Source organism: Crinia signifera, chromosome 3, assembly GCF_055691185.1.
Source record: "Crinia signifera chromosome 3, ASM5569118v1, whole genome shotgun sequence".
Lineage (NCBI taxonomy): Eukaryota > Metazoa > Chordata > Amphibia > Anura > Myobatrachidae > Crinia > Crinia signifera.
In genome coordinates this window covers 63,771,578-63,843,666 of record NC_139219.1, presented here as the reverse complement: position 1 = coordinate 63,843,666, position 72,089 = coordinate 63,771,578, and the positions used below count along the sequence as shown (strand labels likewise).

At 44.3% G+C, this 72,089-nt stretch overlaps 1 protein-coding gene and 3 pseudogenes across 6 annotated transcripts; all 4 read left to right on the top strand.

The window, feature by feature from the left end:
• The first annotated feature begins 11,648 nt into the window (after nt 1-11,648).
• Nucleotides 11,649-11,780, top strand: LOC146066117 (U2 spliceosomal RNA; annotated as a pseudogene).
• A 4,236-nt stretch (nt 11,781-16,016) lies between these two features.
• On the top strand, nt 16,017-16,148 carry LOC146066116 (U2 spliceosomal RNA; annotated as a pseudogene).
• Nucleotides 16,149-20,384: 4,236 nt separating this feature from the next.
• LOC146066115 (U2 spliceosomal RNA) lies at nt 20,385-20,516 on the top strand (annotated as a pseudogene).
• A 6,577-nt stretch (nt 20,517-27,093) lies between these two features.
• Nucleotides 27,094-71,883, top strand: PPP4R3B (protein phosphatase 4 regulatory subunit 3B). 6 transcript variants are annotated; one of them, XM_083175912.1, is made up of 16 exons: nt 27,094-27,645; nt 30,508-30,563; nt 36,744-36,842; nt 40,768-41,391; nt 50,882-50,959; nt 51,266-51,382; nt 55,021-55,137; nt 56,566-56,697; nt 56,964-57,066; nt 58,269-58,310; nt 64,111-64,269; nt 65,254-65,423; nt 66,733-66,872; nt 68,191-68,375; nt 69,350-69,552; nt 70,217-71,883. In XM_083175912.1, the coding sequence occupies exons 1-16, from the start codon at nt 27,504-27,506 to the stop codon at nt 70,310-70,312; spliced, it is 2,463 nt and encodes an 820-aa protein (XP_083032038.1). In that variant the 5' UTR covers nt 27,094-27,503; the 3' UTR covers nt 70,313-71,883. The 6 variants fall into 6 exon arrangements, with proteins under 6 accessions (XP_083032038.1, XP_083032037.1, XP_083032034.1 ...); XM_083175911.1 differs by having other exon boundaries at nt 56,566-56,715; XM_083175908.1 differs by having other exon boundaries at nt 56,566-56,715; nt 69,308-69,552.
• The last annotated feature ends 206 nt before the right edge of the window (nt 71,884-72,089 follow it).

The window sequence follows — 72,089 nt, the reverse complement described above, 5'->3', positions numbered from 1 at the left end:
GTGCCATGTGGTTCTTTTCTGCTGTAATATTGGGGGTTATTCTAGTTCATTCTTTCTGACAAAATTCTTCTTAGATGGACAAAACCATGTGCACTGCAGGTGGGGCAGATGTAACTTGTGCAGAGAGAATTAGATTTGGGTGGAGTTTTTCTTCAAAGTGAGATCTATATTGCAGTGTAAAATCATGCAGTCAGTATTTTCCCTGCACAGAAACAAAATAACTCACCCAAATCGAATTCTATCTGCACATGTTACATCTGCCCCCCCTGCAGTGCACATGGTTTTGTCCATCTAAGAAGGATTTTGTCAGAAAGAATGAACTAGAATAAACCCCATTGTTTCGAGCTGTTCATTTATGGAACATCTTTGGGAAGAAGGCTCCCTCTGGTGGCCACTTAGAGTAACTGTTGTTGAGTTTTCTGCAATTTTATATTTAACAATAATAATTTTATCTCTATAGCACTCTTTCTCCCACGGGACTCAAGGCATTTACAGGCATCAATGTGCATTTTATATACATTGTTTGTGTGTGTGTGTGTGTGTGTGTATATATATATAATCCCAATGCTGGTTGTGGTATTGCCAGCGCTGCCCTCCTTGTGCCAAATGCGTAGCCAACATGAAAGTAGAAGAAGAGGCGGCACTCACTCGGGGCTAGATACTAAAGGGCCTCATACACTACAACGCTATATATGAGTCGGATGTAATTTGCTTTGAACACCCCCTGGACCTTCCAATTTTGTACTTTTTTGTATTTTTGCATAAGATATAGCTCATGTGATTGATCAAGATAAGATAAGATAAATTGCAAGAGATATCTTATGGTTACGTTATTTTAGATCTACAATGTCTAGGTCTACAGTCATAAGGTCGACCACTATAGGTCGACAGTCAAAATGTCGACAGGGTCAAATGTCGACATTCAAAAGGTCGACAATCAAAATGTCGACAGGATCAAAAGGTCAACATTCAAATGGTTGACATGAAAAAGGCCAACATGAGGGTTTTTTGGTGCCTATGTCGATATAGGTCGCTACGCTCGCCATGCTTTGGGCATGGTGCCTCACTGCACTCAGCACACTATTATATTCTCCCTCCATGCTGTAGTGTATGGTAGGGCATGAAATATCGCCTGTTTGCAAAAAAATCTCATGTCGACCTTTTTCATGTCCGCCCTTTTCATGTCGACATTTTCACCATGTCGACCTTTTGGCTGTTGACCTTTTGACCCTGTCAACCTTTTGACTGTTGACCTTTTGACTGTCGTCCAATAGTGGTCGACCTTATGACTGTCGACCTAGAGTCGATCTATCACGAGTCTGGATACGATATCTAATGATAATGGTATACAATTGTACCATAAGATATATCTGATGGCTGGATAAGGGGCTAGAGGGACAGAGTTCCTTTTTCCATCAAATTCCATGCGTTTCTAATAAATGAATAGTGCAGTACGAGCGATCTAGGGGCCCCTAACTGACACTCACCAGACCTTGCATCGGATGAGATCGGATGGAAAGCACAAATGATTTTACACTTTACAAACGATATATTGGCCCAAAATATCGCAATCACCTGAAATCATGCAAAAGATAAAGTAGAGAGTGATAAACCACCAATCAATCAGCTCCTACCTGTCCAGGGGCGGATTGGCCTGCCGGGAAACCGGGCCGTTTCCCGGTGGGCCGGCACTTTTTATTGTAGAAGAGGCCGCCCATGCTCCCTAACGGGGCTGCCGCGGCATCTCCGTGCAGGGCCGCGGCACTGTTCCCTAAATGAAGATGGCCGCGGCCAGCCTCAAGATTTCCCTTAGTTAAAATGGCCGCGGGAGAGCTGGTGCGCATGCGCGGGCGCACGCAGCTGCTCCCGCGGTCCGGATGCCAGGAGGGCTGTGCTGACGCTGCCCACGTGATCCAGCAGCAGCGCGCAGGACTGACGCTGGGCTGGATCTGATGGACGGCGGCGGATGAAGCAGGCAGCCAGGCTGACAGGAAAACATACAGTCACAGTCAGAAGATGACGGTCAGGGGGCGGCCACTCCAGGAGGGTAATACATGCATTGCTGGCAATGGAAGAAATAATTTGTGGCCTCAGCCCTCAATGAAGTAGACTAGTGTATGTATGTATCATATATATATATATATATATATATATATATATATATATATATATATTATATGTGTGTGTATATATATATATAGATATATGTATCTATATAGATATATATATATATATAGATATATATATATATCTATATAGATATATATATATATCTATATAGATATATATAGATATATATCTATATAGATATATATATATCTATATAGATATATATATATCTTTATAGATATATCTATATAGATATATCTATATAGATATATCTATAGATATATATATATATATATATATATATATATATATATAGTGCAGAGGCTCGGCACTCCCAAAAGCAAATTGCGGCTTGCAGCTGGTGCCTTCACAAGGGGGTATAATACAGGCAATAGGTGCGGCACTCAGACGACTTCCATCCAGGTAAATAACCACACAACGGCGGTAATCCGTTATCAACGTTTCAAATGTATTGCATTTTTCTTCAGGATATACAAAGAACAAAAACTTACATACCTTTATAGATAAGTACATACAGGGGGTTCAGCGTGCTGGGAACGGAACGGTGTATCCGCCCATTCGCCGAGGAGGAGTCACCTCCTCGGCGAATGGGCGGATACACCGTTCCGTTCCCAGCACGCTGAACCCCCTGTATGTACTTATCTATAAAGGTATGTAAGTTTTTGTTCTTTGTATATCCTGAAAAAAAATGCAATACATTTGAAACGTTGATAACGGATTACCGCCGTTGTGTGGTTATTTACCTGGATGGAAGTCGTCTGAGTGCCGCACCTATTGCCTGTTATATATATATATATATATATATATATATATATATATATATATATATATATATATATATATATATATATAAATAAATTTCAATAACTTTCAATTTGTTTCTGTAACCTCATATCTACTCTGTATTCATGTGATCACACTAAGCCTTGCCGGTTTTGCTATGTTTTCCCTTCACTCTGATGTCCCTCCCCCCTTTTTTTCATTCTTTCTTTCTTTTTTTCATATTTTCTATTCATTGTATTATTGTAACTTATTGGTATTTTGATTGTAGGTGATTCTCTCCGGCACCTGCTCTAGCGTCTGTAGTTACCCTAACCCCACTGTCATCTAGCAACAGGATTCTCCAATGGAGTTGCGTGTGAGGTCAGCTGCCACGGCAGCACCACGTGACCAACCAGGAAGTACTGTTCAGAGACATGCGAAGAGAGGGACAAACAGAGCGAGACTCGGTTCCGGTCCACGGCACTTGCAATCTGTGACAGTGTGGCAGTGCACAGGACAAGCCAAATTCCCGTATACACACACGATCTCCGGCACTCGCCTCTCTTTTGAAAAAGACTCACATACTCAGTATTTGCAGTTGTGCAACGTTTCGGACCAGTTTAATTCGGTCCGTCGTCAGGCAGCATAGTATCCTATGCTATGCTGCCTGACGATGGACCGAATTAAACTGGTCCAAAACGTTGCACAACTGCAAATACTGAGTATGTGAGTCTTTTTCAAAAGAGAGGCGAGTGCCGGAGATCGTGTGTGTGTATATATATATATATATATATATATATATATATAATCAAAGAGACCGGTACTCAGGTCTTGCTGGTGAATGCCCCAAAATACTGGCTCCGGTGCCCTCTGGCAGGAGGGGATGAGGCCTCAGCAGTATATAGGAAAATAAATAAGTGGCACTCGGAGACTGCAGAAGCAATGTAGTAAATGGATTAAATATCCATTTACTACATTGCTTCTACAGTCTCCGAGTGCCACTTATTTCTTTTCCTATATATATATATATATATATATATATATATATATATATATATATATATATATCACCCTGCATACCCCCTCCCACCCCACATTCCATGCCACCCTGCGTCCCCCCTCCCTGTATCTTCTGCCATCATGCAACCTACGCCACTCTGCGTCTCCCCTCCCTGCATCCTCCACCACTTTGCGACTCCCCACCCTGCGTCCTGTGCCACTCTGCATAGGTCCTCCCTCCCTTCGTCCTCAGCCATCTCCCCTCCCAGCATTCTACACCACCCTGCGTCCCCCCTCCCTCCCTGCATCCTCTTCCACCCTGCCACTCTACTCTCACCCCTCGTCACCCCCATCTCACCCTTCATCACCAACCCCGTCTCACCCTGTGTCTTCTCATTCCATTGCATAATGTGAACTTTAGCTCATACTGTTTAGCATAATGTGATTTTTGTCTCATAGGGTGCTGCATAATGTGATTTTTTTAACTCATTCTGTGTGGCATTTTGTGAATTTTGGATCATTCCATGTGTCACAATGTGAATATTGGCTCATACTGTGTGGCATAATGTGTACAGGTTTTTCGATAGAAAAAAGGGCCCTGTTGTTATGGTGCATAATGTGTTTAAGGGAGGTGGCCCATACTCAGTGTCCCACGGCAGGGGGGGGACAGTTGTGAGACCCCCTCTAACCCTCCCTGTCTCTTTCTCCCCAGCCCCACAGGCTGCAGAATAGACGCTGTGCGCATGCACCTATTCTGCAGCCTAAGGGGCTGGGGACATAGCCAGCAGCTCAGAGAGCCACTAGCCATGCCCCCACAGCAGCGGAAATGGGACGTGGCCTTGTTGAAATAGGCCACGCCCCTGCCGCTAGGCCACGCCCCTGCCGCTAGGCCACGCCCCCTATCGCCAGGCCACACCCCAAAAAATTGGGCGCGCCTCCGGCGCGCAAAAGCTCGTCTACCCCTGTTTACAGGCTGCTTCAGGTCATTTCCCGGGCTGGTTTTCATTTCCAATCCGCCCCTGTACCTGTCATATTTCAAACACAGCCTGTAGCATAGTAGTTAGGAGTTAATTAGCTGGTGGTTTATCACTCTCCATGTTATCAGTTTTCGCATCTGGCCCTTGGTCTTGTATATCCAGTAATAAGCAGGTGACAAGCACCAATCAAAGTCAACGTTTCAGTTATTGCAAAACTTTCAAAAGGACAAAGCAAAACAGAAAATACAGTTACCTTTATAGAGGCTCCCGGCACCATACTATGAGACAGCTGCCATCCACGAGGATAGGATGACATCACCAATCGGCAACGATCTAATCTCTGAGCTCACCTCTATCATTGTGTGACAGGCAATATAACAATAAACACGTCCAATACATTTACATATACACACCCACTTATACTAAATATACATGTGCAAAGAGGATACATAAAAAAATGGCAATAAATCATGCAAAATACTAAATCATGGCAATATGTGAGATATCATCCACAGGAGTGTGCTCATTGTGGTTATATTAAGACTGAGCTATGAGATACAGTATCAATATGGATGTGTAAGGGCCAGTGCAAGGCACCGGAGCGCCCCAGGTGTGTCGGGGTGGGGGCGCCCCGGTGCCGGGGGGAGGGGGTGGTACCTGTGGAAAAAACTTGCGACCTCGGCGCCCCTGCAGTGCTGGGGCGGTCAGGGGTGTCCGTGCCGTAGGGGTACCTGCGGCGCCGTCATGTGTATAAAGCTGGCTGCGGCCGGCGGGGTCCCTGCAGTGAATAGAAAATAACTAGCGCTTCCCGCGCCGCCGCGCGCATAGTGCTAGTTATTTTCTATTCACTACAGGGACCCCGCCGGCCGCAGCCAGCTTTATACACATGACGGCGCCGCAGGTACCCCTACGGCACGGACACCCCTGACCGCCCCAGCACTGCAGGGACGCCGGGGCCGCAAGATTTTTACACAGTTCGCTGGGGGTGGTTGTAATAGCATCAGAATGCACCGGCTATAGGAATGCACATAATACTGTGACACGGCCCGATTCAAACCTAATCGCTGGGCTGGGAGTGTTATGAGCCAAGCAATCAGGTCAACGCTGCCCAGGCACCCTGTCCATCTGCCCCTGCGCCTGGCTGTGAATGTGTCCACAGCTGTGCACACAGGGTGAAAATGAAATAGATTCTGAAATATTTACTGTTGAATGGATTCCCCTGAGTCTTACTCAGCGCTGCCTAGGCCGTGGAAAGAAGGAGGCCACCGCTGACATCAGCGACCCTCCCTCCCCCCGGCCAGGCAGTGTCTGGGTTTTCTGGGTTATTTCTGGAAAATGCCGGTATTCCGCGCCCGGCACCTGTCAATCACCTTCTGTACTCAAACTTTGCTGGCTGTTTGAGCCCGGTGCTGGTTGCCAAAATACGGGGGATCCCCTACTCCTTTTGTGCCCAGTATATTGGGATCCTGGACTGGGCCAAGAGTCTGCTGCTGGTTATAGAAATACAGTGGGACCCCAGTTTTTTTCCCCCTTGTACCGGTACTTCTGCAACCAGGACCGGCTCACTGAGCCTGTGGCTGGTACTTGCCGGGCGGGGGGACCCTACGCCAGTTTTTTAAATAATTTATTTCTTTTTACATAGTGCAGCATTGTATATATCTGACTGATCCTTGCTATGCTGCCGAGTTGTACGTATTTGGTTGCAGGTAATTCAGCAGCCGAATACAAATGACTTCACCATCAGAAAATATGAATCCTGAGAATACGTCAGCTTTGTAAATTTGACGTATTCTCAGCTCATATTTTTGGGACGATTACGGTTGATCCCAGTTGGACCAGCTGTATTCTTAGTAAATTTACCCTATAGTGTATAGGAAAAGCAGGGGGGGGGGGGGGGGGTTCTGGTTGCCCAGAAACCCCCCTCCTCTTAGCACTGGTATATAATATCAATAGAGCTGCCACCACATCATACAGTGTAAGGGACAGAGCAGTTCTGTTGCACATGCCCTGTGTACCAGCTTCTTCTACCACATCTACTTTATGTGTGGATCTGAGCCCTCAAACATCGCAATGGAGAGCAGCTGCCAGGAGGAAGAGACAGGAGCATTACCATGAGGTGGGAGATATTGTGAGCTTAGAAAGTGCATTATTGGTTCTATTATGTTTGTGTATTTATTTATTATGATAAGTTTAACCTTTTCCTGACCACCTTTCTTATTTAAATGAAACAGCCTATATAGACCACCTATACTGTTTAATATTAATACAATATGCAGTATCCAGTGTATAAAAAAACAATTTTCAGGGCTGTTACTGCTCCGCGACTCCCATACTTACTCTAATGCGCTGCAAAGTGGGAGATTTTAGATTACATTTGGAATCCCCCCTCTAAAAATCCTGTGTTTGCCACTGTAGACATAATATTGTAATGTTGTGCAGAAAATAACTGCCAGTCAGTGTGTCAAAAGTGCTCCCTATCGGTTGAGTTAAATGATTGATGATGATGGGCTAAACATCTGCATCTGGCCACTCTTACAGTATTTGACGTAATCAGTGGCCTCCTTCTCCCTACGGCCTTCACAGTGCCTAGTGTGTCCTGGCTCACTCAGCACTGCGAGCAGGGTAAAAAAAAATTAATGGTGAAAGATTTCCTCCTGTGTGCATGGCTGCATACGCGTTCAAAGTAGGGGCGGGAAGTGTGGGGGGCATTCGCTTGGTGAGGCAGCAGCTTACTGCTCACTGGGCCCCGGACAGTTGCATCCCAGCAACCAGGTCTGAAGTAGGCCCTTGGTCCGGATGGGTTTTCTAACACTGGGGCAGATGTATTAAGCCTTAACCAGAGATAAATACAAGGGTGATAAAGAGAGATAAATGTCCAGCCAATCGGCTCCTTACTGACTTTTTTCAAACACAGGCTATAACATGGCAGTTAGAATGTGATTGGCTGGACGTTTATCTCTCTTTATCACCCTTGTATTTATCTCTGGTTAAGGCTTAATACATCTGCCCCTATGGCCCTTATTCTAGTTGACAAGCAAAGCTGCGAAATTTGCTGCTTTACGTGTCATTTAAATGCGCGCCTGCCGCTTGCATCAACACCCGCCCCTGCTCGCACGCCGAAAATCATTAGCTGGTTCGCGAGCGCAAGTGCTCGTAGATCTAAGACACCTCCCTGGTGTCTTAGATCTGCGGGCTACCTGCACAGGAAGCGGGCGGGCAGCTGACATCAGCTACCCACCGTACCCTTGTCACCGGCGCATTTACATGGGAACACCCAGCATTTTTATGGGGAGGCCCATGAAACACTGGGCGTTCCCATGCCCCCCGCCCACACTGCTAGGTGTGAACGCCCCAGGCGAATAAGCAATTAGCCGTGCCTACTCGCACCAAGCAGCTCCACATGCACATAAATGTTTATGCGCTGCACAGTCGCTAAAATTCACTCCCCTGTGTGACCGCGCAGGGGAACGTGTAAACTAGAATAAGGTCCTATGTCAGTGGTTCCCAACCTTTTTTCTCTCCCGTACCCATTGATTAGTCTTTTCATTTATGAGTACCCCTCCTCTCAATTTGATATATCTACAGTACTGATGAGTGGAGTGGTAGTGAGCAGTATGCGTGTACTTACATCAAGGAGTAGCAGAAGAGTAGTATGAAGCCAGGAATTGGGCCTCTCCGGGCCTGGCCACAGACTGTGTACTGTCTCCAGGGCTTACGCTAATGCCTTTAGGATTAATGCCACTGCTTTCTCCACCCGTCTCAGTGCAGGCATATGATTGCTGATGCCTGAGGGCAGCGTGGGAAGCTCCCAGTGGATTGCTGGTCAGGCAAAAGCACAAGGAGATGTGACAAAACATGGTTTGTCTCCATGGCAATGGGAATCATCTTCTGCCATCGAAAGACTTTTTCTTCTTCTTCCACCATTAACAATATTATTTTTAAGTACCCCCAACTGGTCTGCAGAGTACCCCCAGGGGTACTAGTACCCCAGGTTGGGAACCACTGTCCTATGTTAACATATTGTGGCCTCTGTATCCTCAATAATTTTATCTCAGGTTCTCTCCAAAGGTCTCGTTCCAGAGATGATAGAAGCTCAAATGATCACATTTCCCACTTGTAAGACGTGTAGCTCTTCCTAATTCTTTTATGCACAACGTAATGCAAATCGCCTGTCCCCTTTCTCAGTGAAACTCTGACATGGTTTGGCTGCCGGGGAGTAATCATGCAATTGATTTCTGTTCCCTATAATAATTCCGGCCTCTGCTATGGTTTTTAGCAATGACTTCTTATCACATCCCTTCCTCCTTAATGTACATTTTGTTGGTTGAGCCACTTGCAGCTACAGTTAGGAAACATTAGGAGACAACAGGTCCCCTGATTCATCTTCAGCATACCGACTAATGATGCTGGCATTAGCTATGGCTAGCACCGCAACATGGATGCCGCCTTTTTGAAAAATTATCTGACAGAAAATCCACAAACGTAATTATTCCTTATGCTCAGCTGATCCTGGCAACCAATGGGAACACATGAGACCCTATTTAAATGCTTCCAGGTCAATTTCCATTTGCCAGTACAACGTTGCTTCTATAGATGTAATCAGCGGAACTAGTGTTAGTTTACTTCAGTGCTCTTGCTGCTGCTTTCAGCAGACTCGATGTTACCCCTTACTAGTTCCAGCCCAGATATTGTTGCATCACCGTTCCCAGCCCAGTCTCCATAATAAGCATGACCAGTTTCAGCCTTGTCACTCCAACCTCAAGCTTTAATCCGAGTACAGAAAATTCTCTGACTCTTTGAGCCTTATTCTAGTTCACTCTTTCTGACAAAATCCTTCTTAGATGGACAAAACCATGTGCACTGCAGGGGGGCAGATGTTACTTGTGCAGAGAGAATTAGATTTGGGTGGCGTTTTACTTCAAAGTGAGATCTATATTGCAGTGTAAAAATAAAGAAGTCAGTATTTAGCCTGCACAGAAACAAAATAACTCACCCAAATCTAATTCTCTCTGCACATTTTACAGCTGCCCCCCCTGAAGTGCACAAGGTTTTGTCCATCTAAGAAGGATTTTGTCAGAAAGAGTGAACTAGAATAAGGGCCTTTGTGCTTAGCCTTAGAGTGTGATTTACCTGATTTTTTTCCTGCGTGGCACTACAAATCTCAGCATGGTAGGAGTTAAAATGTTAAAATGAGGGTATGCAGTAAAGCCCCCTTCCCCTTTTATACTCTGTGCACTCCATGTTAAAGGATACAGCCGGGGCAGAGCGGTGGGAAACCTACATGTCTCAGAACAGGTCTATCTGTCCGTGGCGCGGCTATTTGAAATGATGTGCCAGGTTGTGACTCACAAGCTAATCGAAGCTCGCAGCGTGACAGCGCCTGATTGGTTGCCTGGCCACTAGCTCCGATTGGCTCAGGTGTCCGGAGCCGGCGCGTCAGTTGAAATTGCCGTGCCACAGACGGATGGACCTGCTCTGACACAGCCGGGTATATATTACTGGCTAATAAATTCAGTAAATAATCATTGGTGGGTAGTGGTGCCAGTAGTATATACATTGCTGGCATGTGCCAGCAATCTATATATTACTGGCTTAAGAATGTCATTGGTGCCCAGTGGTGCCAGTGATATATAGATTGCTGGCATGTGCCAGCAATCTATATATTACTTCCTTATGAATGTCATTGGTGCCCAGTTGCGCCAGTGATATATACATTGCTGGAACGTACCAGAAATATATATTTTACTGGCTTATGAAACTCATTGGTGCCCAGTGGTGCCAGTCATATATACATTGCTGGCACATGCCAGCAATGTATATATTACTGGCTTAAGGATCTCATTGGTGCCCAGTGGTACCAGTAATATATACAATGCTGGCACATGCCAGCAATGTATATATTACTGGTTTAAAAAGGAAAACATTGGTGGACAGTGGTGCTCCATGTGGAGCAGGACAGAGGGAGGTGGAGGGAGCAGGGTGTAGGGAGGTGGGGCGTCAGCGTGTCAGTCAGTGTAGCCGGGTGACAGAGCTGGGACCCAGGAGGACAAGTGTGGCAGACAGGGGGGGGAGCAAGGCTCTGCAGCATCCAGCCGCAGCAGCAGTCTGAGCGGGGCAGCTCGGACCAATCCTGCAGGGTGAGTATGACAGGTAAGGGGGTGGGGGGGCAGTGGGCTGAAAGTGGTTAATCTTTCAGCCCAGGGCAGCGTACACACATGGCGATGATGGATGAAAAACCATCCATCGTCGCCACATCTGCTGGTAAAACCAGAAGATGAACCACTTTCCCAGCGATGATGCGGGAGCGCGCATCATCGCTAGTAGGCAATCTCTGGGGCATACACACTGGGCGATTTTCAGCTGAAAATTGCTCAAAACTGCAGTTTTGACCGATTTTCAGCTGAAAATCGTCAAGTGTGTATGGGCTTATAGACTATCATTGCTTAGACAAAATCGCTTAGTCAAAATCTCCAGTGCATCTAGCCAAAATCTCTCCCAAAATTGCTTAGTCAAAATTGTCCATTAGCCAAAATCTCCCCGTGTGTACACCCCTTTAGGTGCTTTTAATAAGTATAGCTCCTTGCTTTACAATTTAGAATGGGCACTATTATAGATAAGACCTGGATACATTTATAAAATGTCAGTATTAGGCAGGTTAGGGACCCACCTGATGAGGTCACCATGATAAGGTAGGGGGTTCACATTTGTGTCCAAAAAAGTACCCCAATTTTACTCCATGTTATATTGTACACTTTATTCAAATTATTTTAATTATCAGTAATCTCAGGCCTTTTGGCTATGATCAAGTGTAGTATCTGTTCTTATCAGTGGGTATGGACTGGCCTCTGGCAGAGAATAGAGAAAGGCTGGACTGAGTAGCTGCTCTGATGGGTGGAGGGTTTTGGACCCCTCATGCCTGGGAGTGGTGAAAAGTCTGGCTGAGTACCTTCACCTCTGCCAGTGGTAGGAGGTGTTGTTTCCGTAAACCCACTGGTAGGAGGGGGGGAGAAACACTGGGCCTAGTAGTTTGGCTCTCTTGACGGGGTTCGTAGCCCCGAAGGATGGAATAGCGAAAGGCTATGTCTAGTATCCATTCCCAGGGAGCAGAGAAAGGCTGGGGCTGAGTAGATGGCTCCTGTTCCAGAGGTTCGTAGCCTCTGATGGGGAGACCGCGAAAAGCCCAGCTTAGTACCTTAACCTTGGGATTGGAGAAACACTGAGACTGAGTAGATTCCTCTTCCTCAACCCCTAAGGGAGTCATTCGAAAAGCCCAGTGGAGTACCCATTACCATGCCAGGGGCTGGAAAGTGCCCTAGGATGGGAGCAGAGAAACACTTGGTCGGACGCTGGTCGGTCAGCTGTCTGGAGTCCGAGGCTGCACTGTGCCCCGGGGAAACTAGGGGGTGCCGAACCTGCACGGGTGATCCCAAAAATCACCTTGCACAAGTAAGCACTTGCACTGCGCACTTCCCCTCTAGGTTAGGCTGCACATCCTTACCTCGTCCTTTTGGATGGGGTAGTACAATTTTTCACACCCCCACCCTGGCCTTCTGGCTGGGGTCCTCTTTATTATTTATTTATTTTCTTCTCACGTTCGTGCACTTTTCACGTTTTCTGTTTTCTGTAGTGTGTCACTTGTTATTTTGGGTTGTGCGTTTGACCCTTATGGGCCATTCACTCCCCAATGTACCGAAGCTCTCATCCTTTTGGGGAGAGCTTCGGTCCCCCCGAGGACGACCCCGAGCCGTAAGGTGGAGGGAAGCCTTATGCGGGTCTCTCCAAACCTTCGGGTGGGGAGGACCCACCGTCCTGACACTTCCGGGGGTTGAGGAAAGCGGGTCTCTCTAAGCTTTGGTGAAGAGGACCCACCGATCCCCTTTTTCCCCTCTTCGGCCTTATGACTGAGAGGGGTTAGGGGAGTAACTGGGCCCTTCTCCTTTGGGAGAGGGTCCATTCGAACGCACGACCCCCTATGCATGTGTTTAGGCACAGCACTGGTGGTGGGAGCACACCTCGGGCTCCCTGAGTTTCTTCAAACTCATCAGTAATCTCAGGGGTAAATTTACAAAGATGGGAGTTTTATTGAAGATGGGGTATTGTCCATAGTAACCAGATTCTACTTCTAATTTATTTAGCACCTTCTAGAAGATAGATAGAATATGATTGGTTGCTATGGGAACATCTTCAATAAAACTCCCATCTTAGTAAATTTACCCCTCAGTGCTTAGAGGGCGGGATGTATCAACATACATCGCGGCCCTTCGCACGGCAGCCGCCGCGATGCTACCGCATATGTACTAACATATGCGGCCAGCATCGGGCTGCGGTAACGGAGACCCCCGCGATACCTGTGATGTGGGCTGCGGGGGTCTCCGTCACCTCCCGGCGGCTGCCAGCGTCCTCCTGCGTCTCCTCCTTCCCCCTGAAGCCGGATGTCCTGCCGGCTGTGACACCAGGGGGAGGAGGAGGTTAAAGGAGGACGGGAGGGGGGGGGGCGGCGCGTGGACGGCGTATGGCAGGCGGCGAAAGAAGCCCATAGGCTTCTATAGGGTATCGCCACCCTCTGGGTGGCGATACCCTGGCCAGCGAAAACGGGGCGAACCGGTGATGATACATAGTTCTATAGATTCTATAGAACTATGCGCATGCGCAGAAGCATTTCTGTGCATGTGTATAAGCTGGGTGCATATGAGAAGAAGTCTGCTTCCCGGGTGCATGCTCCCAGCCTTGTGAGCGGGGGGGAGTGGAGTGGAGTGGGGTGTGGGGTACTTGGCTGGGTCATTAGCATATGTGTACGCCCTGCGTTTCAATGGCGTTCCCATAACAATGCTGGGTGTACATATGCTAATGCGGTCGTGATGCACATGCAGGGGGCGGACAGCTGACATAAACAGATGTCAGCTGCCCGCCCAATTCCCTACATTTCTTTGCTCATATGTATGAGTGGTCTAGGTTCTATAGATGTAATCAGCGGAACTAGTGTTAGTTTACTTCAGTGCTCTTGCTGCTGCTTTCAGCAGACTCGATGTTACCCCTTACTAGTTCCAGCCCAGATATTGTTGCATCACCATTCCCAGCCCAGTCTCCATAATAAGCATGACCAGTTTCAGCCTTGTCACTCCAACCTCAAGCTTTAATCCGAGTACAGAAAATTCTCTGACTCTTTGAGCCTTATTCTAGTTCACTCTTTCTGACAAAATCCTTCTTAGATGGACAAAACCATGTGCACTGCAGGGGGGCAGATGTTACTTGTGCAGAGAGAATTAGATTTGGGTGGCGTTTTACTTCAAAGTGAGATCTATATTGCAGTGTAAAAATAAAGAAGTCAGTATTTAGCCTGCACAGAAACAAAATAACTCACCCAAATCTAATTCTCTCTGCACATTTTACAGCTGCCCCCCCTGAAGTGCACAAGGTTTTGTCCATCTAAGAAGGATTTTGTCAGAAAGAGTGAACTAGAATAAGGGCCTTTGTGCTTAGCCTTAGAGTGTGATTTACCTGATTTTTTTCCTGCGTGGCACTACAAATCTCAGCATGGTAGGAGTTAAAATGTTAAAATGAGGGTATGCAGTAAAGCCCCCTTCCCCTTTTATACTCTGTGCACTCCATGTTAAAGGATACAGCCGGGGCAGAGCGGTGGGAAACCTACATGTCTCAGAACAGGTCTATCTGTCCGTGGCGCGGCTATTTGAAATGATGTGCCAGGTTGTGACTCACAAGCTAATCGAAGCTCGCAGCGTGACAGCGCCTGATTGGTTGCCTGGCCACTAGCTCCGATTGGCTCAGGTGTCCGGAGCCGGCGCGTCAGTTGAAATTGCCGTGCCACAGACGGATGGACCTGCTCTGACACAGCCGGGTATATATTACTGGCTAATAAATTCAGTAAATAATCATTGGTGGGTAGTGGTGCCAGTAGTATATACATTGCTGGCATGTGCCAGCAATCTATATATTACTGGCTTAAGAATGTCATTGGTGCCCAGTGGTGCCAGTGATATATAGATTGCTGGCATGTGCCAGCAATCTATATATTACTTCCTTATGAATGTCATTGGTGCCCAGTTGCGCCAGTGATATATACATTGCTGGAACGTACCAGAAATATATATTTTACTGGCTTATGAAACTCATTGGTGCCCAGTGGTGCCAGTCATATATACATTGCTGGCACATGCCAGCAATGTATATATTACTGGCTTAAGGATCTCATTGGTGCCCAGTGGTACCAGTAATATATACAATGCTGGCACATGCCAGCAATGTATATATTACTGGTTTAAAAAGGAAAACATTGGTGGACAGTGGTGCTCCATGTGGAGCAGGACAGAGGGAGGTGGAGGGAGCAGGGTGTAGGGAGGTGGGGCGTCAGCGTGTCAGTCAGTGTAGCCGGGTGACAGAGCTGGGACCCAGGAGGACAAGTGTGGCAGACAGGGGGGGGAGCAAGGCTCTGCAGCATCCAGCCGCAGCAGCAGTCTGAGCGGGGCAGCTCGGACCAATCCTGCAGGGTGAGTATGACAGGTAAGGGGGTGGGGGGGCAGTGGGCTGAAAGTGGTTAATCTTTCAGCCCAGGGCAGCGTACACACATGGCGATGATGGATGAAAAACCATCCATCGTCGCCACATCTGCTGGTAAAACCAGAAGATGAACCACTTTCCCAGCGATGATGCGGGAGCGCGCATCATCGCTAGTAGGCAATCTCTGGGGCATACACACTGGGCGATTTTCAGCTGAAAATTGCTCAAAACTGCAGTTTTGACCGATTTTCAGCTGAAAATCGTCAAGTGTGTATGGGCTTATAGACTATCATTGCTTAGACAAAATCGCTTAGTCAAAATCTCCAGTGCATCTAGCCAAAATCTCTCCCAAAATTGCTTAGTCAAAATTGTCCATTAGCCAAAATCTCCCCGTGTGTACACCCCTTTAGGTGCTTTTAATAAGTATAGCTCCTTGCTTTACAATTTAGAATGGGCACTATTATAGATAAGACCTGGATACATTTATAAAATGTCAGTATTAGGCAGGTTAGGGACCCACCTGATGAGGTCACCATGATAAGGTAGGGGGTTCACATTTGTGTCCAAAAAAGTACCCCAATTTTACTCCATGTTATATTGTACACTTTATTCAAATTATTTTAATTATCAGTAATCTCAGGCCTTTTGGCTATGATCAAGTGTAGTATCTGTTCTTATCAGTGGGTATGGACTGGCCTCTGGCAGAGAATAGAGAAAGGCTGGACTGAGTAGCTGCTCTGATGGGTGGAGGGTTTTGGACCCCTCATGCCTGGGAGTGGTGAAAAGTCTGGCTGAGTACCTTCACCTCTGCCAGTGGTAGGAGGTGTTGTTTCCGTAAACCCACTGGTAGGAGGGGGGGAGAAACACTGGGCCTAGTAGTTTGGCTCTCTTGACGGGGTTCGTAGCCCCGAAGGATGGAATAGCGAAAGGCTATGTCTAGTATCCATTCCCAGGGAGCAGAGAAAGGCTGGGGCTGAGTAGATGGCTCCTGTTCCAGAGGTTCGTAGCCTCTGATGGGGAGACCGCGAAAAGCCCAGCTTAGTACCTTAACCTTGGGATTGGAGAAACACTGAGACTGAGTAGATTCCTCTTCCTCAACCCCTAAGGGAGTCATTCGAAAAGCCCAGTGGAGTACCCATTACCATGCCAGGGGCTGGAAAGTGCCCTAGGATGGGAGCAGAGAAACACTTGGTCGGACGCTGGTCGGTCAGCTGTCTGGAGTCCGAGGCTGCACTGTGCCCCGGGGAAACTAGGGGGTGCCGAACCTGCACGGGTGATCCCAAAAATCACCTTGCACAAGTAAGCACTTGCACTGCGCACTTCCCCTCTAGGTTAGGCTGCACATCCTTACCTCGTCCTTTTGGATGGGGTAGTACAATTTTTCACACCCCCACCCTGGCCTTCTGGCTGGGGTCCTCTTTATTATTTATTTATTTTCTTCTCACGTTCGTGCACTTTTCACGTTTTCTGTTTTCTGTAGTGTGTCACTTGTTATTTTGGGTTGTGCGTTTGACCCTTATGGGCCATTCACTCCCCAATGTACCGAAGCTCTCATCCTTTTGGGGAGAGCTTCGGTCCCCCCGAGGACGACCCCGAGCCGTAAGGTGGAGGGAAGCCTTATGCGGGTCTCTCCAAACCTTCGGGTGGGGAGGACCCACCGTCCTGACACTTCCGGGGGTTGAGGAAAGCGGGTCTCTCTAAGCTTTGGTGAAGAGGACCCACCGATCCCCTTTTTCCCCTCTTCGGCCTTATGACTGAGAGGGGTTAGGGGAGTAACTGGGCCCTTCTCCTTTGGGAGAGGGTCCATTCGAACGCACGACCCCCTATGCATGTGTTTAGGCACAGCACTGGTGGTGGGAGCACACCTCGGGCTCCCTGAGTTTCTTCAAACTCATCAGTAATCTCAGGGGTAAATTTACAAAGATGGGAGTTTTATTGAAGATGGGGTATTGTCCATAGTAACCAGATTCTACTTCTAATTTATTTAGCACCTTCTAGAAGATAGATAGAATATGATTGGTTGCTATGGGAACATCTTCAATAAAACTCCCATCTTAGTAAATTTACCCCTCAGTGCTTAGAGGGCGGGATGTATCAACATACATCGCGGCCCTTCGCACGGCAGCCGCCGCGATGCTACCGCATATGTACTAACATATGCGGCCAGCATCGGGCTGCGGTAACGGAGACCCCCGCGATACCTGTGATGTGGGCTGCGGGGGTCTCCGTCACCTCCCGGCGGCTGCCAGCGTCCTCCTGCGTCTCCTCCTCCCCCCTGAAGCCGGATGTCCTGCCGGCTGTGACACCAGGGGGAGGAGGAGGTTAAAGGAGGACGGGAGGGGGGGGGGCGGCGCGTGGACGGCGTATGGCAGGCGGCGAAAGAAGCCCATAGGCTTCTATAGGGTATCGCCACCCTCTGGGTGGCGATACCCTGGCCAGCGAAAACGGGGCGAACCGGTGATGATACATAGTTCTATAGATTCTATAGAACTATGCGCATGCGCAGAAGCATTTCTGTGCATGTGTATAAGCTGGGTGCATATGAGAAGAAGTCTGCTTCCCGGGTGCATGCTCCCAGCCTTGTGAGCGGGGGGGAGTGGAGTGGAGTGGGGTGTGGGGTACTTGGCTGGGTCATTAGCATATGTGTACGCCCTGCGTTTCAATGGCGTTCCCATAACAATGCTGGGTGTACATATGCTAATGCGGTCGTGATGCACATGCAGGGGGCGGACAGCTGACATAAACAGATGTCAGCTGCCCGCCCAATTCCCTACATTTCTTTGCTCATATGTATGAGTGGTCTAGGTTCTATAGATGTAATCAGCGGAACTAGTGTTAGTTTACTTCAGTGCTCTTGCTGCTGCTTTCAGCAGACTCGATGTTACCCCTTACTAGTTCCAGCCCAGATATTGTTGCATCACCATTCCCAGCCCAGTCTCCATAATAAGCATGACCAGTTTCAGCCTTGTCACTCCAACCTCAAGCTTTAATCCGAGTACAGAAAATTCTCTGACTCTTTGAGCCTTATTCTAGTTCACTCTTTCTGACAAAATCCTTCTTAGATGGACAAAACCATGTGCACTGCAGGGGGGCAGATGTTACTTGTGCAGAGAGAATTAGATTTGGGTGGCGTTTTACTTCAAAGTGAGATCTATATTGCAGTGTAAAAATAAAGAAGTCAGTATTTAGCCTGCACAGAAACAAAATAACTCACCCAAATCTAATTCTCTCTGCACATTTTACAGCTGCCCCCCCTGAAGTGCACAAGGTTTTGTCCATCTAAGAAGGATTTTGTCAGAAAGAGTGAACTAGAATAAGGGCCTTTGTGCTTAGCCTTAGAGTGTGATTTACCTGATTTTTTTCCTGTGTGGCACTACAAATCTCAGCATGGTAGGAGTTAAAATGTTAAAATGAGGGTATGCAGTAAAGCCCCCTTCCCCTTTTATACTCTGTGCACTCCATGTTAAAGGATACAGCCGGGGCAGAGCGGTGGGAAACCTACATGTCTCAGAACAGGTCTATCTGTCCGTGGCGCGGCTATTTGAAATGATGTGCCAGGTTGTGACTCACAAGCTAATCGAAGCTCGCAGCGTGACAGCGCCTGATTGGTTGCCTGGCCACTAGCTCCGATTGGCTCAGGAGTCCGGAGCCGGCGCGTCAGTTGAAATTGCCGTGCCACAGACGGATGGACCTGCTCTGACACAGCCGGGTATATATTACTGGCTAATAAATTCAGTAAATAATCATTGGTGGGTAGTGGTGCCAGTAGTATATACATTGCTGGCATGTGCCAGCAATCTATATATTACTGGCTTAAGAATGTCATTGGTGCCCAGTGGTGCCAGTGATATATAGATTGCTGGCATGTGCCAGCAATCTATATATTACTTCCTTATGAATGTCATTGGTGCCCAGTTGTGCCAGTGATATATACATTGCTGGAACGTACCAGAAATATATATTTTACTGGCTTATGAAACTCATTGGTGCCCAGTGGTGCCAGTCATATATACATTGCTGGCACATGCCAGCAATGTATATATTACTGGCTTAAGGATCTCATTGGTGCCCAGTGGTACCAGTAATATATACAATGCTGGCACATGCCAGCAATGTATATATTACTGGTTTAAAAAGGAAAACATTGGTGGACAGTGGTGCTCCATGTGGAGCAGGACAGAGGGAGGTGGAGGGAGCAGGGTGTAGGGAGGTGGGGCGTCAGCGTGTCAGTCAGTGTAGCCGGGTGACAGAGCTGGGACCCAGGAGGACAAGAGTGGCAGACAGGGGGGGGAGCAAGGCTCTGCAGCATCCAGCCGCAGCAGCAGTCTGAGCGGGGCAGCTCGGACCAATCCTGCAGGGTGAGTATGACAGGTAAGGGGGTGGGGGGGCAGTGGGCTGAAAGTGGTTAATCTTTCAGCCCAGGGCAGCGTACACACATGGCGATGATGGATGAAAAACCATCCATCGTCGCCACATCTGCTGGTAAAACCAGAAGATGAACCACTTTCCCAGCGATGATGCGGGAGCGCGCATCATCGCTAGTAGGCAATCTCTGGGGCATACACACTGGGCGATTTTCAGCTGAAAATTGCTCAAAACTGCAGTTTTGACCGATTTTCAGCTGAAAATCGTCAAGTGTGTATGGGCTTATAGACTATCATTGCTTAGACAAAATCGCTTAGTCAAAATCTCCAGTGCATCTAGCCAAAATCTCTCCCAAAATTGCTTAGTCAAAATTGTCCATTAGCCAAAATCTCCCCGTGTGTACACCCCTTTAGGTGCTTTTAATAAGTATAGCTCCTTGCTTTACAATTTAGAATGGGCACTATTATAGATAAGACCTGGATACATTTATAAAATGTCAGTATTAGGCAGGTTAGGGACCCACCTGATGAGGTCACCATGATGAGGTAGGGGGTTCACATTTGTGTCCAAAAAAGTACCCCAATTTTACTCCATGTTATATTGTACACTTTATTCAAATTATTTTAATTATCAGTAATCTCAGGCCTTTTGGCTATGATCAAGTGTAGTATCTGTTCTTATCAGTGGGTATGGACTGGCCTCTGGCAGAGAATAGAGAAAGGCTGGACTGAGTAGCTGCTCTGATGGGTGGAGGGTTTTGGACCCCTCATGCCTGGGAGTGGTGAAAAGTCTGGCTGAGTACCTTCACCTCTGCCAGTGGTAGGAGGTGTTGTTTCCGTAAACCCACTGGTAGGAGGGGGGGAGAAACACTGGGCCTAGTAGTTTGGCTCTCTTGACGGGGTTCGTAGCCCCGAAGGATGGAATAGCGAAAGGCTATGTCTAGTATCCATTCCCAGGGAGCAGAGAAAGGCTGGGGCTGAGTAGATGGCTCCTGTTCCAGAGGTTCGTAGCCTCTGATGGGGAGACCGCGAAAAGCCCAGCTTAGTACCTTAACCTTGGGATTGGAGAAACACTGAGACTGAGTAGATTCCTCTTCCTCAACCCCTAAGGGAGTCATTCGAAAAGCCCAGTGGAGTACCCATTACCATGCCAGGGGCTGGAAAGTGCCCTAGGATGGGAGCAGAGAAACACTTGGTCGGACGCTGGTCGGTCAGCTGTCTGGAGTCCGAGGCTGCACTGTGCCCCGGGGAAACTAGGGGGTGCCGAACCTGCACGGGTGATCCCAAAAATCACCTTGCACAAGTAAGCACTTGCACTGCGCACTTCCCCTCTAGGTTAGGCTGCACATCCTTACCTCGTCCTTTTGGATGGGGTGGTACAATTTTTCACACCCCCACCCTGGCCTTCTGGCTGGGGTCCTCTTTATTATTTATTTATTTTCTTCTCACGTTCGTGCACTTTTCACGTTTTCTGTTTTCTGTAGTGTGTCACTTGTTATTTTGGGTTGTGCGTTTGACCCTTATGGGCCATTCACTCCCCAATGTACCGAAGCTCTCATCCTTTTGGGGAGAGCTTCGGTCCCCCCGAGGACGACCCCGAGCCGTAAGGTGGAGGGAAGCCTTATGCGGGTCTCTCCAAACCTTCGGGTGGGGAGGACCCACCGTCCTGACACTTCCGATCCCCTTTTTCCCCTCTTCGGCCTTATGACTGAGAGGGGTTAGGGGAGTAACGGGGCCCTTCTCCTTTGGGAGAGGGTCCATTCGAACGCACGACCCCCTATGCATGTGTTTAGGCACAGCACTGGTGGTGGGAGCACACCTCGGGCTCCCTGAGTTTCTTCAAACTCATCAGTAATCTCAGGGGTAAATTTACAAAGATGGGAGTTTTATTGAAGATGGGGTATTGTCCATAGTAACCAGATTCTACTTCTAATTTATTTAGCACCTTCTAGAAGATAGATAGAATATGATTGGTTGCTATGGGAACATCTTCAATAAAACTCCCATCTTAGTAAATTTACCCCTCAGTGCTTAGAGGGCGGGATGTATCAACATACATCGCGGCCCTTCGCACGGCAGCCGCCGCGATGCTACCGCATATGTACTAACATATGCGGCCAGCATCGGGCTGCGGTAACGGAGACCCCCGCAATACCTGTGATGTGGGCTGCGGGGGTCTCCGTCACCTCCCGGCGGCTGCCAGCGTCCTCCTGCGTCTCCTCCTCCCCCCTGAAGCCGGATGTCCTGCCGGCTGTGACACCAGGGGGAGGAGGAGGTTAAAGGAGGACGGGAGGGGGGGGGCGGCGCGTGGACGGCGTATGGCAGGCGGCGAAAGAAGCCCATAGGCTTCTATAGGGTATCGCCACCCTCTGGGTGGCGATACCCTGGCCAGCGAAAACGGGGCGAACCGGTGATGATACATAGGAAAATGCGGTAAAACGGGGGTTTTACCTCATTTTCCCTTTAGTACATCCCGCCCAGAGAGTGCAGCTTCATTTTTTTTCCAGAGTAAAACTACAAATCTCAGCACCTCATGTTTAAAATAAGAGGGTTCAGACCTAGGCTGACAATTAAAATACCATTGGAATCATATACCCATCGTTCAGCATACACACTGTAACCAATCCACGGCCATAACAGGGACCTAAGCCTGATTACTCAGGTACACATTGGGCATAAGACTAATCTCCACGTCCACATTTGGCTCCGTTTTGAAGGGGTAATGACGTATTAATGAGGATAATACCAGTGTAACATATTAGAGTGAGACATTTGTTTATTGAGTTTGTGCTGACAAACAATTGTATATAATTAACATACCTGAGTAAAAAACACTAACACTCGAAGATTCACCAAGTCTATTAAACCAAAAGGGGATTAGTGACATTGGTGGCCACACTATGGGGGTTATTCTGGTTCACACTTTCTGACAAATTCCTTTGATGGACAAAACCATGTGCACTGCAGGTGGGCAGATGTAAAATGTGCAGAGAGAATTAGATTTGGGTGAGTTATATTGTTTCTGTGCAGGGCAAATACTGGCTGCTTTATTTCTACACTGCAATATAGATCTCACTTTGAAGTAAAACGCCACCCAAATCTAACTCTCTCTGCACAAGTAACATCTGCCCCACCTGCAGTGCACATGGTTTTGTCCATCTAAGAAGGAATTTGTCAGAAAGAGTGAACCAAAATATCCCCCTATGTGAGGATAGAAATATCCTTTTTAATAAAACGTTTGTATGTCCTTATATGTAAAAGTTTGTGTGTTTTTTTTTTTCGCTACTTTTTATAAGAATACTGAATAAAAGTTACCTGTCCTGCCCCCCCAACCACTATAATTCATAGTTTTGTCTTTATTTCCCAATTTGTGTTACCCTCTACTCCAGACAGTGTCAGCTGGGTGATGAAGTACTCCCGGGGAATGAAGTAACAGGGGCCCACTAATGGGTGTGGCTAGTCTCCAGAGGGGGTGTGGCCAGCCACCTTAGAAATTTGGTTAACCATTAGAGAGTAAATAGTTAAGTAAAGTATAGTTATGTATTGTAATGTGCCAGATTAAAAACAGCAATGCACTGTAGAGAATACACCATAGTCCTGTGCAGCATAAGGTAACATAATGTATAAATAATGTGCACAGTCTGGAACTCAGGCCAGATCAAGGGGAAGGGGGGGGAAGGGGTCGTTACCCCTGGGGTCAGCACGTATGTTGAAAAAAGTTTTTTAGCTAAAGGTTTTGTGCATGGGAGTGGGTTAGTGCTGCAGCTTCACCTATCTACCAATGTGACAATGATTAATGGTGCTGAGCATCGGGAGCCAAGGCACACTAACTGCACAAGTGTGCACTGCATTACTGGGAGTTGACCCATGCAGTGGCATAACTATGAATTGTGCGCCCCCCCCGCCGTTAATGGGGGGCGCCCCCCGCTGCACCCCCCCGCCCGCAGCTTTACCTGTCTTCCTGATCCCGTCCCGGCTCCCTTGCTGGCTTCATTCTTCTGCTAGTGAGACGGACCAACACAAAATGTCCGCCCCCATACAGCAGACAGTTTCAGAGAACTGTCTGCTATATGGGGCGGACATTTTATTGTGGTCCGTCTCACTAGCAGAAGAATGAAGCCAGCAAGGGAGCCAGGACGGGACCAGTGAAGTCAGGTAAGGCTGCGGGCAGCGGATTGGCGGGCGGCAGATGTGCGGACGGGAGGGGGCTAACTATAGCACCACAGCCCCCCGGCGCCCACACATGCACAGCGCCCCCCCGCGGCCGCGGGGGCTGCGGTGCTATAGATACGCCTCTGGACCCATGAGATTCAGAGACTGAGAAGCTGGTGCTGAGCTCTGATTGATGGAGCTCATCACATGCTTCCCAGGCCCATGGAAGACAGCAGCAGCGGCCTCATCCTGGGATCAGAGGCAGCACTGAGCCTGTGAGGTCTCCTACAGCCACTTGTTTACAATGTTTAGCTATATGCCAAAGACAGTGATTCTCACTTTATAAAAATAAAAAAAAGTGAAGGTTTTTTTTTTTTATGAAGTCCAGTGACCAGGCACATAGTGATGCTTTATCCCATTTATACCACAAGATGGCACCATACCCAAAATACTATTCATTTTATCCAGGGCTGCCTACTTTCTAAAGTCCTCTCCAGACTGTCAGCAACACGTGAGGGGGGAGCTGATGTAGGTGTCATTAAGTACATTTTGGTGACTTGTTTTTCATATATTTTACAACACTTTTATCAAATTTACACAGGGAAAAAATGAATTTGTTATCTAGTTTGCAATTCTATGATAATGGGCCTTATTCTAGTTCATTAGCTCAGACGTGAATTCAGAAGGGGGACCGATTTCTTGTTTTTGCGCATGAGCAGAAGCATTTCTGTGCATGTGTATAAGCTGGGTGCATATGAAGGAAGTCTGCTTCCCGGGTGCATGCTCCCAGCCTTGTGAGCGGGGAGGAGTGGAGTGGGGTGTGGGGTACTGGGCTGGGCCATTAGCATATGTGTACGCCCTGCGTTTCAATGGCGTTCCCATAACAATGCTGGGCGTACATATGCTAATGCGGTCGTGATGCACATGCAGGGGGCGGACAGCTGACATAAACAGATGTCAGCTGCCCGCCCAATTCCCTACATTTCTTTGCTCATATGTATGAGTGGTCTGGGCCACCCTTACATATGTGTTTGTGCTCCGATGCTGGCTCCACTGCCATGTTCAGTAGTTGAGCTTGGTGGTACACGCATTGTGTAGCGTAAACCCAGATTTAGAACGATGGTAGTAACTATTTTTTAATGATCAATGGGCAGAATTGGCAATATTTGGAAAGAAAGTGCCAACCGAAACACTTCCACAGCCTTTAAAATTACATATGCTGATTTATTAGTACCTTCGGGGGAATTCAATTGTTGGTGAAGGGTGTGAATTGCTGTTTAAGCGCCGGTGATGGCAGCCCTCTATTGCACCCTCCATCTGGCCTAAACGCACTGTGATTTGTTCAGAAGCCAGGGGCGTAACAAGATATTCATAGGCCCCACAGCAAAATTTTGTAAGGGCCCCCTATTTAGTAACCGATGGTGATAAATGTATGTAAAACATATTACTTAGACAGTAGAGATGGACCCCCTTCAGCTCTGGACCCCATAGCAACTGCACCCCTGGCACCAGGGGCGTAGCTAAGGGTTCATGGGCCCTGGTGCGAAAGGTCACCTTGGGGCCCCCCTACATACAACAAAATTAAAATCTCGGTCTGTTTATATTTTAATACATCATTGCCAAGGGGGGTTAATGTCCGTTGCCATGGGTTCTTGCTCGTTGCCAAGGGGTTAATATGTGTTGCCAGGGGTTATTGGATGTTGCCAAGTGGTTAAATTTTTTTTTATCAGGGGTTAATGCACGTTGCCAAGGGGGTTTATTCCCGTTGCCAGGGGTTCTAGCTCGTTGCCAAGGGGTTAATACATATGTGCCCACCCCAGCCACCCGCCCGTACGCTGCTGTTGCTGCCCCTGCCTTACCCTGCGCAGAGAGAGACAGACGCTAGAGTCATTTTTCACTTCCAGCGTCTCTGACAGGGAGCACAGCTCCGCAGCCGCGTTACCAGGAAGTGCAGAGCTGCGCTTCCTGTCAGACGCTAGAGGTGAATTATGACTTCTAGCGTCTGTCTCTGTGTGCAGGGGAAGGCAGGGGCAGCCGTAGCTGACGGGCTGGTGGCCGGAAACATAGGCGCACCGGCAGCTATTGCAGTGCTGCCGGCAGCCTAGTGAGAGCTGAGATGAGGACTCGGAGCGGAGGTATGACCTCTGAGTAACCTGGCCGGACAGTGGCGGGGCTGGGCCCCCTGGCTCAGGGGCCCGGTCACAGGTGCGACCGCTGCGACCCCTGTAGCTACGCCACTGCCTGGCACCTATGGTAGTTTTACGCCCTTGTCAAAAGCGCTCGCTACCCCATGAAATAGTGTGGTAACTCGTTGCAGCTGCCACACACAAAACAGCATGATCAGCTGATTCGCCACAGTTGAATTCCCCACTTTATCTCTCTCTCTCCGAGCTGTGATAAATCTACTGTTACTAAGTGCAGCTCGCATCAGCTCCTGGTCAGTGATTAACAGCTGTGAGTCAGACACTGAGATACCGTATCGTATTGTGACGATGACATGTAGCTGTAGTTACTATGTACTTGTGCCCTAGGGCCTGCTGTGATCAGTATGTTTTGGAAACACCCTAGACACCCGCCCACAGAGCTCTGACAGTGAGAAATGACCCGCTGGGCTGTGTGTGCGGCTAATTGTCATTCCCAGCTCCGGATTGGCTGGTGACAGTGTTTGTTTTCATGCTGTGTCTCCTTGGGACCATTAACACAAACCATGTACGTGCGCCCTGCACTGAGCCCGGGGAGGGCAACTGAGCACACGCGATATGTACAAGGGACGCTAGGGGCGTCACTCAGCTGCTGGAGAAACACCGGAGGCCATCTTTGTTCCTGGTCATTTTGATAAGCCGCTGTCAGAGATGGAAATGATATCAGTGTGCATTATGTTATATTCCACAATCTCTCTGCAGGCATGCTAGTGTAGGAGTAACTAAACCATGGCACCCCGTCTGTTTGTGAACTACAGGCCACAGAATGCCATTGCCGTAATAGGAAACGCACAGAATACTTGTTCCATAATAACCCACAAGTTATATACCTCTCGATAGAATCCATATTCCGCATCGCTTGTATCTCAACACTAATATTTGGAAAATAAAAATGAAGGTGTTTGCCCATATGCAAGATGGCCGCCGCGGCGCCAGCGCACTGTGGTAACGCTAGTGACAGACTCTGACCTCTGCCGGCCGCCCTGCGTTGCTTCGCGGAATTCAGCCTAGGCTTTTTGGTTCCATTATCGATGCCGTAGCCCCTGCCAAGCAAGCCCGTTCAACCTGTTTCAGTTTTCGTTGGAGGAAGAGAAAGGAGAGAGTCGGGTTACAAGATGGCGGCTGTGTGATCGGTGAGCAGGACGGAGGAGGAGGCGGGGATTCGGCGCAGGCTGGAGGGGGTCGGCGGAAAGACGGACGGCGAGGAGACCCCGGCTGAGACATCCTCCTCCTCTACAGCGACCTCACCCCCTAGCCCGGGGTTGCCGGCACAGGATGAGCCGCGGCGGGGGCTGCCCGTGAAGGCGGAGGGAAGCGGCGGCGAGGAGGAGGAGGACGAGGAGGAGGAAGAAGAGGAGGAGGAGGACGAGCGCTTGGGCGCAGGGTCACGGAGCGGCGGGATCATGTCTGACACCCGGCGGCGGGTGAAGGTCTACACCCTGAACGAGGACCGGCAGTGGGACGACAGGGGCACCGGGCATGTGTCCTCCACCTACGTGGAACGGCTGAAGGGGATGTCCCTGCTGGTCCGGGCCGAGTCCGACGGTGAGTTCCTGTGGTTGGGGCTGTATGTAACATGTATGTGCACACGTGTGTAGCTGCTCTCCACCCTCATGCCCCTATATAATACATGGTATCCCTCCGCTCCTCAGTCCTCACTGCCTCATCGTGTTCCCAGCATTCCTCATAGCCAAGTGTGGGGATCTCCAGCTGCGGTGGAACTACAAGTCCCAGCATGTCCTATGGCTGGAGGGCCACATGCTGCCCCAGTCAGCTTGTATAAGGCATTGGTGTGCTTGCTGGTGGTAGACGTTGTTGGGTCACCAAATGCAGAAGGGCCCTCTTACTCTAGAATTATTTGTTACTCTGGATGTTTATGCCCATTGGCAAGCCTTTACTTTCCCACTGCAGAAAAGTTATCTATACAATAGAAGCTTAGTGGATGAAATGGAGAGGGGTGGGTGCCAGGCAGGAGTATGGGTGCCATCGGCCTTTGGGAATATTCCGCTGCTGAAGTTTGCCTTCTAATAGATTTTTCTGTTCCCTATGCTGTGTGGCATTTTGTTTTCCACAATTGGAACCTCTTAAGACGTAAATTAGGTTATTATTATATAGTTCACATTACACTGCTGTACAGAGAAGTCATTCACAGATTACCATCTATATTCCCTACCACATGTGTACTCACATACAGTATATACTGCATGTACACAATAGGGTTATTTTATTTGTTGTAAGATGTACTTCCTCATCTTTGTGGCTACTGCTGCGTCAGTTACGTTAGCCGCTACTTAACCGCTATGTAAGAATTTTCGGCGAGGGAACCGCAAAAGCTTTAGAGCGGAGGATGCTTTCACAGCTATTCTGAAAGCAATTGCTGAGGTCTGGCCACCTGTCTCCAACAACTAACGGTACTTTCACACCACCCTCCTGTGTCCACGCCACCATCTATGACCTTTTATTAAAGTTGTGGCGAGCGCGCCGCCGAGCCCGAAGCGCGCCCTCGAGGGGATGATGATGCTTAGCAGCAGCATTGTCAGCTCGCCACAACTTTACTAAATGTAATAGATGGTGGCGTGGACACAGGAGGATGGCGATCGCGGCTTGCCATAGTTGCATAGCGTAAGCGGTGGATGCAAAGATGAGGAGTTACCGAATAATTACCCTACCAGTGTGAGGCAAACCAGTTTGCTGCCCAATAATGGGGTTTGTAGTATGTACCTCGTTTATATCGATGGTAGCTGAATTAAATTCTACTTGGTGTTTGTAGCCTGCAGGCATATTGGCCAATTACAGTAGCCCTACCATCACAAATTTTTCTGAATACCTTTGTGGGTTCCAAAGTAAAACTTGTGATGAAGATGGATGTGGTTTTCTCTCCTCAGGTGGCAGATTTTGCAAGACTCTAAATCCTGTTTCTAGAGCACTTTTGTGCTTCTCTTGTATCATGGGCAACATTTTAATGTAGTGATTAGAATTACTAGTTCACCAAGATTTTGTGTCCAATAGCCATTAAAGCCCTAGATGTGTGGGGGTTTGTATGTTCTCTACATGTTTGCGCGGATGCTCTGGTTTCCTTCCACAAAACTATTAACATACCTGCAGGGTAAATGGTTTCTGGCAAACAAGTTTAGGTTATACATGTGGTAGGGAATATAGATTGTAATTATCCATGGGGACAGAGACTAATGTGAAGGGCCCAATATTTCTGTAAACCGTTGCGGAATAGAACTGATCTTTATTCATTTTAATAGTTCTTACCAATTGTTACTGGTGCTTTTATAGAAGTAAGTACACTTGTGATTTCACAGCTCATTCAGCGGCAAACACTGTTCTGTTAAACAAGTATTACCACCTCTTCAGTGGTCCAAATTCTTTGACACTTTTTAAGAACTGGTGTAGCCCTGAAGGTAAAACGGAAAAACAAATTATGTAAGTTTCTGGTTAACCATACTCCTTGATCTGCTGTCTTACCTTTGAGGGCGAATGGTAGTTTGCAGCAAACTTATATAATTGTATTACTAGCCAACATAAATATTACGTCATGGAAATTGAACATGTTGAAGCACTTGAACACTCCTCAGTAGTTAATATATGTATAATCAAATTACCAAAGACAGTTAAATTTACTATAATCCAATTTAAAGCCTTCCTATCTAACATGCAGTATCTGTCTTGTGTTATTGGAGAAAGACGCATAGGTCATTTAGTTTCGGTGCTTTGCAAGTGTGAAATAATAATAATGGCTACTTTGTATTATGCGTGTGAATATTCTTTACAGCGTAATAGCGCTGCATGTTGCTTTTTATGGCTTTGAATTGTTCTGCTTTAAAAATGCAATATATGGTTATACACAGCAACTGTTAAAAGTAAAACGTATAAGCCACAGTTGCTATTGCTGCTGTTGGATTTTATGATTGCCGATTTACGTGCTAGTTTGGAACGCTAATGCAGTTTACCAGTCAGCAGCGAAGCAGGTAAGACACAGACTGCTTTTATATTATGTTTGTAAATAGCAGCATTATAATCTGTATCTCTTTGCCCAATCCAGAAACCCCTTTGTTGGTCTCTTACAGTTTTTTTTTTTTTTTTTATCACTGTTTCCAATTGTAAAGTGCAACGCAATATGCTGCACTATATAAGAAACAACATAAATTAAACCAAATTTAAAGTGCAAAAATGGCTATCCAAATTAAGTTCCAGATTTAGGAAAAACTCTGTACGTATTTGCATAATTTTTGGATATTTTCCTCCATTGAATGGTTTCTCCAAAATGCTGTATAACAACCTAGTTAGATACTGTTAAGTATAACAAAAAATAGTTTCTAACAGGAAATGATTAACTTTGCATTTCACTTGGTTGTTATGTTTCTTTATGTATACAAATTAACTTTCTTGTCTTTTCAGGTTCATTACTTTTAGAATCGAAGATTAATCCAAATACTGCATATCAGAAGCAGCAGGTTTGTGTTAATGTGTTGTGGCCTACTGTCTTGTTAAATGTGTGTGTTTATTTTTTTTGGGGGGGGGGGGGGGGGGTTTGCATTGAAGAAAAAATTGGGAAAATCTGCATAAAGTTGAATATTCAGACCACCATTATTCTTCATTTGTTTTACAAGCGAGTTACATGTAGTCATGTTTACCCTGATAGGTAAAATCCAAGCTTTGATCGATACTTGGCCAAGAATTCAAAGCCAGGGCCCAAACTTGGTAGCCACTGGTTTCTTAGGAAATACCTTCCAGTACAAAGGACGCCGATATGCTGCCAGTGGTAGCAGGACATTGTAGCTATTTCCAGCAAGGTCTATTGCTTTTTTGGGTACTTGTGTACTTTCACGGCTCCCATTGCATGCCAAATGTAGTGGCATGCGATTTTAGCAGTTTTTAAGCATTTTTTTAAAAAATAGCATGCGATTTTTAACAGAAATGCATCCAAATTAGTATCAAACTTGTTAAATGGCCCCCAAATGTAATTTTTGAGGCTGTACCACCCCCACTATCAACGCGAACCTGAAGCGTGGCGAGCGCAGCGGTACACGTCCTACGACCTTTTCATACCCCGACTATCCACGTCGGCGTGGAGTTGAGAATAGAAAGTGTGGCGAGGGGACGCGGACACCTGTGAAGCCCGCGAGGGGATGCGTATACCTTTGAAGGTATCCGTGTCCCCTCACGGGGCTCGCTGCGCTCGCCACGCTACGGGCTCGGTGACTCGCTGCGCTCGCCACACTTTCTATTCTCAGCTCCACGCCGACGTGGATAGTGGGGGTATGAAAAAAGGTCGTAGGGCGCGTACCGCTGCGCTCGCCACGCTTCGGGTTCGCGTTGATAGTGGGGGTGGTACAGCCTCAAAAATGACATTTGGAGGCCATTGAACATGTTTGATACTAATTTCAATGCATTTGGATGCATTTCTGTTACAAATCGCATGCGATGCGATTTTTTTAGTATACGATAGACATCGTGGGAGCCGTGATTGTACACAAGTACCCTTTTTTGCTCTGCCAAACTTAGTATAGCGAGACCCTAACAATAGTGTAGTGTGAGTGAGATGGACTGGCAGCTAATCAGTGCTGTTGGTTAATTCTGATTGACTGGCTGCTTTTCTCACCAATAAACATATGAAGAAAACAGCACTGCGCTAAAATAGAAACCACATTTGTATTCGACTGGATGCACTGTGGGCGTCTAGCGCACAGGCGCCATTCCCATATCTGTTCTCATCAATGCCTCCAACCCACTGTGAGGTCTCTGGGTTAGAGCCATTGGTGAGATGCATCCAACACAGAGGTGTACACTGCATGGGGCTAGGACACATAGGGGGCCTCGTATGATGAGTGAGGACACATAGTGGGGCCTGGCCAGATGAGAGCGTTCTGTAGACTTGTTACTAGAGTGTATTTCCTAGTCTACCTGGCAATCCTATTGTCATGCCAATTTCTAGGTTTGCAATTGGTGTTTTTGCTGGAACTAGATAGCAGGCTTTTATTTGTATACTGTTCATGTTCGATTGGAACATGACCTGACCACTAACCTGTATCTAATATAGGTACCTTTTTTATAGACTGTGCTTATTTTGTTATGAGAGTGCACTGCGTGCAGAAGTGTGAAGTGCTGTGTAGGAAACTAAAAAATGTCATATTCCATCCAAACGCATGAAAAGTGAATGTACCATTAATGTTTTATATAATTGCTGTTTTTAACAAGCGGCAGACCTGGCGTGAAAGTGTGCCTTTATGGGTGAGGCATTACATGTGTGTTTTGTCTCCATAGCAACCAAATAGATTTTACACTCTATAGTGTAATCATTACTGGGGCATTATAGAGGCATTGGGGTAAATGTATGGTCACCATGTGCTCTTATCACTGCTCCAATCAGCTGCTCTGTATCATTTTATAGGCGGGTAACTTCTCCACTGGCACACTTTTCCACCCTTATCACTGCATCATACATTTACCCCATTGTCACAAGCTGTTATGGCTCTAGCAAAAGTAATTGTGTTCTTTGATAGCTGACAACAGGGTAAGTATTAATGAAAGAGAGGGTACAGAGACAAATCATTTGGCGTGGTCAGGGGAAAATATTGCTGGCAAGATAGATCCTGCTAATAGTTTTTCAACTCATGTAATAATCTTTAATTTTAGCTACAGGTAAATTTTTTTTATATGGCACCTCTGGGCTCCTCAATGCATAAAACAAAAATTGCTGGACATCAGTCCTAATACCCCAGCAGCAAGGTATAAGAATCCAAAGGCTGGATACCATTCTAGGGAGTAAATATTGGTATAAGTAGGGAAGGAAAAGTGCATAAGGGTAGAGGGACCTGCTCATATGCCCTTCCTATCCTGTTGCCATATTGTTATTCCAATGCGCATTCATGCAAGTTTAGTAAGATCCCGCTTTCCCCATAAGTGTAAACTTACATTAGTAGTGATATTTCAGGAACGTCCCTTGTTTAAATGACCAACCCCCCTAATACTGTATGTACAGTATGTGCCATTCAGCATTTATAGAAACCATGGTCAGTCTGGGCTGCATGCGTTTCTGATGTAACGATCAGCTCTAGATATTGGCATCAATATAGCAAAGGGAGCCTAGTGAGAGACATTTTGAATATATATACTGGGTTGCTACTACAGGACAGACATTGGCAGACTAATGGCTGTGTACACACATTATATTGGGTTGAAAACTCCAGTCCTTGAGAGCTACCAACAGTTAACGTTTTCCAGGTTTCCTCAGAGAGGGGCAGATGTATTAAGTCTCAACAAGAGATACAGTGGAGTGTGATGGGAGCTGATTGGCTGGTCACTCACATCAGGTCATGTTACAGGATGAGTTTCAGAAGTGAAAGGAGCTGACTGGCTATTGCTTTATCACCCTTCAATTTATCTCCTATTAAGGCTTAATACATCTGCCCCAGAATCATAAGTGAAGCAATTGGCTTTTCCTGTGGGTCTTTTAAAATGCCAGTGATTGAGTACACCTGTGCAGCAGCTAGGTGGTCTGAAAAAATGTTGGTGGCTCTCGAGGACTGGAGTTGGCGGGGGGGGGGGGGGGGGGATCGGCATCAGCAAATGCATACAGTTCAGTTGCCAGTGCATGTACAGAGGATCAGAGGATGGCGGATGTTGCTGACATGTAGGAGAGCCCATTGTCTGTATTCATACCAGACAATATGTTGGTATATATTTTAATGCATTTGCTAGATCTTACTTTTAGAATTGCTAACCGTACACCACCTCATAAGCAACAGCAAGCAAGGTTTCATTGCATACTGCAATAGTCTTCACTTGTGCAGCGCTTCAGAATAATCGCCTCAAATGACACTGCCTTAGAATTTAATAAGATGATTAAATAATTTCCCAAGTTTTAAATAGTGAACAGATTTTAATTTTTTTTTTACTTTATAGCAATTAATCTTTCACTATAGGACTCTTAACAATTTAGTTGCATTTACTGTCAGTTGGCTTTGTAGCTGTACCCTTATTTCTCCATATGCTACAGAGAGGGCTGTATTACAACAGCAAATGTTTACATATTTTAGGGATTGTGCTGCATTACATTATAGGCAAATCCAAAGCAAAAAGTGTACCATGCATTTTTTCATACTCCAAAATAGGGATACCAATCCCGGGTCATTTTTTTCAATCCTGGGATTGAAATATGCTTAATCCCGGGATTGGCATCCCTAGTTAGCAGGCGTTTCCCCGTACCCACCCCCACACCGGCCGACCCTTACATTGGGGGGCATCCGGGAGTGGGTTTGGACGTGCACGGTGCCTCCGGGTGCGTGCTGCTCCTCTTCAGCAGCCGTGGAAGGGGTGGCAGCATGATGTGCAAGCTGCACGCCGGGGTCGGGAACAGCCAGCCACTCAGACAAGACACTGCCCAGCATTAGACTGCTCATGCAGAGTCTAATACCAAAATCCCGGGATTGAAATCACTGACTTTCTGGGGCCAAATCCCGGGATTGGCCACCCCACTCCACAAGTGCCGTAAAATTGAGTCTATTTACAGATAGTAAGATTTACCATTATTGAATCGGTATCACAAAAACATCGAATGGAGATAGAAAATGGTTTTAAACTTTTGTTCCCGGTTTGATGCGCGCTCCTGTCTAGCTGAAATCGAATAGCCAAATAGACAGTGCAGCAATTACTATATAGTACATACAGCTGCCTTCAAACCGGATTCGATCCCGATGCGCAGTCCCATGGCACCGGGATTGAAAGCAGAAATAGACTTGCCTGACAAGGCAATTACATGATGCTCTATGCAGCATCCCACCCTCCGGTTCAGTTTTGGCGACCAAGTGAATTTTGAATGATGAATACAATTGCCAAGCAAACATTTTTATTCATCATAATGACCTGTAATGAAATATAATAATAATTTTTTTTTTTTTTAATTTCTATAACTGAGCAATGCTGGTATTTCTAGCGGATATATTACAGATGTTGACACTTTTTTTGCGCATCTCACAGATGTTGACATATTTAGAAGATATTTTGCGCATCTTAAGGTGCGTACACACAGGGGCGATTTTGTGCAAAATCGCAGGAAATCTGGTCGCTGAGCGACCATATTGCCCGCAATGGGAGTGTGCACCGGCGATATATCGCCGGGTGTGCGCTCCCGTTTTTGCCCCTGTGGTGATCGCTGGTCGCAGGAACATGCTACTGCGACCAGCTGATTACCACTGCCGGGCTCCCCCCGGCAGTTTCTTTTTCATCAGCGACCATCTCTGGTCGCTGATGTAAAGTAGAAACTGAGCAATATATAGCTCAGCCATATATTGCTCAGCAATATATGGCTGAGCAATATATCTCCCCCGTGTGTACACAGCATAACAGATGTTTGCACTCAGCTGAGTGCTGTTCATGTTGATATTTCTTGTAAATAGCAGCTGTGCAAAATGATGTTGGACAATACATATGAGAACGTGTCTCGATATTGCGTAGAGTAATAGAATGATGACTCCGCACAGCAGTAGAAACAGTTGCGGCACTGCTACTGGAGCAGCCCATGCTTCTGCTATGGGAACTGGTGATAATATGGAGGCCTCTGCACTTGGCAATTAGGGGTAGTTAATTAGTTAATGTTGCTGCTTGGTTCAACACCATTGCAATGTGCTCCTATTATTAACCTTTTATAGTAAGTTATATTTTATTTTTCTATAACAGATACCTTCAAGTCCATTTCCCCTGTCGTGTTTCAAATCCCCTGATTTGAGATTGAAAAACCCTTAAACCCGTGAGACAGGATTTGATTATAGGTTGATGTAGGGCACAGGTTCTCTGGACCCCACACAGTGCATGTTTTCCAGGTCTCTTCACAGAATCAAGTGAAATTAGCTCTACCTGTGGATCTTTTAAAATGTGTCAGTAATGAGTGCACCTGTCGGGTGACCTGGAAAGAGTAAACTGTGTGGGGGTCCTCAGGACCGAGTTTGATAACCACTGATGTAGGGTGCAGCAAGTGTGGCTGATCGTAGAGAGCAGTGAGGATGGATGAGAGTAGGGAACAGTGATGGAGGATGGGTGCAGGGAACAGTGACTCAAGGTAGGAGTGCAGGGAGGGACAGACAGACAGTATGGATGTAGTTAAATAGCACTTTCTATTAGGCAGGCAACCATGGAGTTACAGTCCCAGTGGCATTTCAAATGTAGTGCTGGCCCCCAGCTAATTGGGTCTGGTCGGTCAAGTAGCCAATCGGGAGCCGCTGCTGCAGCCCTACATTGAAATCTCCCACCGATCTTCACTGCTATGTATGCTGATCCTCCCTCACCATTTACCTGTATATCCGAGATGGCTATGTTACACTTATTATTATACCCTATTTCTATTTCATTTTTTTTTTTTTTTTGCAGTTTTAACTATTTTTAGATATATAAATAAAATGAACTGATCAAGTAAATGGTTATATATGTTTGGACAATGCTGAGATGCTTGTGAAACTTGTGGCAAATAATGTGTAACCAAACAGACTATAGATAAATTGTAAAGTGTAAAACCCCCACTGTCCAAATTGTAACTGCTAAGTATTGTCTAAACTCCACCCCGCCGCATGAATCTTTTATAGTCTGGTTTGTGTAGTCTGTTCCTATGTGTTATGACTGATGTATTTGCTTGTGCCCAGGACACACTGATTGTTTGGTCGGAAGCAGAAAACTATGACTTGGCTCTCAGCTTTCAGGAGAAGGCCGGATGTGATGAAATCTGGGAAAAGATATGTCAGGTAATGTAACTAGTTGGGGGTTGTTTTTGTTGATTTCACCCTGCTGTAAGTGGGATTGTGATTTGTGTGTGACTGAATTTCCTTTAGATGTGTGCACAAGCGTACTTCTACAAATCCACATGCTGTGTAGAACTGACTTGCATTGGGTCCCCTAGTCCAGTGATGGCTAACCTTGACACTCCTTGACACTCCTTGACACACACTTGGCCATGCTAAAACTGATGCAGCGCATGCTGGGATGTGTAGTTCAACAGCTGGAGTGTCAAGGTTAGCCATCACTGCCTAGTCTATAGCTACACAGTATTTGGTTACATGCTATCTCCTCATGATTGTCCATGCATGGTTAATGTCTGTGCCAGACTTCTGTGTCAGGAGTAAAATCATCAGGAATGTGAGCCTGTAAGGTATGAGGCCGTATGTACGCATAGTAAGGTATGAGGCCATATGTATCATTAGTATCACATATAAACATGGTTGTGTGTTTATCATACACTACATTGGGTGTGATCCGGAGATGTAGGTAATGCCTCTGCAGTTGCATTTCAGTATGCAGCAGCTGTGCGAGAATATGCAATGATGCAGCTCCCGGGATTTGTATTGAGATGCTCACTGGCAGTGTCTGAGTACTGCTGATTATGAATGAATGCTCGTCTGTAATCCACCTATGTTCGGCCATTGTGAGACATCGGGGCCATTTTAACTGCGTTCAGGATCAGTCAGCAGATACTCCCCAGAAGTGGTTGTACCATGTCCCCATAACCGCTCTGTCACTCCCTATGCGAGGATAAAAACACTGCGTCTGCCATTGCTATACGATCACTGTGCATGTGCATTGAGACTTAAGGCCCCCATACACTATGCGATTTGGGCACGATTTCAACCGATTCGGATGAATCGGACTGTGAAATCGGCCCAAATTGCACTTGCAGACATCCCCTCCGATCCGATGCGCGGTCCCGGGCAGGGAGGATGAAGCTGGCTGCCGGGCAGCGGCGCGAGCCGGGAGGAACAGATGACTTGGGGGGGAAAAAAAAAAAAGCCCATACAGATGACTAGCAAGCCATTGATTGGCTGAGAGAGGTCTCAGCCAATCAATGGCTTGCTAGTCATCTGTATGGGCTTTTTTTTCCCTCAAATTTTCTGTTCCTTCCCGGGCCGGCTCCCACCGCTGCCCGGCAGCCAGCGTCATCCTCCCTGCCTGGCACCCTGCTCTCACTGTCACCCCACCACAACCTCCTGCCCGGCTCGCTATGCAGCCTCCCCCTGCTCGGCTCTCTCTTAGCCGGCATTCCCCGCCCGCTGATGTCCCCCGCATGGCTCCCTCCTCCTGCAGCTCCCCGGGGACTGCATGTGATAAATCCATGCGATTTATCATATGCAAACCTTGGCACATCAAGTGCCTAATCGTGTTTCCCCCTCCAGGGGAGCTGCAGGGTGAAATCAGGTCCGACTTGTCCCTAGGACAAGTCGGACTAATGTATGGGGGCCCTTATACACATGCACAGTGGTAAACCATCTCTCCAGTGCGTCTATCGCTGGACCGGACTCATTGTTGCTTGGGAATGTATAAACATGCTTTGCTTCTATACGTGTAGGCCAGACGTGGGATCTCTCCCTTGAAAATTCTTCTTTATCCATGTATTAGTCTACATTCCTAGCTTGTTGTCTGTCATTTCTGTCATGCTATGGTTTACTATACAGGAGTGCCTATACAGTAACCCAGCGGCGTTCTGACTTGCCTGCAGGCATTTTCTGACACATACCATGCAAAGAAGCCTCTATAATACCCTAACCTCTACAGCAGGTGTATAAAGTGTGCACGGACCTGTCTGCAGGTACAATGGGGCAATAACCTGAAAGTTTCTTAAGAAAAAATCATGGAAAAAGATGCAGTTTAGTCTCATAGTATTTTAATATGGACATTGCAATGGCACATTTGTTACAAATAGGGCACTGCTGTAAGCTTGCCTTTTTGGACACATAGACAGTCGACGGGGTTAAATGGCAGGGATCGCTGAAAACAAGCGATGATTACCCCAAACAGAGTGGCTCGCTAATGCAGGGAGCATTAGCCGCAAGCCTCGCTGTTTTAGTGGCCTCACGTGCCGCTGCAAAAACCCAGACACGTGGAAACAGCGTGTGCAGGGGGTCAGTTGAATACTGAACGTGCCAGATTGAAAAAGTCCTTGAATATACCCCATAGAGAGGTGCATGTGACTATATATGTTGGCTGTTGATGGAACATTGGTGTTTGAATGTAGATTAGAGTGAAGTGTTTTGGTTCAGCATGTACTGTAAGGAATGTAATTGCTAAGAAAACCATGCTGGCTATCATTTTCCACTACTAATAAAAATGAATAATAAAACACTACTCTGCTTATTGCCACTAACACCCTTCTATATGGTCCTGTTATCGTAGTCGTCACTTTTTGGTGATCCCGGATGGTTTACCCAATATTTTATGCACTTCTGCAATGCAGCTTTTAGCAAAAAAAAAAAAACACATTTGAAATCGCCATGAATGTATGATATTTCTCAGGTGCGCTCATTGCCCTAATGTGAGTACTAGGGGGCTAAATCACTTTCAGAGTCTAAGTAGAATATCTGATTCCTTATGGTAAATAGGCCATAAAATACATATGTTGGTAACTTTTATTCAGCCACAGGAAATGATCCCAAATGATCATATTTTTTTTTTGTCTTTTTTTAATTCGACTTTTAACCAGTGTAAGAAACCTTGAGTTACACAAGAGGTCTCAGGTCTCACTGTGTACATGTGATCTCATAGCACCTTACAAGCAAGCTATTATTAAATCCCAGTCTAGTATTGGTGCTGCCTTGCCCTTGGGGCATGTTACCCAAGTCTTTCCTCTAACTACCTGGTACTCCATTCATACAGAGAAACTTTGTTTGCCACACGGAAAGACACAGCACTTTTGTGAATGCTGGGCATGCTTTGTCTTTTTAATGTGAAATTAGCACAGTGTAGTCTGAAAAACCTTTATTTTATTTTTTACTTTTTTTGTAAATAAAATTTTTGTTTGGATGACAGCCATACAGCCAGCCTACGTAGACATATTTTATATATGCTACCTGTCCATGCGGCTGCATGCGTTTTCTAAGATCTACTGCCCCGTATTTCTGATTCTTAATATTGATCCATGATCTCTGAGCCTCCATCTCTATTCTGTTCACCTGTCAAAAGTGAAATAGTGCTGTGTCGCTTTAATGGTCGTAGATTACTTTTAAGCAGTATACTCGCTGTGCGGTTCTGGCCATTGATTTTTACTATATAGTTGAAATCTAATAGAAAGATAGTTAGAATCGTACAGTATTTAGCCACATTCGATGACGATGAGCATCCCTGTTTAGTCAGTATCGCATAGAAAAATAGACTCTGCAGGCAAGTCTATCTTGACTAGCTCTCCTGTAGAATGTATTTGGCCTAGGGCAACATAGTGGGGTTTGCAATCTGGCCGTGGATTGTCGGCCTGATAACGACACTCCATGGCGTTATCGGCAGAACGGGCCCTACAGCTTCTGAAGTCGGCCCGTTTTGCCGCATCAATGCAATCGTTAATGACAGCATTGAATAGGGAGCCGCCGCTATTTCCCACGTCGGAAATAGCGGCGGCACATTGCATACCCCCCAAAGTCTAAATCTAAAGTGCAGTTAGCCAAAATTGGATAGTCAAAATCAGCCATGAGCCAGAATTGCACAGTGTGTACACAGCTTTCATGTATGTTTTTATTTTTTAGACTTTGGTATGGTTGTAGTTTACAACTGCTTTTTTGCATTACTGTACTTACAATGATCATGCGTAGAGGGCTAATTGACAATTTGTTTAGCGAATTGAGGCCAGTACAATCCTGTATAATAACAGAGGACATAGTGTGACCAATGCTTGTGGTTTTTGACTTACAGGTTCAAGGAAAAGACCCTTCGGTGGAAGTCACACAAGACCCCATTGATGAATCAGAAGAGGAACGCTTTGAGGAGATGCCTGAAACTAGCAACTTGATTGATCTTCCCACTTGTGAACTTGATAAACTTGAAGAGATTGCTGACCTTGTTACCTCAGTCCTCTCGTCACCTATCCGTAGAGAAAAGCTAGCATTAGCCTTGGAGAACGAGGGCTACATAAAGAAACTGCTGCAACTCTTCCAAACCTGTGAGAATTTGGATAACACAGAGGGTTTGCACCATTTATATGAGATTATAAGAGGGATCTTATTTCTCAATAAAGCAACTCTGTTTGAGGTGATGTTTTCGGACGAGTGTATCATGGATGTTGTGGGGTGCCTAGAGTATGACCCAGCCTTGGCTCAGCCAAAAAGACACCGGGAATTCCTCACCAAAACTGCAAAGTTTAAGGAAGTAATTCCCATAACAGATTCTGAACTTAGGCAAAAGATTCACCAAACGTACAGGGTACAGTACATTCAAGACGTCATCTTGCCTACACCATCCGTATTCGAAGACAATTTTCTTTCTACGCTCACATCTTTCATTTTCTTCAACAAAGTGGAGATTGTCAGCATGTTGCAAGTAAGTAATATTACTAATAAGCCTCTGACGGACGTGCTCCTTCAAATATTTTCATAATGTTTTGGGAGTTTTTAAAGTGTTATGTTCTTCTTTTTTTTTTTTTTTTTTTACAGTAATATGAGCTGTCTACATTAAGTGGGGTGTTCACTCTCGGGTCCCGACTGTCGGCACGTCCCGACAGTCATGACCCTGACCCGTTTTCGCGGGATTCAATGTCCTGCCTGCTAATCGGCAAAATGGGCAGTGTCCGAAAAAACGACCATAAATTGTTGAGATACGGTCGCGATCTCGACAATCCATGGTCGTTCTCGGCAAAACGGGCCCAACAGCTTTTTAAATTCTGGTCCGTTCTGACTTGATGCCTCTTCAGACACTACATAGGCTTTCCTATGATATTCAATTTAATGAATTTAAAGCTCTGTACATATTGTTGTTGTTGATATAGTTAAATGTATTTTCCTGCATATCGACTAGTGTACACGCACGGTCGTTAACAAAGCACACGCCTGCCGGTTGTTATTGATACCCTCTTGTTTGTACATGCAGTAAATTCCAGATTATAACGTCGATGACCGCATGCTCCTGCATGTGGCCACTGAACAATATCACTTGATAAATGTGCACTATGTTGTTTGTCCAGGAGTTCCAGACAGTTCAAGGGAAATCGTTAACAATATCGTATAATTTGCAGTGTCTGCTCATGTGTACCCAGCTTAAGAACAAGATGTTACATTTATATGTATATGCATATATTTCATACAGTAACAAGTACCATCGGCGATAATGCTTTGCTAAATTGGTACTTTACTTGATCATTGATGTGATTACTGGCATCTTGCTGGTGAGGCATTGAAGGGTTACAGGCAATGGTGTTGGTTGCAGCAATTGTTGTTCTATAACATTATCTGTTCTGTGTGATGTTGGCAAGCCTACATACATATTGACATACAAAAACTATATAGTGGCCTTCTTCAGCAGTAGACGGGTATAGATGTTTAACATTTCACCTTCTTGGGGGAAGGGCACTTGAAAGCAGTAACTCCATTACTTTGCTTTAATCCCTCTTCTTTTTTTCTCTCCAGTTCTTGCCTTATGGTGGACACGGAACACCTGCACTTGTGTAGTGTTGCTGGCTTTATTTATTTTAATGTACATCTGAATCACAGCCTAATTGAGATTTGTATGTAAACCAGATAGTCTGAGTACAAATACATTTGCGGCACTGCGCAGATGCAAGTGGGGGAAAAAAGGGAGGTTGAGCAGCGCTGGGTTTCACTGAGAGAGTCACAATTGAAAAGTGAATTGACAATTTATTGTGTACACAAATAACAACAAGATATAAAAACAAAGAATAAAATCAATATAATGGGTCAATGTTGCAACATTAATCCTGCATGATTGAAGGGGGGGCCAAATGATATGGTCTCTGGTGGGGCCTTTAAGCTCTCCAAACACTTGTTAGTATATATTGGTTCATCATAAAACTTGGAGTGGAAAAGGAAGAATGATGGTTCCGGAATATTACCCTGCTTTTTGAAGTCTGTTACCCTGGATGGCCAATTTGCAGTCCATCTAGAATGGTCCACAATGGGCGAATGGCACTCTGCTGGCAAAGGTGGAGACGGCAGGGTCCTGTGCTGTTTGATTAAGTGCCGGTCCGGAACCAAGGTGATGAGATGGCTGCGCAGATGCAAGACCTGTTCTGATCATGTCTTGTGACCCGTTGTGCCGCTGCATAGTTGACATGCTACAGTGTTTGGGTGGTGGCATCTGGCACTCTTCTTCAAAACTGGATCATGTTGCTCCTGGTTTGTAGGCATGACTAGTCCAGGGCGTGCGTCATCGGATGGACCCAGTGTCTGGATTGGTCTGCCTGTCTGAAAAAGCTTCAGTTTACGTAGGCTGACCAGTGCCTAAAAACATTACAAATCACGATGGGGATGCAAGGCTGTGTCCTCAGTTATACAGTAGCACTCTGATCTCACAAATGCTTCTAGGAGTGCTTTATTCCCTACAGATGCCACCTGCTGCATTTAAATTTGAATGCACAAACTCTTTCTTACGGCTACGATTCCATGCAATCTTCAGAGTTCTCAGCATGTCAGACCACTAATGCACAGCACACTTCAGTGGGGAAATCACTGAACCCCAGAAAAGTGGCAAGTTTGCTTATAATGTATTACATAATCCATACAAAGTATTCTTCTAAAGCTGATGGTGGTTTTCAAATTTACTTCTTGTTTAACGGGCAACGGGAATAGTAAACAAATGGCCAAATTAAAGCCTCTAGATTATTTTTGGCTACAGGAAAATGCCTTTAATAGAATTTTAATTGCTTTTAAGCAATGACTTTTATCCTCCACCTGCCAGTTCCACAACATATTCCTCCTCTATAGAACACACTAATAATACATGTTCTATGTAAATTGCCACTTTTTTTTTTTTTTATAGAAAGTCAACTGAAAATTGACATGTCATTAGTAAAAGCCTTTGTTTATTGGGGGTAGGTTTTGGTGCACAATAAATTAACCATTTTTAAATATATATGTGTATATATCTAATTTGGCTACAGACTAAAAGCTGCATTAACTCTCATTTATGGCCACATTAACTTAAAGCAGATTTAGAATGGGAGTAGGAAAAATTTGCGGCTAATTGAATTTTGACAGTTTTCAGGTACAATGAAATGTGCCACGTGGCTGCGGAGGTCCGTACATAAAACCACTGAGCATTTTCATTAAAGAAGCACATTCAGTGGGCCGTTCAATTGTTTTCCCAGTTATAACCACTAGTGGCTGCTGAATACAGCAATTCAATTGTTGCTCCATTTAGATGCCTCTTAAGGTGCCCATACACGCACCGATTTTGTGTGCTGTGCTTTTTGTACTTCAAGCTGCCATGCGATTTTGGCACTTGAAGTGGATGCGATGCGATGTACTGTACTTTGCGGGTGCGATGCGATTTTAGCCACTTTTTTTTTTAAAGTTTATAGTTACCTAATGGACATCGCATCGCATGTACTCCTGTACTGATGCAATGAAGCACAAAAAGTACTGCCTGCAGATACTTTTTGTGCTTTACAATATTGTACATGCGGAGACGCGCATCGCATCCCCGCATGTACATGGTGCGATTATTGCACATGTGATGCGTTTTGTACTTTAAAAGTACAAAACGCATGCGATAATCGCAGCGTGTATGGGCACCTTTAGTCTGTGGGAGGCCTTTCTTGATGCATTAAGACATGTCCCTGCTAATGTATACCCGAACAGTAAGCACTGAACTGCTATGTCCTGCACAACCCCCCTTACACTTTAGAATATTAGTGAGTGAACGTGAGTAATAGAGCAAAATTCACTCATGTTTATTAAAGCCTATGAGACTAAGCTTGATAATATTCCAAATTAAGCAAATGAGCAAACTTTGTACAAACAGTTTGCTGTCCACATTTAGTTATTCTAAAAGCAGCGATGGGCTAGTTTGATTTCTGTCAGACACAAGTATGTCATTGCATAAGGGGGTACATAGGTTTCGTATGTGTCATAGGGTTGACAGTCAATAGGCTTTGTTGATCAGGGACATTAAGCATGTCAAAATTAAAATCCAAATTCCATGGTATATAGAAGTGAGGAAGCATGCTGAGTGTCCTTTATCAGAAAATATCAACTTATCAAAGAATATGTAACTTGTCCATGTTTTTATGTGTTAAAGACCACATGTATACCCCAGAGTGTTTCCAGTGTTCCCCATTGGACAAAGGAGAAAAGGGTGTCCAACCAGTAATGTTGTATTACTGTTGTACATATGTACTGTGTAGATGGCAAGTGTTCTCATGTTCTTTCAGTACAGTGTCTTGTGTATACTGTTCTCCCTCCTGGCTAGTTTCCTCTGTACCATGCACTTCTCCTGTGGATTAGCCAGCCCAGGATAGCGTGTAGTGCACAATGTACTCTATGGTATAGCAACCTGGTGGCAGATCCTCTTTTGTAAGCATTTATTGTGACAGCTGATGGATATATCTCTGTTTTAATTAAAAGGCATTATGAATTTTTTTTGTAACATTCTGACAGGTGAATTATTTATGCTGTGTCCATAATATTACAAAGGTAATACTGTTGAATCAATTTTAGTAGGTATAAACAACATAATAGGTGCAGACCTAATATGTAGCGCTCATGAATACTTTGCCATTTTTAACTGTGAACTTTAAAGATTTATTTATTTGATATCCTAGCATAAGCATGAATACATACAGTTAAAACGTAATAATATATCAAGTATATGAACTTGGTAAACATGGATCCTGATGTCTTCAATGAAATAAGAATATCCAATTTTTAAACATAATACAGTAGTTAGAAATAAAAATGAAACAATATGATTTGCTCCCAAACAAATATTCCAAGAGAAGCAAGAGGGGGAACAGCTAGAGAGTAGAGAAGAAGAAATATATAGAAAGAGAGGAAAAAGGTCGGGTCCTCGGCAGAAGTTCCCATCTGTAGCTACAACTAAGAAAGCTGCTGGGTTTTATGAAAGGATTTATGCTGCTTTCACACCGCAAAACCTGCTTAGACCCGGTATTTAAAACGTTTGTTAAAACGGGTCAGAGCAAGTTTAACCCCTTTCACACCACATGTAAATACCGGGTCTATAGCAGGTTTGCGGTGTGAAAGCAGCAGATGAACTCAACGGGTACAGGGAATGCAGGACTATGTAATGGGTGTCACACGTGGCTGAGAAATGATCAGCCAGTGTCTATGTTAGGGTGTCTGAGCATCAGCTGGTCCCGCTCCTGACGCAGGACAAGCTGATGCTCAGGACCAGCGCAGTGCATATTTAACGAGCGGGACCGCTCATTACATATGCACATATGTAATGAGGGGCTCATTACATATGCACACATGTATGAGCGGTCCCACTCATTAAATATGCACTGTGCTGTTCCAGCGAGGCCAGTAGTGCTCACTGCTGCCTGGGTACCGTTTCAGACCCGTTCAGACAGCAAAAAAATGGGTCTTAAATGGGTAGGACCCTGCTCTTTTACAGTTTTAAAATACCAGTTATTTTAAAACCGTAAATTCACTATGGACCTTTCAGACTGCACAATTTACCTTTTTTAAAACCGTTAAATATCTGCAAAATACTGTATTTTAAGTGCGGTCTGAATGGGTCATTAGAGGATTTTTAATAATGCTAGTCATAAATTCCATCTGATAAATATGACACAACAATCCAATTGTTACTCTGATCAGGCCGCTATGGCTGATGCGGCCAATACTGACTAAAATACAGCATTTAGCACAATATGTCCCATTTGGGATTCCAAACAGGACACTTCACACACTTCAGCCCGCCATCTCAGGTGGCTGCAAGCTGAAATGTCCGCCTTCTGTTGCTACTCGTGTCTGAATGGAGCCATCTATGCACACAAGTATTAATGTGTATAACGACAGAGTCTGCATAGCATGACTTTTATTGAAGTCTTCCGCTTGATAAGATTTGACAAAAAATAAAAAGGAAAAAAAAAATTACACCAACAGTTCAGGGATGTATTCTCCTTTCAATGGGTCCACAGGAAGACCTGTTGCAAAGAACTGGGTTGGAGGCCGAGACCAAAAGGTGAGGGGGTAGCCTTGTGACAGTACATCCAACACCCAGGAGTCACCGATGTTGACTTTAGCCAAATCTCTGCAAATTGAAGACGACGACCCTCTACCCTCAACACAGCCGGATATTGTATTCTGGTGTCAGACAGCAGGTTGATCAACTTTCGATTTTTGTGAATTTGAAAAACCATGATGAACTCTTGTAGAGGATTGAGCTCTTGCCTTATTTTAGGGTCGAAAAAAAATGAAAGGATTGTTGCCTTGGTTATGAAATTCCTAAGGGAAGGAAAGCCAATTCAGAGGCAGCTATAGAAGGGACAATCTTATCTGGACTGAAAAGCACTGATCCTGGAAAAAAGTAAAGCTTCCAATGCTTTCTTGGGGTCGTTATCCACCTGCCAGGATCTGAGCCAGTGAGCTCGTCTTGATGCCACAGATACCGCTGATACCTTAGAAGCAAAGACACCGCTGTCCTTAACACCCTCACTGAGGTACAGTTGGAGCAGCTCCCGGCGATAGAATAATCAACCGCCAGAAGGGGGGCGTGTGCACAAGATGCTCGTGCCCCCGTTCTGACTGAACCCTCTGCCTCTCGCCCGTAGCCCCTGCACTCTCCCATAACCCTGCCTGTCTCCCTGAATCAGGATTCTGCTCCCTCACGCTGAGTAACTGGGACGCGCGACCGTGTAAGAGGCTTGCGAGTCCCCGTCAGATGGAGCGCCTCTCCACCAGTGATCCACCAGTGATCGCCATCTAAGGGAATCTTGGGATTCCCATCGCTGGCTGACAAGCTCTCCAGCTGTATGTCCGTGCTTCTCGTATATTGTCCACTAGGGACAAAAGATCTGCTATGCGTGTCCCCAACTGCAGGCCTTCTGTTAAGCGTCAGCCCAGCACCCTTTAGTCATGGTAGTCCAAGCTCCTGCAAAAGCCGGACAAATGGCATTAGTATAGATCGATTTTTAGAAATGGATTTAACTTCTTATCAACCGGTCAAGAGATGTTACATTTGGTATAGGTAGGGTGGTAGCTTTTAACTAGCCTGGTCACGTGGGGGTCCACCTGATGAGTACCTTCCCATTTTTTATGATCCTCAGGTAGGGGATAAAAGGTGGAAATGCTTTTAGAAAGCAGGAATTTCTTATTTGGATGATTCCAAGCTTCCGGAAATATTTTGTCTAGTTGAGGAGACTGTGAACACTGCCGGATCTTTCTTTTTCTGCTTAAAAAGTGGGGCCTCAGAAGAAGGTTGAGGATCCGTTCCTTTATTTGTAAGGTCAGTCAGATTTAATCAAACTATCCACCCTGGCCTGAATCATGTGAGCCTCATCGGCTGTGGACTCTCCCTTAACTAAGGCATCTGTATCTGGGTCCTTGTCTAAGGATCCTTCAGACGTAGATCCTTCCAAAAGGTTCATGTACAGCTGCACACATACTAGGAACACCTACAGCGTGTTGCTGTAAAGATGGTACCTGTACCAAACCTTGGACAGATTGGGACAGGCCTTGTACCCACGCTGGTTCCTCTGGCTGAGGAGCCTGGGAACAGGGGGTGCAATTAAAGTACGTAAAGCTGCCATCTGAGATGCCAGCTCCCTCATTGCAGAGGATAAGGCAGTAGCCCAGTAAGGCTCACAGGTAACCTCCTCAGCAGCCTGCGTACTGGGTCCCGGCAGAGTGCAGCACTCACAAACGCCAGTATGGTTCTGCTCAGCACATGCACAATTTTCATTACATGAAGTTCACGTATAGGTTCACAGCGCTGGAGCGTTACCCTTTCCTGACCCCTTAGAAGACATAGTGGGGAAATTTGAGGCTATAACTTCCCACGAATGTAACCCCCTATACCAGTGGTTCCCAACCCTGGTCCTCAAGTACCCCCAACAGTGCATGTTTTCCATGTCACCCGGCAGGTGCACTCATTATTCAGGCACATTTGAAAAGATCTACAGGTGGAGCTAATTATAGCACTTGTGATTCTGTGTGGAGACCAGGGTTGGGAACCACTGCCCTTTACGCACTATGGTGTAAGAAAGGGAGTCAAAGTACTGTACAACAGACACTAATAAAGAAATTAGCGACTATGTAATGTATACCTTGCTACTAGTACCTGTACAGAGAAATGGTAGCTATGAATCTTCACATTAAAGACTGAATAAAATATCAAACACTGTAAATATACAGAGTGAGGGAGTTAAACCTGGTCACTGAATTCCGTGAAGGCAAGGGGGTGATTATAGAGCTCCTCTTCTGTGGTCTGCCAGACCGTCTGAGGTAAAATGGCCCCTGCAAGTGCTGAGGGGGAGAAGCTACCAGGGCAGGAACCCAGGACGAGTCATAGCCGAGGGAGGGAGGTGGAGAAACAAGGCCAAGTCCCTTCCTGGAACCCCAGAGTCCCTGCGTAAGGGCCTGTTTGCAGGCAAATATTCCCTGGTGGTCTAGTGGTTTCTCAGCATGAGCTGAGTACCACTGCCAGATGCGCCGGTAGCGCCCCACACCATCGGTGTTGTGAGCCGTGTCCCAACTATCCGCTAGCGGGCAGTCTGTTACCTGCTGCCTCTCCTTTATCTGCAGCTCCCTCCAAGTGCAGGGAGGTGACTGGTGTGAGTGGCCATAGGGTTCATCCACCAGTCGTCAGACGACTTTGCGGGTGTCAGTGGTAGTTCTGCTGTGGAGCGGGCACCCAGTATAAGAAAAAAGTTAAAGTTTACAGGGCAAAAGGAGAAAAATTAGGACTGAAACAGCCATCTCCTAATAATGGAGCCCTGTTCTGCAGAGCACCAAGGAACAAAACTGGTCTCCCAGTCAATTGTCATTTACAACCAGAAATTTCCAGATTTTCATTCCAACTAGCTAGATTGGAAAGGTAATCTTATAGTGTGTATGGGCATTTATATTTTATGAACAATCCAGTCTCTTACCCAATTTCCCTTGAAATCCAGAACACTCTTGTCCAAACGATATCATGTGCACACTCAGAACGATTGTGGAAACAATATTAGATGGGCCGTTTAACCACTACAAATTATATACACATCATTGCCACATTGTGCATTGGCTCATCATGCCCACACATGGAAAGTTTCAAACGACTGTTTGTTCTAAGTGGTCTAATGGCCATATTTAAAATTTCAGCTTTGGTGCCATGTTTGCTTAATGGTGGTTTCAAGCCTGACACATTTGTCCTGGAGGTTTTAAAACTGCAATGTTTTTATGTTTTTATTGTATTTTCCAATATAAACCCCCATCATGCCTTGCTACATTTTTGCTATTAGGGAATGCTAAAACTATAGCAAGGCATGCTGGGATGTATAGTTTCACAACAGCTGGTGGGCCACAGTTTGGACATGCCTGCTTTAGGGGTTATTCAATGTTGGCTGATATTTCCGACCTTCAGTAATATCGGCCACCATTAATCAATCCTGATCCATTTTTGGCCAAGACTCCCCCCATGCAGAATTCATATTCGATTAGTCAAATTTGCATTTTCAAAAAGACGCTGGATTGTAGCATCTGTGGCGTTTTGGACAATCTTCCCATAGTTGAAAAATTAGCCCGGCATTGAACAGTTTGAATATTTCAATCTAATCTTGTTGTTATGGCCGACTATGTCCGCCTGGTGGAAATATCCTACTAGATCCTTTACCTTATTAAACTCTGAGACCTAGCTTTGCGGGTGGATTATTTTTGGGACACTTGTGACTATTTGAGGAAGCCATGAATAAGTTATTTTACATGAGTTACCTATTCAGTGCCAAAACTGATTCTCACCCCCTGCATAATTTTTATTTTAAATCTGGATTTGTAACTTGGAGTAAGAAGCAATTACGGTAGACATTTTTGTTTTTCATGTCTATTCACAATGCCTACTTTATCTAACACAGGAAGATGAAAAGTTTTTGTCTGAAGTTTTTGCACAACTGACTGATGAAGCTACAGATGATGACAAAAGACGTGAATTGGTAAGAGAAGGTTTTGCCAGTCACTAAATACGTTTTTCGCTATGTGTCTGGACGCTTAGGGGGTATATTTACTTAAGAGCGGGTTTTTAGAAATTGATAACAACCAATAAGATTCTGCTTCTCATTTGTCTAGTACCTTCTAGAAAATGGCTACAATCTGGTTGCTATGGTTAAAATCTCTTCGAAGAACCCGCATTTAAGTAAATATATGCCATATTTTCTCACTTATCCAGGATTTACTATACAAATAATGCTACAGTGACACATTTATATGCATCTGTTCTTCTCTTTTTTTTTTTTCTGTAGGTTAATTTTTTCAAAGAATTCTGTGCATTTTCCCAGACATTACAGCCTCAAAATAGAGATGCATTTTTCAAAACATTGGCAAATCTAGGAATTCTTCCTGCCCTGGAAATTGTCATGGTGAGTACCTCGGATATTGTAATATGGACATGTGGGGCCTTATTTACAGTAAAGAGTAATATTGCGTACACACGGTTAGGTTTGCATCTATATGATGTTGGTTTCAATTAGTTTTTGCTTATATAAGCAAACGCATTCTGTTAGATCCCAAAGCGCGGCATCAAAATCAAATTGAAAAATAGACTCTGCAGGCAAGACTGTATAGGACAGACCTGTACTATATATTTTAAATCGAATGTGTTCACGGCACCGTGCGATTCAATCCGGATTGAACAGCCAGTAAATCACATTGTACACCGCTTAAATCCTGCTTAAAAGGTGCAGTTTTGCACCCCGGCTAAGCCTTCCTGTGCAGCATGGGGCCAAATAGAAAATATTTGGACAGATTTAGAGTCTGGAAAAGTGCTTGTTCCTACTCTACATCGCAGTGTAAAGCTAGAACTACTGTCTTTTATGTACTGTGTGTAATGCAGCCGGCAGTCATTGGGGTGTATTCAATGCGGCCGGCGAGGGGTTAAACCATAATTCTTAAAGCTCACCCTATTCAAAGCACCAGGAAAATCCTCTGACAGTGAGGATTCCCCCTAACAGTGAGGCTCGCGGCTAATGCAGGGAGCCCGCTGCATTTAGCCATGAGCTTTGCTGTTTTGGTGGCCGCAAACACCGTTTCCTCCTCGCTCCAAAAACCTAGTGGCAGGGAAACTGCATGTGCAGGGGGTCCGTTGAATACTGACCAGTGAGCAGGCAGCACTGCTCGCTATCACAGCTCGCAGAAAGCATTGAATACACCCCAATTGCCTACAAAACAGGAGAGAGCATCTTTCAGGTGAGGTGGATAACAGTGGGCTGGGCCTGTCCCTCCATCACTCTAAATTGTATATTTACTGGATGGAATTCATGACTGGTATCATTAATTCATCTGAATAATGTCTTAAAACCTGGAGCACTTGGTTCTCATTACTTGACTAACATCCCCTTCAGTATCGGATAGGGGCATGAAGAGCCCTCTGGGAAAATGCAGAAGCCCACCATTGCATAGTGCATGATCTGAGCCTCTTGATAAATATATATATATATATATATATCAAAAAGAAGGGGCCACACAATGCGCTCAATGTAGTGACTAAGCTGCAACCCTGAAGGGGTCCCCTGTTAGATGGGACCCAGTATAGAGATGAAGAAAAGGTGAAGTTTCAGGGTGCGCTGAGACCTTAAGTTATTAGACAATAGTTTTACAATAAAATTGATTTAATAAACATTTGCTCACAGAGCATAGCAGTATATAACAAGGTCACATAAATACAGTTACAGTACATAGGATGATGGTATGTCAATTTTGACCGTGATCGAAATACGCCCAATAGGCCCAACGCGTTTCGTCGTGAACACGACTTCCTCAGGGGCACAATACAACAGTAGGTAATGGTGGTCACACAGTCTAGAATTGAGGTTGGAAACCCTCTAGATAAAGAAATTTTTGGGACGGGAGATGTCCTTGGACGATTTAAAACATAATGTCCACCAGCTGTTAATGTTGGGTAAACAAATAGAAAGACTACCCAGAGTTAATCAGCAAAATTGGCCACCTTCAAGTATAGGCGGTTAAGGCGAAATTTGTAGAACAATAGTATAACGTGTACTGCTCAGCTCCAAAAGTGAGAGCCTCTCACTTTTGGAGCTGAGCAGTACACGTTATACTATTGTTCTACAAATTTCGCCTTAACCGCCTATACTTGAAGGTGGCCAATTTTGCTGATTAACTCTGGGTAGTCTTTCTATTTGTTTACCCAACATTAACAGCTGGTGGACATTATGTTTTAAATCGTCCAAGGACATCTCCCGTCCCAAAAATTTCTTTATCTAGAGGGTTTCCAACCTCAATTCTAGACTGTGTGACCACCATTACCTACTGTTGTATTGTGCCCCTGAGGAAGTCGTGTTCACGACGAAACGCGTTGGGCCTATTGGGCGTATTTCGATCACGGTCAAAATTGACATACCATCATCCTATGTACTGTAACTGTATTTATGTGACCTTGTTATATACTGCTATGCTCTGTGAGCAAATGTTTATTAAATCAATTTTATTGTAAAACTATTGTCTAATAACTTAAGGTCTCAGCGCACCCTGAAACTTCACCTTTTCTTCATATATATATATATATATATATATATATATATATATATATATATATATATATATATATATATATATATATATATATATATATATATATATAATATATTAATTAATTACTGCTCATGCATGATAATGTATGAGATTAATAACAATGCTCTGTAGAATAAATATAGTCCTGTGTAGTATAACTGAAGTGCAGATTCTGGAACCTGATCCCTAGAGGAGGAGGGGGGCCCAACGGGGTTTTCCCCTGATCCCCTGTTGGCCAGTCCTACCATGATCCTCTATTCAAGACAGGTATGATCCCAACTAACCTAATTTCCCCTTTTCTCCCATTCCCTAATCTTGTACTATTTTTCACTCCTCCTCCGCTTGGCCGGCCACATTTTTATGCCCCTTGTCCCTCTCCCCCTTATCATAAAATTGGTCACTCATTGGAGGCTTTGACAAAGGTTTCTTCACAGTTCTGTGTATATCATGATGACTTTTTTTGTACTGACTATTATTTATATTCTGACCTATTCAATTAAAAAAGTTTTGAAGAAACAAAAAAAAAAACAAATGCACAATTGTTTTCTTCAGCAGTGGATCCATACTGCTCCTACTCTTCTACTTTTCATGAAAAATTAATTGTCATTTTTAAAACCTTTCTTGTCTTTTCTGTCATAGTGTGTGCTGGGGAAGTACAGGGGCAATTTGAGGAAAAATTACTTCACAGAAATAGTAGTGGATAAGTGCTTGGGATAGGCATATTGATATCCTTACAAAGCAATAATGATCAAATATGGTTTTAGGTAACATGTTTAAAAAAGGGGCAGACTAGATGGGTCAGATGGTTCTCATCTGCCATAAAATTCCTGGTTCTTAAGGCCGATGTGGTGGATCGGGCTATGAAATTGGGCAAAGTTGCATGTGTGTGACCTCTTATGCACTGTCTCGTACGCATTGGATTGAAGCTGGAGATCATATGTGCTGCACATAAGATAACTCTTATGTGCAGCCCTTAGCGGCACATCGTGGGTGCTTTTTAGCACCCACGATGTATCGCATCCAATGTGGGAGGACTCCGAGAGCCGGGCGCAGGGTGAATTTAAACAAAACAAAAAAACATGATTAGGCAGCTGCTGATTGGCTGATTGTCCTTTTCTCCCAAATATTACCAGATTTTTGTTCCCAGCAGACAGATTTAATCTTTAGGTGTGGACCCATTTTAAGACTGGTAGAGGAATAAGAACTGTAGCTGCTAGTGTGGTGGGTGTGGTTAGAAGATGAAATGATTGTCCGCTAATCTTATCAAGCAGTGATTGAAGAAATGTGGACAGTCTGTCCATTATTTCGCTTACCTAAACATCCTTCCCCGTTCTGGAGATGTGTTTTTTCTTTTCTGTAGATCTTCCAAACCACAGCGCTGTTTATAAAAATGTGAGATTACCCTGATAAATATTCCTCCTTTACATCTGTCTTACCACCTTGGTTAATTTTCCCTTGTTTTTCCTAGGGTATGGATGATTTGCAAGTTAGAGCAGCTGCAACCGATATATTTTCGTATCTGGTAGAGTTTAGTCCATCCATGGTCCGGGAATTTGTAATGCAAGAAGTTCAGCAGAGTGATGATGTAAGTAGCTTTTTCCTTCCTTTTTTTTTTTTTCTCTCTGAACAAGCATTTACTTTTGCATGGGATGTAGTGTTGTATTTTCCTTGACCCTATGCAGGTGCATCGTTTGTCCTTATGCCTTCCTTTTTATAGACTGTTATTTAAAATGGATAGTCATATATTTTTTTTTTTTGTATGGCCATAACTAGTATTCTCTGTGGCCTATATATATATATATATAGATATATAGATATATAGATATATAGATATATAGATATATAGATATATAGATATATAGATATATATATATATATATATATATATATATATATATATATAGATATATATATAGATATATATATAGATATATATATAGATATATATATAGATATATATATAGATATATATATAGATATATATATAGATATATATATAGATATATATATCTATATATATATATATATATATATATATATATATATATATATAGATAGATATATACACACAGAGTTTTTGAGAGCAGCACTCCCACTACCTTGTATAGCTGGCTCCGGTGCCCTCCTGAGAGGGAAGTCCCCACTGCTTATACTGTCAAGTACGGCGGCACCCAGAGGCTTAATAAGAGAGACAACAACTGCAGAGTGGCGTGATCGAACGTTTTTGATGTTTAATACATGAGGATGTATTAAACATCGAAAACGTTCGATCACGCTACTCTGCAGTTGTTGTCTCTCTTATTAAGCCTCCGGGTGCCGCCGTACTTGACAGTGTGTATATGTATATATATGTATGTATGTATATATGTATGTATGTGTATATATATATATATATATATATATATATATATATATATATATATATATATATATATATATATATATATATATATATATATATATATATATATATATATATATATATATATATATATATTCTCCTATCTATCGCAACTCAGGTGCCTCTCATTTCCAAGAGGAATGATGTGTTGATGGCAGTCCTGAGATTTAACCAGCGTTTAAAAGGAAATAAATTATGCCAAACGGTAGCACTTGCCCAACAAAGCCCTTTAAATTGCATGAATTGCACTATGAATTTTTGTCACATCCACCGTACTGGCCCGATTTGGCTCCCTGCGATTTCTTTCCGTAATCTGAAAACGTGGCTCGTGGGGAAAAACACTTCATAGCGCAATTACTGATATATCTATCTATATATTGCCTACCATGTTTACACACACACGCCATGCTGAAAGGGCACCTCTGAAGAGGAAGCAAGGTAACCCTTGTGCTACTTGTGCCTTTCGTTCCTGTGCCACCTAGTGGACAAAAGTGAAAACTAGTATTTGCTTTCTGTTGCTTTTGTGTACTGTGGGATTCATTACTTGTACTGTGAAATCTGAATGTATTTATCTTGTTTAACACTACTTTTTCTTCCTTTTTCCTACCATAGGACATTCTTTTAATTAATGTTGTAATTGAGCAAATGATTTGTGATACTGACCCAGAGCTTGGAGGAGCGGTTCAATTAATGGGACTCCTGCGGACTCTGATAGACCCAGAGAACATGTTAGCGACAGCTAATGTAAGAACATGCAAATGGGTAAAAGCATCTTTACTATTTTTGCAATTTCCTTAACAATAAGATTGTAGCGTGCTAATGCATATACATATATGTAGCACTTTAGCTGTGTCACTGCAAATAGTGTCAGCTATTACCTGGAGAGTCAGCAAAGCAGAGGCGCAGTGGATCTTTTCCTGCTAGTACATTGTATTTCCCTGCTTGGTGTATTTGTAGCTTCACCGTGACCATGTATAGTAATAAATAACATAAGGATTCTTTCTTTACAGAAAACTGAGAAAAGCGAGTTCTTGAATTTCTTCTATAACCATTGTATGCAAGTCCTGACTGCACCCCTCCTGGCAAACACCTCTGAAGATAAGCCGGATAAGGGTATGCTGCCAGCACTGTTTGCATGTGTGTACGACTTCATACAGCCAGCCCAAACTACCTTTCTCTAAGTTATTGAACTACAGGCCTGCCGTGTCTAGTGTTAGAACGCCTATGCACCTGGGTGACCTGTACATTGGGTCTGCAGCGGAGTTATACAAAGCTCTGGGTTAGACATGATCTTAAGCCCCATATACACTGGAGCTTATTGTCAAAGATATTGCTCAAAAAAAGGCTTTGGAGCAATATATTTTAAAACATAGTCTAATGCAGTGATGACTAACCTTGACTCTCCAGCTGTTGAACTACACATCCCAGCATGCCTTGCATCAGTTTTAGCATGGCCAAATAGTAAACCTCTAGCAGGGCATGCTGAGATGTGTAGTTCAACAGCTGGAGTGTCAAGGTTAGCCATCACTGGTCTAGTGTGTTCACTCAATATCGTTAACTATCGACTCTTCAGTGCATTGTTAGTTACCCCTCCCGTCTGCTGAGCATGCAGGTCAATTTAGCTATATAACCAAACGACGTGCATGTCCAGTCAGTTCCGGTGATGTCTCTGGACAGATATAGGGGGTATGCAGTCTCCCAATGCTATTTCCGACGGGGGAAAGAGCGGCTGGGCCCTATTCAGTGTCTTCCTTGACAGCATTGAACAGGGATCTCGGCAGAACGTGCGTGATTTCACAAGCAGTTGGGCATGTTCTGCCGGGAATTGACGAGCCCACGGCCGCAGCTGGACAATTTCCAGCCGCATCTCGTGGCCATGCCCCCTTTTTGGCACTCGGCAGGTATGACATTGAATCCTGCCTGCTGTTTCAGTGTCGAGACGGCTGAGAACAGGACCGGGTCATGGCCGTCAGGCTCATAGTGTGCTGATCTCGTTCAGTGTGTACGCTCCATATCGGCCCCCCCGCAGCTAATATTGTTACCTATGTTGGCCGTGGCCAGGGTCATCTAGTGTGTATGGGGCTTGAGACTGATAAGGGTCTTCTGTAAGAGGTGCTTTGGCACATGGCATAATTTGTTTATTCATTTACATGATTCGCAGAAACCTGTTAACTGCCCCTGGGATCGGTTTCATAGTACATATACTGAAGATTGGTTGTGCAATTGTTTCAATGTTTTTATTCTTATTAGCGAAGATTATTAGTGTTCACTACAAATATAACTAAATGTGCCTTTTGTGTTTGCATTTCCCTTAGATGCTGGCATTGGGTCTCCCAAGGAGAGCACCATCTGCCCAGGTATGTGTTTTGCTAAATATGAAAAGTGACTTCTGTCTTTGTATTTGTTGCTCCTGAAATGACCCTGCTGTTTAGGTGAAATATGGTCAGTACACTATGCCGTACTTATGCTTTGTAATTGTACGTGTGTTGACAGCATAAAGGCCATATGCTAATATTATAACAGTATAGTATAAGGACCATGACCGCATGGCTAGCCATATGATAACAGAATATAACAGTATGGTGTAAGGAGCATGGCGGGCCATACGATAACAGAATATCACAGTATGGTGTAAGGACCATGGCGGGCCATATGATAACAGAATATAACAGTATGGTGGAAGGAGCATGGCGGGCCATACGATAACAGAATATAACAGTATGGTGTAAGGACCATGGCGGGCCATACGGTAACAGAATATAACAGTATGGTGTAAGGACCATGGCGGGCCATACCATAACAGAATATAACAGTATGGTGTAAGGACCATGGCGGGCCATACGATAACAGAATATCACAGTATGGTGTAAGGACCATGGCGGGCCATACGATAACAGAATATCACAGTATGGTGTAAGGACCATGGCGGGCCATACGATAACAGAATATAACAGTATGGTGTAAGGACCATGGCGGGCCATACGATAACAGAATATCACAGTATGGTGTAAGGACCATGGCGGGCCATACGATAACAGAATATAACAGTATGGTGTAAGGACCATGGCGGGCCATACGATAACAGAATATAACAGTATGGTGTAAGGACCATGGCGGGCCATACAATAACAGAATATAATAGTATGGTGTAAGGACCATGGCGGGCCATACGATAACAGAATATCACAGTATGGTGTAAGGAGCATGGCGGGCCATAAGGTAACAGAATATCACAGTATGGTGTAAGGAGCATGGCGGGCCATACGGTAACAGAATATCACAGTATGGTGTAAGGACCATGGCGGGCCATACGGTAACAGAATATCACCGTATGGTGTAAGGACCATGGCGGGCCATACGGTAACAGAATATAACAGTATGGTGTAAGGACCATGGCGGGCCATACGGTAACAGAATATCACAGTATGGTGTAAGGACCATGGCGGGCCATACGGTAACAGAATATCACCGTATGGTGTAAGGACCATGGCGGGCCATACGATAACAGAATATAACAGTATGGTGTAAGGACCATGGCGGGCCATACGATAACAGAATATCACAGTATGGTGTAAGGACCATGGCAGGCCATACGATAACAGAATATCACAGTACAGCAGGGATGGGGAAACTTCAGCCCCCCAGCTGTTGAACTACACATTCCAGCATGCTCTGCAACAGTTGTAGCATGGCCACATAGCAAAACTGTGGCAAGGCATTTTGGGATGTGGTGTTCCACAACAGCTGGAGGGCCAAAGGTTCCCCATCCATGTAGTACAGAATAAGGACCATGCAGAATACAATTCATATTATGGATTTCGTATTTGCGGTGTGTGGACGGTACTGTGAGCGTTTTTGTTTAGTTTAGCCAGATATATTGCCCAGTCCAAAATTTTGTTTTAAGGACTGAATGATCCTTAGACCTTTTTGTTACCTAATTGAAGTATACGATTAGCATACATGTATAAGCAGCTATGTAAATAAGATGTGGTAGGGGAGAGGAGACATTTAAAGTGTCACTTGATTATGCATGCTGACTATCCACCAGCCTCAAAGCAACTACAAATGGTTTGAGCCATTGACCATATATGATGTAGGTACCCTTGTATACATGGTAAATGGCTAACCGCACAAGTCAGGTAATTGTTTGTTATGACACCAAAACATTTCTCATGCAGATTAGCTTACTGTTCTCTGCTGGCTGCAGTCACTGCACCTCCCATCTGCCTGCTTAGTCATTTCTGGCTATTGTTACATGTTCCACATTTGTGTAGACCTGGAAATGGGGAACATGTTTCCAATCACAAGATCAGTATATATGACTCCTAAAATGGACTGTACTGCTGTGAGCATTGTTTAGATGGGCATTAAATTGTCCGAACACCCTCCATGTCAACACTAATTCCATATTTGTTGCTCCATGCTTATTTTAGAATTGCAGCAAGTCAGCTTGATCTAAGCTAAGAATTACCCATTTAGGTGCAGGGTGCTTAAAATCCCAGTACCACAATGACATATCAGTACAGTTAGGTCTTGACATGGTATCCTTTGTATGTTTAAGAAGTTTCCATATAATTTTTTTTTTTCATATATTTTTATTATGCAAAATAGCAAAAAATTTAAAAACATTTCACATTACATTTAGCATTATTCAGTTTTCTTTTTTTTTCAACATGTATACATAGTAATAGATAACCATTTATCATTTAATATATTAATTATTCCATCTTTTCTTTAACAATATATGGTATTCATTTATTATCTTATTTGCTATTCCTGTACATTTTCTACCTCATTCCATTTAGTGGTATAGTCGAAATCCAGATATCGTCAATGTCGAGTTTAATAAATCGGTGTTTTTTTTTTTTTTAAATCCATATAATTTATAACCTAATTCTATGGGTAATTCAATGAGAAAAATTTGCCGTGTTTTATAGCGAGTTTGTGCTGTTTTCGCGTTGGAAGGAGCATTTTGCTCTCCAAAAGTGAACCACCCTATTCAATGTGAAATATTCGCCGTCTTTCTAAGTGATTTTCGCTGTGTCTCTCCGTGTAGCAATTCTCCATCTTTTCATGGAGAACTGGAATGTGAACTTTTAAACTAAAAAGTTTTTTTTTTTTTTTTGGTGTCAAAAAATCAGGATTTTTTTTCTGTGAAGGGGCATGTTATTATTATTCATGTGCTTATAGCACATGAATATACATTAAATTAAAAAAAAAAAAAAAAACTTATTTACATTTTTTTTTTTTACACAGAGCAGCCAGCAGGGGGCCGGAGCTCTCGAGCCGCTCATTAGATATTCATATATTCACTGCACCCGATCATTACATATGCACGATCGGGTGCAGTGAATACTGGGTCCCCCGCTGGCTATAGGGGGGGCAGCTTGTGCTGCCTGGGTCCTGGGGAGCCCTCCTCCCCTCCACATATGTTCTGGGGCAGCCAGGGATACTTTAATCTCCCTGGCTGCCACCGGCTCCCTGCCAGCTCCCTGCCGCGGACGCTCGTCCGCTGCAGGGGTTAAGACTCGCCGCAAGTGGCGGCGAGTCTTAACCACATTGAATAGTGGGAGCAGGAGTGGCAGCGAGCCCTCCAGAACAGAGCGAGTGCATGGCGAGAGAAAAAAATCTCTCATCATGCACAGAGAATTTTTCTCATTGAATACTGCCCAATGACTTGGTTATCCTTGTTTGCCACATTTCTTCTTTAACAATTGCCTACTTTGTTCACAAAAAAAGTGTGTAGTCCTCTGGCGAAACCACAATAAATACACTATTTTGTGGTTAGTTGATGGATCAAGTGTTATATGCTCTTCTAACTTCTACTGAATGTGAGTAGAATATATGCAAATACATTTTTTCTAGAAAGATAGAGACTGACCAAGGAACTTTTTGTTTGATGAAAGATTCATAGGGGGTATACAATACTCCACCGATATTCCTGATGGGGGAAATAGCGATGGGGCCCTATTCAGTGCTGTCTTTACTGACAGCATTGAAGAGGGATCACTGTAGAACGAGCCCGACTTTAGAAGCTGTCGGGCCCTTTCTGCCGATAGCAGCTGTAGATCGACAATCCACGGCCGTGTTCGTGGACACGCCCCCTTCTCGACGACCGGCAGACAGAACATTGAATCCCGCCTGCCGATTTACTGTCGGGCAAACCGCAAATGGGCCAGGATCACGGCTATCGGGAGAGATCGACAGCCATGATCCGGTGTTGCATACCCCCAAAGTGTAAGATACTTACTGTATTGTGCTTTGGCCAGTGGGTTACCTGTTGGTTTTAGTGAATTCTGTATATGTGGGGTTTGGTGAAGGCTCCTTTGTGCCACCCTAGGCTGAAATCACTGGTGAATTTTGCGCTGTATAGATGTGTCCTATTTATTAATTCCCCACTTTGCATTGGATTTTAGCTTTATAATCTGCACATGCACTCCAGATTGGTTTCCACACCACAATCTGGGACATATCGGCAGTGATGCTGGCAGTCAGAGATCCCTGTAGGACGGCCAGGCTGGAGCAGGAAGTCAGTGCTTGTGCAGGGTAGCAGTCACATAAGATTCACCGTTTTCAGGGAAAGCCCATTTGGTTGCAGTCACATCCTATGCACCGGCGTCAGGTTATTGGTCAAAGTTGGATGGGGAAAGATTAATTCTGTTAAGCTGGGTACACACTATGCGATAGATGCAAACCATATACACAATAACTATATCGGTAATGATATTATCGTGCATATTGTTCAGTGTGTACCAACTGTATTATCAATGCGTGCTCCCCTGGGTCGTTTACTATCTCCGCATTGTCTGTACATGTAGGCAATTCTGAATACATAGTCGGCGACATTATGTTCGGTGGGGTTCCCAGTGAGGTCACTGAACGATAGCCTCTTTTCAGCATTATAGCACTATTGTGACAACAATATTGGTAATGGCGCTTACTGTGTATGCAGATTTAAAGAAGCTTTTAATAAGAGTTCTCTGGTATGTGTGCAGCATATCCTGTAAATCACATTAAAGGGGATATTAAATCCCCGCTACTATTTCCATCGGGGTTAATTGCGGCGGGCGCCTATTCAATGCAGTCTTGCTCTACGGCATTGAAGACTCAGATCGACCGAGCGGGCCGACTTTGAAATTTTAAACAGAGATAAAACAAACTGGGAAACAACAACAAAGACTAGGAGGTCCCTGCTGCAAACTTACAATCTATAGATATACAATTTCCAGCAGCAAGTGCTATTATTGCCCATCCATAATGACCTTATGAGGTTGTACTTTGTTGACATGAAAAGGTGCATAGCCAAAAACTCACCGTGTATATGTAAAATTCTGACTGATTTTCCTTGAACTCGTCGGATCCCAGAAACCATCGCTATGGACTATACACACGGTGCGATTTTAGCTATGTAAGATTTTGACTATACTAAAGGTGCCCATACACGTTGTGACGCACGCTCCCGCGGGCATCTCATAGCACAGTACAAAAATTATGTGCTGCACGTACTTTTTGTACTGTCGTCTAATCGCTTTGCATGTAAATCACATGCAAATTGAGTGTGATCTGATGCGATATAGTTCAAAACGCACTGGAAAAATCTCAGTGGATGGGCACCTTAAGAACACTAGCTGGTACACATTATAGTCAAACTTAACCTGCCTGTAGAGTCTTTTTTTTTTATTTTCATTTTTTTGCCGATCCCGCCGGAATGTGCATCAGCCTCGAAAGCTGTATAAACCCTGTGCGATATGCCCTATTTTTTTCTATTGATTTTTGAGTCAAAATCTGTAGCTCATATTGCATTGTGTGTATGCACCGTAAGTGGTACAAATTAGTGCAAAGTCCAGCTTTACCCAGTGCACCAGTCAGCTCTCTTCCCTCATTGCTGGGTCTAGTTACTGCAATTGCCAACAGCATAATTTCACAAATAAGTGATTTGATAACCAGGAACAGTAGCTTGCACCTTTTTTATATTGTGTTTACACAATTATGCAGCAAACATGTCAAGTTCTTTTAAGGTCCAAGGAGTGTTGCATGTATTTTGTACATTGGCAGGGTTATGTATCTGTGTAACACATGCCTCTTGGAACTAGTGTGGTTTTATTGGCACACTATGGAGTTGTATCGAACAATTTAGGATTTCTTTGTGTTTTTCAGATAATTACCAGACTGCCCAGCTGCTTGCATTAATTTTGGAGTTACTGACTTTCTGTGTGGAACATCATACCTACCACATCAAGAACTATATTATGAACAAGGATTTGCTCCGAAGGGTGTTGATACTGATGAACTCGAAACACACTTTTTTGGCCCTCTGTAAGTGTTTTTTTTTTTTTTTCCTTTAATTGGTATAAGTATACTATTTGTATGTACAGGTCGGGTATCCCGTATCCGGGCATCCCGTATCCGAATTATTTTTTTTTTCTCCCCCCTAACCCTCTTTTAATACTTACCAAGTCCTCCGGCGTCCATGGCAGGCCTTCAGCATCCTCTCCGGCGTCTCCAGAAGTCCCAGGAGTGCTTTGCGCAAATGCGCGCGCCGGTGACGTCACCGGCGCGCCTGGGAACTTGCGCAAAGCACTCCTGGGACCGCCGGAGACGGTGCTGGTGGACGCCGGGGGACTCCATGGACGCCGAGGAACCATCGGGGACCCACCAGGGGCAGGTAAGTATAGCAAAAAAAAAAATTATTCCAAAAACCGGAATATTCCCTTATCCGGAATGCTCGTGGTCCCGAGCATTTCGGATAAGGGATACTCAACCTGTATCATAAAACGGATATAATGTGATTTTCTCTTGCGGTTGGGTTATATAGATGTGCGGGTAAGGTGTGTCCACGCATCGATTTTACTTTCAATTCAATTTGTTTTCAATATCCCCAGTTCCACACAGTTTCGATAACAGGAGCACGCAATGTGAATCAAAAGCGTCTTATAAACTGTTTGATTTCAAGATTGAATCAAAAGGTCCCTGGCTAATTCTACCTAGAAGCCTAATTTCTCCTGCTCATACCCAGTTTATTTTTCTAGCACCCATTGCAGAAAGTGGGGAACAGAGCTCTGTGTCCTTAAACTGTATTTTGTACTTTGCACAAATTCATAATGTGTGCTATTTGTGGCAGTTGGGGTGAGTGCGCTAGTCCCCGTCACCCTGCATCCAACGCTCTGACCTGATCCCTTTAAGAGTGCAGTCCCAGCTGTCCCTCCACACTCACTCATATGCTTGCTTTATATGAATGAGCGAAGTAGAGTAGCACTTCCTGAATTCTGTGTAGCAATAATTTTTGGTCTCGTTTTTTAGGTGCTTTGCGTTTCATGAGGCGAATAATTGGCTTGAAAGATGAATTCTACAACCGTTATATCATAAAGGGAAACCTTTTTGAACCAGTTATTAATGCACTTCTGGATAATGGCACCAGATACAACCTGTTAAACTCTGCAATAATAGAACTGTTTGAATTTATCAGAGTGGTAAGTATTGCTACATACAACATAGCGCTCTAATACCCCTTTCAGACAGAAAAAAAGACCCGGGAATTTCCCTGCTCTTGCCGTGTCGACCCGGGTTTTTCTACTGTCTGAAAGGGTCAACACGGGTCTAAAGTTCCGGGACTTCGACCCAGGTATTTACCTGGGTTTTTCCCGGGTCTGTATTCCAAAAACCCGGGTCGCCGGCTGTCTGAAAGGAAACGACCCGGGTTTTGCGGATTATTACACATTGTTAGGCACTGATTGGCTCTCCTGGTGGGGTGCTGGCTGATTGGTTGTGAGGATAGGCTTCTCTGATTGGCTGGGAGGGCATGGCAATGGAGCTGGCCTCTGAGGTCATTAGGGAGCTGAAAAAATGTTAGAAGCTCACTGGTAGAAGCAAGAGGTATGAGAGCTGCTGGCAGTGAGAGGGGAGGAGGATATCGGCAAACGGATTACTGGGACAGTCAAAGATGCCACAGTGTACTCAAACATTGCAAATATACTGACAGCCATGTGAGGTAACATGTACCTTCCAGTATATAAAAACAATAAAACTTGTTTACAACATATCCTTGTGTCATGCCATGGTTAATGCAATGCAGTGAGCAGTCACCACCCACTTTTGATGACCTCATCTCTGTGTGCCTTTAAAACTGTCCTATTCTTATGACACACAGAGTTTTGCAGGAAAAATCCGGCTTCTGTGTGAAAGGGGTCGATACGGGAAATACCCGGGTTTTTGCTCCTGTGTGAAAGGGGGTCAGCACCTTGCTGCCTAGTTCTACCCGGGTTTTTGTATCCGGGAAATACCTGGGTTTTTGGGATTTTTCTGTCTGAAAGGGGTATTAGGGGGTTATTCAATCTGACAGGGTAAATATCGGCACTCACCTATTCAATACCTTTTTCCGACAATTTGGGTACTTTCCGACATTTGGCACATTGAATAGCGACTGTCGATAAGTGTTGGAATCCATCAGAAACGACCGGAATTCCGACTGTAGGGACGTTTTTGACAGTCGGAATCCGGAATTTAATCCCCCCTTTATATTCTAGTTTGGAGAGCCAGGCCTCTGCTCTTCTTCACCATTCACATTTGCCTGTGATTAGACATTATTTGTCTAATTACTTGTTTTAGCTTGTAGTGAATAAAAAGCAATTCTAGCATAATTGCATTGTATGGTCTCAGTGGGAATATGCAAAATAAGGACATATATGGTTGCAAAATACTGTGTAATATCTTGAGCTCCTGGAAATCAGAAAGCGATTGTGTTTGTGGCCTATAATGGTGGTTTTTGTTTCCCCCATGCAGGAAGATATTAAGTCTTTAACAGCGCACATAGTAGACAACTTCTATAAAGCTCTGGAATCTATTGAATATGTTCAAACATTCAAAGGATTGAAGTCTAAATATGAGCAAGAAAAAGATCGACAAAGTCAGAAATTAAACAGGTGGGAATTTGTATTGTACTTAATTATTAGTTGTCTCTGTAATTCTCTGGAATCCACAAGTCAGTCGTAGACTAATGCAATTGCATGGTGTGTTTTTACCCCGTATGACCCATTGCATGAGGACACTGGTAGAGCAGTGCGGTCCTTAATGACCCCCAAAAATATGGTTCGATCACTTTCATTTTTAGTACATTGTAGCTCGTACACCAAAATAGCGCAGTTCATACAAATTCCATATTAGTCCTCTAGTATCTGTTGGAAAATTTCCACCGTATTTTTGTACATTGAAATTTTCTTTGTACTGGGATAACGGCTGCCATTCAAACCCCTGACTACGCAGTAGATTTTTTTAAATTAATTTTATTGAAGCAAAAACAGTACAAATGCGTAAGCATAGACCTGAATTAAGCCTATCCTAGGTTACATGCGGTGATAGACAAGATACAATAGGACAAGAACCAGCAGAATTCCATGTGCATCCATTACAATATGCCGACTTACATATGGTTCAATAGTTTGTGAATTATAAACACATACACAATACCTAAATATTAGCATTAATGAAATACAATTTAAGACAAAATAAAGGTGTCCCTAGCACTCACCAGTCGGATAAAACAGTGGGAGGATCTCCAAGCAGAATGCTGGGATAACATTGGGTTAAATGCATGCTATAGAAATCTGGGATTGTGTTAAGGTTGGCAAAGTTGCAATAAGACTTTCCCCCATGTGTCTAAAAAGGAAGAAGCCGCCTTCTCCTCATCAAACATAAGGGCTATTTAATCCCAGCCGATATTTCCGACAGGATGAAACATCAACAGTTGTTGACAGGAGTAGGTCGAATCTATTATGTCTGATCCGTTTTTCTGACTGTCTGAATAGATTCTGTCATTCGAAAACTGTAGATTGGTGAAAACTTTGCGGATTCTACAATCCAGCACCCGTTTTCCACAATGCAGATTCAACTTTTTAAAAAGTTGAATCTACATAGGCGAGTTCTGTCCAAAAACATCTGGAATTAAAAACTGATGGCGGATATTTCCGCCTGTCGGAAATATCGGCTGGGATTGAATAACCCTATAGTCTCTACCCAGTCCTTTTGGAAATAGTGCATTTGATTTATGTCCAATCAAGTGGACAAGATGTCATGAAGGATGAAAAAGAAATTGTAATGGAATCTGTTCATGTGTGTTCTATACTAAATAGATCTGTGGTGTATAAGTAAAGACACTTATTCTGTACCGACTATCGGTATATTTATTTTTAAAGTCTGAATGTAAAACCTGAAAAACTTTAATCTTGTCCACTCTTTCCATAGTGTACCATCTATATTACGCAGCAACAGATTCCGTAGGGATACACGAGCTTTGGAAGAAGATGAAGAGCTATGGTTTAATGAAGATGAAGAGGAGGAAGGTGAAGCAGTTGTACCTCCTGTTGAAAAGTCTAAAGCAGAGGATGACTTTCCTGATAGTTACGAAAAATTTATGGAAACAAAAAAAGGTATGCACCCGATGCCTTCCAGTCTGACAACTACAATGTAACTGCAAACCAAGGGGCCTATGTATTTATAATTGTGGTACAATTCTTACTCTGAAACATAGTGGATATTTTTGAAATATCCCAGTTATGTAGATGGGGAGCGCTCCCTTTAAAAAACCCACCACCGCCTACCTGGGTCCGGGCAGCGCCGCTGAACTGTCACTCAGCGGCTGCCCGAACCTGCGCCCCCCCCCCAGCACTGCGTCCCTTTCCCCTTGTCATAAGCCGGCGCCGGGGACTTCATACAAAACCCGGAGGGGAGGGGGGAGGAGGAGGGAGCCAGAGGCGCCGCAGAGGGGAGGGAGCCGGGCAACGCTGAAGCTGCCTGAGTTCATTGATTGAACTCAGCAGCGCTGCCCGGCTGTAAACAGTGGCAATCCCGAGAATTTTCCGGGCTTGCCAGACTGGGCACTGAGGCACAGCCCAGAAAATTCTCGGGATTGCCACTGAAGAGGTTAAAGGGCTTTACGGCATTTGAAGATGGTGTAAACGAATGAGGCCATTTTTTAATTTGTTAGGCAAGGGTCAGATCATAGTCCCCATTAATGATGACGGGTGGTTGCATTCTGCTGCACTAATTAGCCTTGTGTGATATTTTCAGCATTAGGGTGTACACATAGCAACAGTTAATAAAATTATGCAGAAACTGCATATTGTACAGTGTTTCATTAAAAAATAAATAAAAATGTTAATGGTCTCGTTTTTAAAGACTGGAATTGGGGTGTGGCAGGCAATAAAAGTGTAGGACAAGTTTTTTTTTTATAAAGGTTTCCAGTTCCACAACTATTGACATACCTTTTAATTGTATAGTTAATTTGCATTGTCATTTGTAAAACTGCTAATTTTTCAGCAATATCAGTAATTTTCTATTTATCCTCCCATTATGGTGACAGATGCAGTAATCTCTGCTCATACAATGATGAACTGTGTTTCAGCTAAGGAGAGTGAAGACAAAGAGAATCTTCCAAAGAGGACATCAGTAGGGGGATTCAAGTTCACTTTTTCTCACTCCGGCAGTTCAGCAAATGGTGCAAATAGTGCAAATAGCAAATCTGTGGCAGCTCAAACACCACCAGCAGGTTCTAACGGCTCATCTTCCAAAAACACAAGCTTATCTGCCACAGTAACATCTACTAAGGTGAGACTTACTATGTATAAGTTTACATTGCTTGGCCTTTCAATCTTGCCTTCAATTAAATGCTATAGTCCTGTTTTTGTGGTCTGTTTTTCAACTAAGAAAAATATCTTTTAGCAATCGGTGTGCAGCAATCATCTGGTTCCTAAACCAGTTTGTAGCGTAGATCTCGGTGTGATTGTGGTCTGCCCTGGATGCGTACTGTAAGTTCACTAACGCTGATAAAGTTAAAGTAGAACACTTAGTCTTGATTGGAGAAATGGCATATGTGACCTGACCAGGCTTGGTATAGTTTTGCTGTACTACTCATGGTCTACCATGTTTAGCCAGGATTTTGCAGCTTGTTTTGAACTGCCGAAAGGGCATAACTTTTTCACCGTTCATTAATACAAAACCTATAACAAGAAGTAGCATCATGGCAGCTTTTTGGGAAAATGCTTAAATTATCAAAAGTAGAGAGGCTTCTGGGCAAAGGTAATTTTATCAGTCAGTCCTGGAGTCTGTACAGCACACCAGGGTCATAACGAAAGGAGTGGAAGCAATGTGGTTTCTCTGGGCCATGGTATTGTCGCTGCCCCACGGCACCTACATTTGGATTGCAGGGTACCTCTGTATATTTTTACGTACTGTTCTGTCACTTAAAAAGTTTCCACTATTTCATTAGCAGGGAAGTCTGATCGGCTTGGTGGATTACCCTGATGATGAAGACGAGGAGGAGGAAGAAGACACATCCCCAAGAAAAAGGCCACGACTTGGGTCTTAAACTGAAACTGACAAACATTAGTTGTGGGTCTATAGCGCAACTGATGTTTGAGCTTAGTGTGAGTCGGGAAGCTTTCTCCTTGAATAATATGGAAATAGCCAAACTCCACTAGAAGGGTGTAAATGCCAAGCTTTTATTGGAAGCCTTTCCAGTGTTTATGAATCCTTTGCAGGGGTTTAAAATGAAGGGTTAGCTACGACAACCAAGATGAATGCTTCAGTGCATCACAAGCATCTTGTGGTTGGGATGGGGGACAAGGTGGATCACTAAGGCATACATTTTAATGTTTCAGGTTTGCCCCAAGGTGTATAACTAGAAAAAAAATAAAAGCTTTCAGTTGCACACGGTAATCTTAATTTTTTTTTTTTTTTTTTAATGGTGCTGGCCATAGTTTTATCAATTGCCTATTTTATATATGAAAAAACAAACAATGTAATTGAAGGGAATAAAATCTGGTAATATAACCTTGGGACCATCTTTGTAAATTTTCTTCCCGTCTTCAGTAGTTGGGAGGGGGAGGGGACACATTGTAGTGCATGTCAAGTTTTTAAAAAAAGTGAACGAAAAATCCTTTCCATATGTATTAAAATTTGAAATCCTAATGAACAGATATAATAAGTAGCCCGTCCTACATACTGCACTTCCAGAAATACTGATGCCAAGGATCAGTAGCTTCCAAAACTAGTCTGGAAACCGGCCGTTGACCTCCTAACCAGTGCCTCAATTTCTTGCAGTGTTATTTTTCTTTTCTTTACAGAAACCATGAATTTTTCAATTTTTATTTTATTTGTCCCAATTCGACTTCCTTGGTCTGACACCACCACCGTAGCGCCAGTCCATGCAAAATAATTTTCCAGATTCTCGAGCTGAAATATCACTATGGCTATGAAACAGATACCAAAGGGTTAACACAGCAAGCAATGAGTTGTCAGCCATTTTATTCCGTAACGTTGAGGAAGACTGATATATGCAGCTTTGAATATCTTCAGCCAGGGTGTAATGGGAAAAGCTGCTTTTAATCCAATCATTTTATACATAGGAATTCACAGCACATTCCATGGATGTAAATGAATAGCAACGGATATACGACGTCAGTGTAGTTGTGGAACACAATTTGGATTTTTTTTTTTTCTTAAAGCCGCACCTGAACTGTAAATATTTTAATATTCACCCATATATGATCTGAGATCATGCTGAAGAACTTGTTCTCTCCGTCACCTGAATTTACTGTTCCAGAGACACAGAAACCAGCTGCAATCCTCTCTGCCAGTTGCCCTCGTCACAGGTTATAGACTTCTTTCTCCTGGAAATAGTTTAAAGCAGTTTCCCAGTTTTGGAGATTTTGTAGTTAATTATAATTTTAGCTATTGTTTGGAAAGATGGGCTGTCTGTGTAGATATGAAGTATAGTTTTTTTTTTTTTTTTGTTTCGTTTTTTTTTTTTCCATAAAACAGAAGTTTATTTTGTATTAAATACCACTGTACTTGTTTTACACCATTTGTATACATGTGGTGATATTAATGCTGAACTGTAAAATTCAGGAATTAAAATGTGACCCTGTAATTCCATAACATTTTGTTTTCTGCTTGGTTTCTTGTGTGGTTGTTTTTTGTTTTTTTGAAGTGACTTTTTAAACAGTTTTCTGTTAAATTTTTGAATCACGTTGACTATTTGGGAAGCTGCTTTTCCAGGTTACCAACCGTTTTTGAGAGCTAGATGCATGAGCCCTCATTAACAGCAGATGCAGTGCAGTTTATAATTTAAATCCTTATATTAT

Bases quoted from the DNA above. Each gene is read 5' to 3' on its own strand.
- PPP4R3B (XM_083175907.1), top strand. From the start codon at position 27,504: ATGTCTGACACCCGGCGGCGGGTGAAGGTCTACACCCTGAACGAGGAC. The intron at 65,424-66,732 runs GTAAGTATTGCT...TCCCCCATGCAG, and splicing joins TGTTTGAATTTATCAGAGTG to GAAGATATTAAGTCTTTAAC. The intron at 66,873-68,190 runs GTGGGAATTTGT...CTCTTTCCATAG, and splicing joins CAAAGTCAGAAATTAAACAG to TGTACCATCTATATTACGCA.